A 72,089-nucleotide genomic window follows, 5' to 3' on the forward strand; every position below is an offset into this window, starting at 1 on the left:
GTTTAAAGGGATGGAGTCCATAGGTTTCTTGGCCCATTCAACCTTGACTGAGTAGATTAACTAAAGTAACTAGAGAAACACTGGGAGCTGTTTGCACATTTTTAATTGATTTATATCACAAATCCTTTTAAATTTTGTTTTATGCTAGTTTCTTTTAATCTGATTTACTTTACTTTACTTTAATCTGATTCCAAACCACTGTTTTTGCCAGGCTCTGAACTCTGACAAGCATTAGCTCTTTATATGCTTATATATCTCACAATACAAAATCTACTCAGGGATCATTTTCATTTTAATAATTACTACCCAAGAGCCTGATGTCATCCTTAATAAGTATGAAATAAATGAATGAATGTGTCTTTCAGATGTTTTGGATGGGCTTGCAGATGAAGAATCACAAAATCCTAGTATTATACATCTCCAATGATAAACTCTCAAAAAATAGTAAGAGTGAAATCAGCTTAGAATGAGTGCTATATTGGGGCATTTGAGAGTATTTCCAGGAAGAATCATGTCTTTCTATAGATTGTATGCATAGTATAGAAAGTCATAGAATAATGAAGCTTGAAAATTGGAAAGGACCTTGAAAATAGGAGACCAATATAATTTCCAAATATTACACAGTAGTGTATTTCTCAATACTACACATTGAGTATACACAAGGCAAGATAAATTCATGTTTCTAGATTTCTAACTTAAAAGAATTAGTGAAACCACTTGATATTCAAAAGCTGTGAATTTACTGGAGATAAACTCAGCCTGAAACATTCATAGTTGAGTGGATAATACACATCAGTTTAAACATGTCTCCACAATCATTATTATTATGGAATTATAGCAGGGAAGACAAAATGAACTTCAGCTGCACTAATTATTTTATAAATTAGTTTAAATCATTAGAATGATGAGAGCTGTTGAACAATGCAAGAGCAGCACTGATTTTTTATTTTAGAGGTGCTGAAATACAGTATTTGTCAGATTTCTTTACAGTGCCTTTCCATTTCAGAAATTGTTTTCCTTTATTTTTTTCTCTATGCATACTCTCTATATGCAGCTCTCAACTATATTGTTTTTTTTAAATTTGTATTCTTTTTATTAGTTTAACAGAAGTAAAAGTCTTGAATTCCTACAATTTTTTTTTTTTTTTTGCAATTCTTTTCTTTCTGAGTTTAATAGCATTTCATCAGTTTTGTGGAAAGGTGAATAAAATACTTGAAAATCATTCAGAGCAACTCTGAGGAAATACTTGAGTGAATTTTATACCCACAACAAAACTAGCAACAATAAGTCAAAATTTATACTGGACCAAATGCTTTTAATTTCCTTGCAAATGTAATTATGTGTATATACAGATGGCAGGTAAAGCAGCATGTTCTAAAAAAGAAAGCACATGAATAATTGCCATACAGTACTTTGAACAACAAAAGTAAGTTGTTTAACACATAAAATGGTAGAATAAAAGATGTAGTGAGTTCTTTATGGAGTTTAGAAAGAGGAGATCTGATTGACATTTTAGTTTCAATTACACAAAATTATCATAAACAATAGTGAATTAATGGTGGAGAACACATCTAAACAGATGTTTATAATTGCAGAATGATGCAACCTGTCTCATTGAAGGTCTTTGGGAATAGCTGAGACATTCAGATAAACAATGTTTAGCTAATGGAAAGCTGGCCAACAAGCACTCCTAAAAAAAAATACAGGTAAGCAAGCATTCAGGAAAGGCTGCCATGTTCTAACAGGAGCAGCCATTAAAACCAATATTTAAAGCTACAGAACCATTTGACATGTGTTTTCTTAGGACACAGAAGGCCATATAACATAATGAATAGTGCTTTATACTTTCCTAATAAATATATGAATTTTTCTACCACATGTTTTAATTAATACTCATCTTGGATTATCACTAGAGATTTAAAATTTTACTAAAAATTTGATTTTGTCTATACTATGAAAGATGATGCTGTGAAAGTGCTACACTCAATATGCCAGCAAATGTGGAAAACTCAGCAGTGGCCACAGGACTGGAAAAGGTCAATTTTCATTCCAATCCCAAAGAAAGGCAATCCCCAAGAATGCTCAAACTACCGCACAATTGCACTCATCTCACATGCTAGTAAAGTAATGCTCGATATTCTCCAAGCAAGGTTTCAGCAATACATGAACCATGAACTTCCAGATGTTCAAGCTGGTTTTAGAAAAGGCAGAGGAACCAGAGATCAAATTGCCAACATCTGCTGGATCATTGAAAAAGCAAGAGATTTCCAGAAAAAACATCTATTTCTGCTTTATTAACTATGCCAAAGTCTTTGACTGTGTGGATCACAATAAACTGTGGAAAATTCTGAAAGAGATGGGAATACCAGACCACCTGACCTGCCTCTTGAGAAACCTATATGCAGGTCAGGAAGCAACAGTTAGAACTGGACATGGAACAACAGACTGGTTCCAAATAGGAAAAGGAGAACGTCAAGCCTGTATATTGTCACCCTGCTTATTTAACTTATATACAGAGTACATCATGAGAAATGCTGGGCTGAAAGAAGCACAAGCTGGAATCAAGATTGCCAGGAGAAATATCAATAACTTTAGATATGCAGATGACACCACCCTTATGGCAGAAAGTGAAGAGGAACTAAAAAGCCTCTTGATGAAAGTGAAAGAGGAGAGTGAAAAAGTTGACTCAAAGCTCAACATTTAGAAAACTAAGATCATGGCATCTGGTCCCATCACTTCATGGGAAATAGATGGGGAGACAGTGGAAACAGTGTCAGACTTTATTTTTTTGGTCTCCAAAATCATTGCACATGGTGATTGCAGCCATGAAATTAAAAGACGCTATTCCTAAGAAGGAAAGTTATGACCAACCTAGATAGCATATTAAAAATCAGGGAAATACTATGCCAACGAAGGTTTGTCTAGTCAAGGATATGGTTTTTCCAGTGGTCATGTATGGATGTGAGAGCTGGACTGTGAAGAAAGCTGAGTGCTGAAAAATTGATGCTTTTGAACTGTGGTGTTGGAGAAGACTCTTGAGAGTCCCTTGGACTGCAAGGAGATCCAATCAGTCCAGCCTAAAGGAGATCAGTCCTGGGTGTTCATTGGAAGGACTGATGCTGAAGCGAAACTCCAATACTTTGGCCGCCTCATGAGAAGAGCTGACTCATTGGAAGAGACTCTGATGCTAGGAGGGATTGGGGGCAGGAGGAGAAGGGGACAACAGATGAGATGGCTGGATGACATCACTGACTCGATGGACATGAGTTTGAGTAAACTCCGGGAGTTGGTGATGGACAGGGAGGCCTGGTGTGCTGCGATTCATGGGGTCGCTAAGAGTTGGACACGACCGAGCAACTGAACTGAACAGATACTATGAAAAACAGAAAACAATTAGTGAGGAAATGAAAATGCATTTTAATTGCTCATTGTAGGCACAGATGAGGAAAGGAAAACTTAAAAAGTTAAAGATTTGTTTCCAAAATGAGACCTTTTCTCAATAATCTTTTTAAAGGCTGAGAATGCACACCCTATTTTTGATGAACTAATAAATTTTTAATCATTTAAAAATATTTCCAGATTTCCAAAAATGTGTCTGAATTTGAATTATATTGAGGGAAAACAGATTACCTTGACCAAGGAACAAGTATGCTGAATTTTTAGTTATTTTTACTTAATATTATCTGGTTTATGCATCTAATTATTTGATGAATAAAATGCTGACTATTGAGCAATTTAAACATTTAATGAAATAGTCAAATATTTCTACTTAAATCATTATGACTACATGATTAAAATGATCTTAAATCTAAATCCAGAACTTCCTGATAAATATATATATTAAAAATTTTTATTTAAAATTTAATTTAAATTTAAAATTTTATTTTAAAATTAAAAAAATATACATTTAAAATTTTATCCACAATATATAAAAGATGTTTTCATTCTCTAGAATCAGAATGGAGAATGAAAATCATGTCATATCACTATAACAATATCAAACGCCTCATAGCTTTGACAATTTTCTGAATTAAATAAGTTATGCTCATCCATTGCTATACTTGTACTCCTGAGAAAATCACTAAATAAAAAGCTTGCCAAGGTTGGAAGATAGGACTATGTTATAGGCTATTAATGAAACCACTCTTTAACATTTCAGTTGGTAATTAACAACTACACTTCCTTATAGTATATATCATAGGTACACAGGAGAATAAAATTAACAGTGTAAAATTTTAGTTGCTCAACATACACATTCTCAACAGTAGAACAAAGCCATGCTGTCTTTCTTGCTTCAGCTCTCACACTGTAAATAAGTGGCCATTAAAGGTATATTTAGTGCTATAGTTCTTGCATTTTTGTGCACTTTTTTTGGTGGGTTTGCTCTTTGAAATGGCCCCCAAACTGAGGGCTTGTCTGGGGCTCCTAGGTGAGACTGTGATGTGTCAGGGAGAAAGCACAGGTGTCAGATGATCTTTCAGGCATGAGCTGTGGTGTTGTTGGCCATGAGTTCAATGTTAATGAATCAACAGCTTATACTCAGTAAGATACTTTTAAAAAGAAACACACACAAAACAAGGCTATGTATGATTGATAAAAAAATGTGTGACCAGCGGTTCACAGGAAACTAACCCTATGTTTCTTCCGAGTGAAATGGTTCAGTGTTGGCTGATTTGGTGTTTTTTGTGACTTCACAGAATATAACGTCTGCAGATAAAGAGAACTGACTGCATTTAACTCAGCTGCTGTAATGGGAAAGCAGTGACAGATGATAAACGAATGGGTGTGACTGAATGAGTACAAGGAATTCCTAAGTGCTAATTATATAAGGCATTGTATTAGGCACAGTGAGTTTTATAACATTTAAATATATATTTATGTGTTCTCAGTTGCTCAGTCGTGTCTGACTTGTTGTGGCCACATGGACTGTAGCCCACCAGGGTCCTCTGCCCAAGGCATTTTTCAGGCAAAAATACTGCAGTTGTCATGCCCTGCTCCATTTCTTACCCAGCCAGGGATTAAACCCACCTCTCTTGTGTCTCCTGCTATTGTCAGTGGATTCTTTACCACTAGCGCCACCTGGGAAGCCCACATTTGAATATATGTGCATATAAATATATCTATAAATGCTATAAAATAACAAACTGTGTATTCAGTTTTTTCTAGAACAAGGTATTTATGTAAAACTTTTATAGAATGGAACACATAAATTACCAGAAGACTCTAGAGAAAGATGACATCACTTTTGATTGAAGGAGCCCAAGGTAGGTTCTCTTTTAGTTAATACTGAAGCTTAAAGAAAGGATACAATTTGGACATGTGGAAACAGAAGTCAGCCATCTTATGGAACATCAGCAAAAAACGAACAGACTGTAGATGGTCCTATACTTGTGGTTCTACAAAATGATTTTTCAACTTCACTATGGTATGAGAGTGATATGTATTCAGTAGAAACTATACTTTGAATTGTGAATTTTGATCTTTTCCAGGGCTAGCACTGTATGGTGTGATGTTCTCTCATGATGCTAGGCAGTGGAAACGGCAACTCACACTCATGAACATGAACAACTGATACACTGACAATCATTCTGAACTCACACAACTATTCTATTTTTCATTTTCAGTACAGTATTCAGCAAATTCCATGATTTGTTCAACACTGCATCATAAAATAGCTTTGTGTTAGAAGATTTTGTCTAACTGTGAACTAATGTAAGTGTTCTGAGCACATTTAAGATAGGCTTGGTGAAGCCGTGATGTTTGGTAGGTTGGATATATTAAATGTATTTTTGATTTATGGTATTTTAACTAACAAACAGGTTTATGAAGAAGTAACCACATCATAAGGTGAGAAAGATCTGCAGTGGCCAAAAATTATTGTGTTTAATAAATGAATGGTTTACATGTTAGCCTGGGTACTCCCAGAAGCAAATGTCAGGACGGAATTAAGTGTTTAAGGGTTTTATTCAGTTCAGTTCAGTTCAGTTGCCATCTATTTGCCATGAAATGATGAGACTGGATGCCATAATCTTAGTTTTCTGAGTGTTGAGCTTTAAGCCAAATTTTCACTCTCCTCTTTCATCAAGAGGCTCTTTAGTTCTTCACTTTCTGCCTTAAGGGTGGTGTCATCTGCATATGTGAGGTTATTGATATTTCTCCCGGCAATCTTGTTTCCAGCTTGTGCTTCATCCAGCCCAGCATTTCTCATGATGTACTCTGCATATAAGTTAAGTAAGCAGGGTGACAATATACAGCCTTGACGTACTTCTTTTCCTATTTGGAACCAGTCTATTGTTCCATTTCCAGTACTAACTGTTGCTTCCTGACTTGCATACAGGTTTCTCAAGAGGCAGGTCAGGTGGTCTGGTATTCCCATCTCTTTCAGAATATTCCACAGTTTATTGTGATCCACACAGTCAAAGGCTTTGGCATAGTCAATAAAACAGAAATAGATGTTTTTCTGGAAATCTCTTGCTTTTTCGATGATCCAGCGGATGTTGGCAATTTGATCTCTGGTTCCTCTGCCTTTTCTAAAACCAGCTTGGACATCTGGAAGTTCATGGTTCATGTATTGCTGGAGCCTGGCTTGGAGAATTTTGAACATTACTTTTCTAGTGTGTGAGATGAGTTCAATTGTATCGTAGTTTGAGCATTCTTTGACATTTGGCATTTGAGCATTCTTTGGCTGTGCTTTGCTGGAGCAGCTGTGAAGAGATACCCCACATCTAAGGTAAGAGAAACCCAAGTAAGATGGTAGGCACTGAGAGAGGGCATCAGAGGGCAGACAGACTGAAACCACAATCACGTTAAACTAGCCAATCTGATCACACGGACTACAGGCTTGTCTAACTCAGTGAAACTAAGCCATGCCCTGTGGGGCCACCCAAGACGGACGGGTCATAGTGGAGAGTTCTGACACAGTGTGGTCCACTGGAGGAGGGAATGACAAATCACTTCAGTATTCTTGCCTTGGGAACCCCATGAACAGTATGAAAAGGGTTTTATTAGCAAAACCCAAATGCGGAAATGTTGGTCCTTTAATGGACCGGAACCTGGTGGTCCAGAGTCGATGATAAGAAAGTAAGAGAGAGCGCTTGTTGGTCCTTTAATGGACCGGAACCTAGTGGTTCTGAGAGTAAGAGAGAGAAAGAGGCTGATATCCCCTGGTTTACGTGGAAAGAAAATAGAGTCCGGTTCTTAGGGCTGGCGCTGCCGCACGTGGGCACCGGGCGCCCTCTCGAGTGGGTGAAGGCACAGTGCACCTTCTCTAGAGGGTCTTAGAAGCCCGGGCAAGAAAGTGAGCTCAGCGGGCCTCCGCACTCCAAGGAATTAGCCAGAAATAGAGAGAAAGAGAGAAAGAATAGAAAGAAAGAGGAAAAGAAAGACACAGGAACCAAAGCTCTGATGGAGCAGCGGTGTTTTTAATCAACATGGCGTGGGCATATATACTGTAGTAATTCTCAGCAAAGACAAAGGTTAAAATTCCAGACCTACAAAACATAAGAGGATCCCTATCAAAGAGAGAGTTGCAAACAATCATCTTTTACCATTTGGCTCATAAAAAGGAAGTGGGTACTTATCTCTGTAATGAGAAATGCCTGGATTCCTCAGCCCTGGGAAAGGCGTGCCTCTCCTCTTCATTCCTGAATATTCAGGAATCAGTAAGGGCCAGGGGGTTCCTGACAGATCCAAAACAGCTCACAGGAAGCCTCTTGTTAAATGCTTCCTGACACGGAAAAATATGGAGAAGTCTGGAAAAGTCAGCGAGGGCAAATCTGATCCTGCGTGATGGAGAGAGGGGAAGAAGGTCACCAGTGTCAACCAATGGCCAATGTCAACCTCAGAAGCATCCTGTCTCTCCCAGGAACAAGCTGCTGTGCTCAGTCATTGGCTGGGAGCCATCCATGAGAAGTTGACTTGAACACAAAGGGTCCTGGGTTCAAAATGGCAGCACTGGGACCCCTGCTCAGTTACATTCTTGATGGGGCATTCTCATGATCAACACAAATTGTGAGCTGACTGATTTATTTTTAATCAGGTTTATAAAGTATGTGAAAATATTCATCTAAAAATGTCAGTTTATTAGTTGTCACCATTAGCTAGGCAAGATTTTGAAGAGTGAGCAGAGTTTGGATCCTAGATGCCACATACGTAGGATATATAAGCAAGATAACTAATGCCTCTGGTTCATGTTTTCTTAACTGTAAAATCATCAGTATCCAAATCTCATATTTGTCATAAGGAATAAACATAATAGTGCATGTAAATAGTCCAACACTAATGTCCAGCACCTACAGGGAGTAACAGTAGTGATACAATTATGATTTTAAATCTAAAAAAAAGTATATTCTCAAAATTTTGAAAGATTATTTTCTTCTCAATGAAGGACATATATTTAACTTTAGATGATCAAGGTTAGCTCATTTCTAGTAAAAGAGGTATAAATAAAATATTATGCCCTGTTCTCTCTCTGTCACTAAGGTATGCTGAATGATTTTTAATAGTAATTTAAAAGGCTAGCAGTTATAAAGTCACTTGTCACCGAAGTTCATTTTGACTGCATAACTCATGAAAGTCAGTATGGTTTCTTTATGGAATTGTTCCACATGTGATATGAAAGCATTTTTATATTGTCAACAAAATAACCATTGCATGAGAAATTATTACTTAGCACACCTATCCATTACCTAAAGTGTACACCTTCAAACCATTAGGAAATGAAGGAAATGTAACAAAGTCACACTGAATTGATTTTTAATCTGGTTAGATTCTTAGGTTATTATTCTTTACAATTACAGTTACTAAGTTGCACATTCCAATAATTTTTCACTGGTATACTCAAAATGTGCCATGAATAAAAATATTGACTTTATGCTTCTAATGTGTGTGTGTGTGTATACACACACAGAGTAAATATCAAGACACTTCAAAAAGAGAAAATTTCCTCAGATTTCCTTTTGGGATTACAAAATAATTTTATATAGTGAAAACAAACTAATGACCAAAAAAATCTATTAATTGAATGTGGTCTGAAAAGCTTCTTTTAATATTCTGCTTGAATGAAATATAATAAAACTGTACATCCAGAATCAAAATCTTGATTATTTTACATTTAAAATAAAAACCTTTGTTTCAGAGGTAGAGAGCACAGAGCCAATTCTAAGTCTTAACTAGCACATATTCTTACAAATACATGCAGATATCCCCTTTGCTAGCTACTACTTATGAGGTTTCCTTGTCCTAAGAAATACTTTCTTCCCAATAAATACATCCATTTAGGATGAGTACAAGACTGCTTTATCATATATCATGTGAAAAGATTTGTGATAATTAACACAGAACCTTTAGGGATGACTTCTGTATAGCAGAGAATGTAACCATAGTTCGTCAGAATTTAAGTAGGTGCCACGGCAGTTTAGACAGAGGAAGAGTGAGAGACGATGTAGAATCTTCATCAGTAAATATGTATTGAGAATCTCCTGTAAGTCAGGACTATTCTAAGAACCAGAATATAGTTGTAAGTAAAATAATAAGTCTCTATCTTTCTGAAGTTTCTGTTCCTGCAGGAGACCACAAACAAGGAACAAATAACAGAAATACCTATGCCATGAGGAGCTACCGCTCAGGTTGGACAGGCCCACAGATGCTGGAGACAAACTGCAAGGCTTTGAATCTCTGCTCCTCCACTTTGTAACTCTGAGTCTAAGACTGGCTAACTCTCAGTTGCCTCAAGTTCCCCACTTGCAAAATGAGGATAATAAAACTGTCTCCTAGTGTTGTTATGAGGATTAAATGAATCCATCTAAGTAAGGTTATTTGGACAGTGGATGGAACATAAAGTCATAGAAATACTTGCTATCATTATTATTAATATCATTTATCATATGGATAGAAAAGCTCTGGGGGAAATTCAGCACTTATAGGGGAGGGGGTGTTGGTATTTGATAGAGGATGGTCAGGGAAGGTCTCTGACTACAGGACATGAGCGAGATCTAAAGATGATGATAACGGAATGCTTGCTGACCTTTGGGCAGAGAGTGTCCAGGCAGAAGTGCAACAAGTACAAAGGCCTGTAGGCCACTTTAGGAGCTTGGCTTTTATTGACATTGATGTGGGAACAGTAGAAAAGTTTTGGCAGAATATGACATGATATGATGTATTTTAAACAGATCACACTGACCGTTCTACAGAGAATAGGAAAGAGGCAAGCATATCAGAAGCTATTGCGGTAATCTGGAAGAGAAGGTAGTGGATTGGACAAGGGTGGTACCAGTGATGATACAAAAAAGAACAAAATATTAAAGTCTATGTCTATTTCATAGATAGATCCGATAGGACTTTTTAATAGACAGGGTCTGGGTTATAAAAGACAAGCCACATTGTCTCCCAGGTTTTTAATCCTGAGAAATTACAAACATAGTTTCCATTTATCAAAAAGGAAGACCAGTGGAGGGAAAATGTTTTGACCCCACTAAAAATGTACATTGTAAGCAAGGACACACCTTACACAGATTAGAAAAACATGGCTCAAAAAATGAGCAGTAGAAGATACACCATCTATGTACAGCCAAATTCATAGAAATCTTGGAGTTAAGCCAAGGATATTGTTTTGGAGATTAGGAGTTATTCAAATCATCTTTCTTTCCTCCCTCCCTCCCTATTTTATCTTCCTCCATTTCCTTCCTTTCCCTGAATAGGAGATGATCTTTTAATTTTTCTCAGTACTTTGTACTTAGATACTGTGAACTCATTGCAAAATCGAGTATGATTTTTCATCTGAAGTAAAATTTGTTACTTGAACAAAACAGAAGCTATTATAAAAGGACAGGATGTTTAAGAACCCACTTGGATTTTCTTCTTTGCTCTCCTCTATCCAGAGTGCATGAAACACTGAAGGGCCCCATCTCTCTCTTCTTGTATCCTTCCACTCATCTAACACCTACTTCATGTGATCTTTTAGAGCATCACAGAGAGCACCTTAAAATGTGTATTGATTCCAATTCTTCATAAACAATGTGCTTAGAGGTAAGTTATTCTTGAGCTTCTGTTTTTTTTTTTTCAATGTTTCACTAAAATAATTTCAAAACATCTCAGTATGATTTCTTTTCATGTTAACATATGAAATTAATTTTCCTTGTGATTTTCTCATTAGAAACATTTCTAAAAGCTAACACTGAAAGTCACAGAAGCATAATTTAAAAATGAAAAATCATCCTTTGAAAAGTCAAAAATAGCTTATCATCAAGCTAGAAAATAAATTATATAATATGCTACAGTTTTTAGAAAAATGTGTATTTTTGCTGGTTATATCTTTTAGAGGAAAGAAGCAACCTTAGAAACAAAGGCAAAATGCTTTGTAAAAATATATTAGTTAAAAAGTAATGTAAAAAGCGAATATTGCCACTAAGCTGATAGTACCATTTTACAAGTTAATACAAATGTGGAGTAAAAAAAATCCTGAGTCATACAGTCCATTATTTTTGTGAAAGAAATTTAGATTCCTAATAGCTTTTAGAAACTTGAATTTACAATGATCATATTGCTATATATTTTAATTTATATGGGTTTTTCCCTCTATTATCCTCTCTTTATACCACTTTTTCTTTCCTCAGATAGAATGCTTTATCTTTGACTTAAATACTTGACATCAGTAAGTGAAATGATTGTATGATAAATATATCTGTGTATCAACAAATATTTTTTAAAATTAATTTTAAATTGATTAGTAAAACATAGGGCCAGAGTACATGTAAGGATGTTGCACATCAGATATAATTGCTATAAATTTAGTTACCAAAAAATTTCTTTCAGTTGAGACACAGTCTCAATATCAAATCAGACAGTTAACTAGATTCCAGTCCCTCTCCCATCACCATACTAGAACTGGAACACGAAGCTCTCCAATTAGCAGGAATCAGAGCAGATGTTTACTACTCTGGAGTCTGAAAGTAGAGCCACTCCTAAGATAATACAGAGCTGCTTTGGGGATGTTAGATAGGAGAAACACAATTTAGAAAAATCTTAAATACAATAAATAATGACTATCACAGGTTCAGCCCTGGAGAAAGGCATGGCAATGCACTCCAGTATTCTTGCCTGTAGAATTTCATGGACAGAGGCACTTGGCAAAGCTACAGTCCATGGGATCGCAGAGTTGGATGTGACTAAAGCAACTGGGAACATACATCACAGAGTCAGCTACTTGTAAGTAATGGTGAGGGATTGGAAGAGGTAAAATTCTTATTTACGTGTTGTCCAGTGACCCACATTCAAATAACTAAAATTGCAAAGTGTAATTTTATGGAATAACATCATTAAATATATTGACAGTGATACATGCAAATTAGAAATTGGAATGCTGAACAAGGATAGCACTAAGAGGTCACTCTACACACTTTGCAGAGATAAAAAGAAATAGATTTTATACTTCAGTGACTCTCTCTTTATATATATATATATATATATATATACACACACACACACACATATACAGTGTGTTAGTTGCTCAGTCATGTCTGACTCTTTGTAACCCCATGGACTGTAGCTTGCCAGGCTCCTCTGTTTATGGAATTCTCCAGGCAAGAAGGTGGAGTGGATTGCCATTCCCCTCTCCAGGGGATCTTCCCAACTCAGGGATTAAACCCAGGTCTCCCGCATTGTAGGCAGATTCTTTACTGTCTGAACCACATATATATATATATATATATGTGTGTATATATATATATATATATATATATGTCACCATATATATATATATATATATTCCTATCCCTAGGAGAAAGGATGAGAAATGGAAGAACAAATTATCAGTGAATTTCTTGTTTACCCTCTGGATCTACTTCCTTGGGGTTCTCCAGGCAGCAACACTTTGGCCATACTTTGTATTTTCAGGCCAATACTTTGGCCATCTGATTCTAAGAGCTGACTCAGTGGAAAAGATTCTGAATCTGGGAAAGATTGAAGGCAAAACGTGAAGGGAGTGGCAGAGGATGAGTGGTTAAACAGCATCACTGATTCAATGGACATGAATTTAAGCAAACTCTGGGAGACAGTGGAGGAAAGAGGAGCCTGGCATGCTGCAATCCATGGGATCGCAGAGTCAGACATAGAGGCTGAACACCAACAACAGATACATTTCCTTAAACTTATTTTCAGAGCTGAGGTACAATGGCACTTATTTCTTTACAAAAAAGAAAGAAAAATGGAAAAAAAAAATGTCAAGTCTACTAGAGACTCTCTTGGCACAGTAGAGTAGAGTGGGTGTGCTAAGTTTTAATTGGCAGATCATAGGATTGGGCCACTATGTGACCCAGGACAGAAACCCCCTTTTTATCTCCAGTGGCCCTGTAAGTAGTGTAATAAATGTGGAGATTTCCACCCGTCTTTTGTAGGCAGAGGTAAAGCATCGCAGAACTAAGAGTCAGCCTGCCTTCCAGAAATGTGCATTGGTGAGAGGCAAGTGCCGTGGAGCAGAAGCAGCCGGGTGGACATCCCCACGGGATGCATGGCTCATTTCCTAGGGGCGAGAATCTCAGCAAAATTTCACTGGGGATCCTGGTCATCAGAGGATTGCTGAACGTCCCTGGGAGCAACCGATGACCATTCTCTGTGCCGAGAAAACAGTTTGTGAATTTCTCGGGCAGAGGAAGCAGCAGGGAAAGGCATTTGATATTGCAGAAGAGGTAGGGAGATGCTGCCAGGAGTCAGCAAAGAAGTATCGGAAAGCTAAATCCTTGAGGATGAAGGAGAGTGTTTTGAGAAGAAATGCTGAAGGACAGAGTAGCTACAAAACCAAGAGGTACAGAAATAAGACTAAATAAACAAAAAGGTGGGGATGGCCAGAGGTGGAGGAGGAGAGAGAGGTGGTTTCAACAGAAAGACTTAAGTGACTGTGAAGGAACATTTGTAAGTGTGGTTTCAACAGAAAGACTTAAGTGACTGTGAAGGAACATTTGTAAGTGTCTCTTGAGCCTCCAAGCCCATCAGTGAGAATGGGGCCCCAGTGCCCGGTGCGATCAGTTTTAGCAAGCAAAAAAAAAAAGGTTTTCTTTTGTGGGGGACACATTTAAGTTGTGATGTGTAGACTTTTGACAAACCACTCCAACTGGTTTTGGAAGTTATCTTTTGGAAAATTGAAGTCAATTGAAAAATACATTCTGACGTTATCTTATCTTTCATAAGACTTAACAGTTGCCAGTAGCCCTACTTACTTAGTTCAAGGATAGTTTAGTGTTTTATTCACAAGAAGTTTCTTCAGTCTTTGCTCCTTAACTACATTCTGTGACAACAGCTGTCATTTCAGTTTTTGGCAGCAGAACTGTTACAGAAAATTGACCTTCAATGAGTCGTATTACCTCATCCAGGTAGATTATGAGGCTTTAAACAAGTGATGCTACTTCTCAGAGTGAACATTTACATCCAAAAGGAACATACATTTTCTTCCATCATACCAGGGAGCATTGGATTTTCCTATAGAGTTACTTCTCATACTGTTAGTTAAATCACTATTTTTTTTTTCTGGTAGACATTGGGTTACTTATTTTATACTATATGTTAAATGTACTTTCAGGCTCTTCCAAAGATCTGAAATCATTAAAGCTATCATACTTACAAATTTAACTTACCATGTTTTTCCTTGCTAAGAATTTATCCAAAAATTTGCCATTTTTTCCCTCTGAATTTGTCAGAGTTAAAGGAGATATCAAAATTAGGGAGGGGATGAATTTCTAAAATGAACTCAGATAGCAATATAAAATATCAATTTTTTCAAGATATGATTCATCTACTGGGGAGAGAAAGTAGACATCATGATCTTCAAGTTGCCTTAAATAGGATCCTAGGAACTTGGTTCTACTACTTGCACAGTAATAAAAAAAAGAAATCTATGAATTATGTTTATAGTCTCAGCTAAATATAAGGTAAATGAGACAGAAAAATTCTGCTTATTTCAATAAATTGTTAGAATGTTCTGTAATCATTATGCTAGAATCACCATTTATGTTAGTTGACCTCAAAACATTCAGCTGGAGGATGCACTACTGGTATATCAGCAGAAGCACCAAATAAGAGGTCAATAGCTATGGAGTAAGGCCAGCTCTTTGCATGTAGGTGAAATGAAAATGAAGGAAGAGAACAATTACCTAATCTTTCAAAACTATTAATAAAATCTGAAAGCAAGTTCATCCTCTACAATACTATGTAAACACTGTGAAAACAAACTGATGCAGTTAATTTTGTCAATGCTAGCATGCCCGAGCAAAACTACTTCAAATTATGCTATGTTTGTCCTTGCCTGTGCCTATTGGCAGAATTCTCTAAGGTTATTGCTTTTGGTTATTGTATCCTGAGGCTTCTTTATATCTGACATGTTATAAGGGAGGTTTTCTTCCACCCGCCACTATGCCAGGTCTTCAGTTAGTTGAAGCCAGGAGGTTTTTTTATTAAAAGCAAGTAAACAATAGCTCATTTGAATTTAGGGATAAATACTATATATTTGGAGTGAAAAATTGTGAACAGCTTTAAATTATATGTCATGCATCAACAGATTATTTTTGCGTGGACAGCACAGCCTTTGTAAACATCCTTACAACTTCCAGTTAGCCTAAGAGAGAGAGCGTTCCCTTGGTGGCTCTTTCTAGGGGCAGCCGTCCCAAGCCAATCCTACTGTCTTCCCTATGCTACCTACATGAGGTACACCCAGGCTGTCAAGGGCATAGGCTGTAGAAGGGTTACATGTCCCTTACTCTTCAGCCAACAGTGTGAACCATATTCTAAGTTGGTGAAAAACTGGACCATTTATCCAGTTTTTAAGCATCATTTTCTCTGCATCCTTCTGCTTGACCACTTTTCTTCTACAGCTGGTACATAATGATGTTGTTGTCGTTGTTGTTTAGTCTCTAAGTTGTGTCCAGCTCTTTTGCTGCCCTGTGGACTGTAGCTTGCCAGGCTCCTCTGTCCATGAGATTTCCCAGGCAAGAATACTGGAGTGGGCTGCCATTTCCTTCTCCAGGGGATCTTCCCAGTACGGGGAATGAACCTGCATCTCCTGAATAAGCAGGCAGATTCTTTATCACTAAACCACAAGGGAAGTCCAGATAATGATGTACCATGTATGCTACATTCTCTCTATGAAAAACTCAACCAGTTAGAAGATAAAATAAAAAATGTGTTTAGTTCCATTTTTATAATTTAAAAATTAGATTTTATTTAGACTAACTAAATGTACATGTATACCTGTGTGTGTGTATGTACAGCATGCACACTTTAGAGAATGTGGATATCAGAGATACTTAGGCTCAAAGACAACTTCAGTTATTTACTAGCTGTGGAAGAGCAGCAGTTCTTCTGGGCTTCAGTTCCTTAATCTATTAAATAGAGTTGTTCAGTGTCATTATTTTGGAAAGCTGTATTAAATAGTATAATTATGATAATTAATATGTATTGAGCCCTTAGTGGGCTAAGTATTGGGCTAAGTGAATTCAAAACTGTCTTGTTTTACCTCAAAATAAAATCTATACTTAATATAAAAAAAAATAAAGAACAATGTTTAGGAACTTGGAAACTCAACTTTGTGCAAGTAAGACCAAATTCTGATCAACTGAACACACAAAAGTAAAATCAGTGGCCATAGAGTATTTTAGAATTTTGAATAAGTGCCACTGGATATTATCTTGCACATGCTGTTCAATAACATATTTCAAGTCAGCCAATATTTTTGACAGTAATCTGTCATGAAGTCTGTGACTATACAACAAGATTTGCAAAAGTAGAGAGCAAAGAAAATTGAAAAAAGAAATTCATTTTTATGGTTCAATATATTATGAAACCTTGACCAAAAGGTCTTAAGAAAGTAAGGAGGGATTTTCAGTTTTAGAGTTTCTTATTCAATCAGGAATCCTGTGCAGAGTACTTGATTAAGGAGATTAGGTTACATCTGAAAGGCAGAGAGTCTAGTTAAATAAGAAGTAGGTTTCTAGTGTCACTATATCCATTGTAAATAATACTTTTTTATAATAGATTCTTCTATGAGTCAGAACATTAAGGCTTTCTCTTTCAAAATAACTATTCTATCTTCATCACATTTACCAACTACTTTAATCTGAATTTCTAATAATTAACTAACCTCCATTGGGAAAATTAAAAACATATATTTAGCATGATGATATATTAAAGTGATTTTTAGTACCTATAAAGTACATCAAATGTAAAGTATTTTCTCTAACAACCAATTCTAAAATTGGAAAAGTTGATGTTTTCAGTATAAACTTGGTATCTGATCAGTTATCAGAATGCATTCATTAAGTGGATTAAAAGGAGAATTTTGGGGAAAAAAAGGAGTGATTCAGAAAAGCTTAAATTTTTTTTAAATGGATGTAGTCATTCCTTCTTGCACAGAACATTAAGTAATAAGAATTCAAATGTCCTTATAATGAAAAACAGCCTAATATTTTTGCTGTTTTCAATATTTGAATATCTATAATTCCCACTTCTCCCCCCAAATCTAAAAACTGCTATTTTAAATTTGATAATTTCTTAGAGAAGAACAGCAGACTTCAGCCAGCTTTTTTTTCCTTAAGGGGCTTTATAATCTTCAGCCATTAGGTTTAAACATCAAAATGAGTTCAATGTGCCAAACAGGGCAAGCCAGCATGATGGCATTTCTACACCCCAGAGAAACAGTGTGATTGTCTAATGAGTTTGTATTTTACATAAATCAATTATTTTCAGTTAAAGACTCCAGGGTTCCATTGGGAGTTCTCTGCAAGCTGGATCCTACACTCCCGTTATCTTGGAAGATGATCTTATTGAAACACTTAATTCAGTTGACATTGTTGACATTAACTTCAAATATAAGCGGCTTCCACAGGCTAATAAGAAAACTTTAAATTCTATGTATTTTTTACTGCAACCATGAAATTAAAAGACACTTGCTCCTTGGAAAAAAACGTATGACAAATCTAGTCAACATATTAAAAACCAGAGATATCACTTTGCTGACAAAGATCCATATAGTCAAAGCTGTGGTTTTTCCAGTAGTCATGTACAGATGTGAGAACTGGCTCATAAAGAAGGCTGAGTGTTGAAGATAGACACTTTTAAATTGTGCTGGAGAAGACTCAAGAGTTCCTTACACTGAAAGGAGATCAATGAATCCTAAAAGAAATCAACCCTGAATATTCATGGTTTGCATTGATGCTGAAGCTCCAACAGTTTGGCCAACTGATGCTGGGAAACTTCAAGGGTAAGAGAAGGTGGTGACAGAGGATGAGATGGTTGGATGGCATCACTGACTCAATAGACATGCATTTGAGCAAACTCTGGGAAGTAGTGAAAGACAGGAAAGTCTGGAATCCTGTAGTCCATGAGGTCACAAAGAGTTGGACAGGACTTAGACTGCACAACAGCAACATTCTTTTCTGAGTATAGGTAATCACATCATTATCTATGGATAGAAGCTTGGGAGGACACATATTCATGTAAGACCCTAACAAAATGAATATCTTTTAGAGTTGTGATTTAATATATTTTAATTACCTATATGCAGTAACCCTAACACTACATTTTAGAGAAAATACAATCTTGACCCAATTATTTTAAGTGAATGCAACACTATGCTTTTAAGCATATTTATATTCATTTATTTTCTAATTCCTCATACCTTTTGATGAGTTTTATTTCAAGGAGAAGAGAAAAATAAAAGATATTTATTAAAAGATTCATTGAGCAAATAGATGTTCCTAAGACTTTTGTTGAAATAATTAATGTTCACTTTAGTTTCAACACAATAGAGAACAAACAGCATATGTATGTAACAACATATTGCATAAAAATACACATGAATTTCCTTGCTTGGTCAGCTGAGATGGCCTGGAAATTGTGAGATTCCAGTAATAAAGAGCACCTAGTGCCCAGATCTTAGATTGTTAATACCATTCTCCAATAAAAGGAACCTCAGAGAAATGGCTGATTTTAGGGTTGGGGAATGTACCAAATGAGTCGGGGCATCCCATAAGCCGTGCCAGAAAGTAGGAATGTATTTTAAAGCAAGCAGACATAAACTTCAAAGTTGGGATATATCCTTGTGACACAGAAGCCAGCCATTAAGCTCCCAATTTCCAAAGCTGGGAAAATTAGCAAAGGAACCTAAAATTAGTAGTACTGGGTTATAAGCTAAAGTACAAAATAAATAGCCATGGGTTCACATTGATATAACAAACGCTTAAATAAACAAATAAAAAACAAGTATTTCATGCAGGAAAATTTCAAATAATATGTGTACATATTCCTTTCTCTTTATGGGCTGTGCATAGTGACTTCCTTCCAAAGGGTACAGATGAAAAGAAACAAGCAGAGATAGTTTTATAGTGGAGATATTTGACAGATACTACCTCAGCTAAGGTGATTACTGTCAACATAAACAATCAACATGATAGTATGTACCCTTGATTCTGTATGATGAGAATGGCACTTTACCTCTATGATTTTCTTTTCCAGTCTGGTCATGAGAAAAACATCAGACTAATTTCCATTCAGGAATATTCTAGAGACTGTTTGACCACTACTTCAAAAACTGTCACAGTTGTCAAAAATTAGAAAATTCTGACAAAGTGTCACAACAAGAAGAAGCTAAACAGATGGGATAACTAAATGTCAAGTGGTATCCTGCATGGAAACAGAAAAAAAAGTCATTAGCTTAAAAATAAGAAAATTTAAATAGAACTTAGATGATTAAAAAAAAAAAAAAAACCAATATTTGTCCCTTAATTGTAATACGTGTATCACCCTAAAGTAAGGTAACAGTAATGGCAGAAATTGGGTGTGGAATATATAAGAACTCTATATCACTTTTGCAATTTTTATGCCAGTCTTAAATAGTATTAAAGCAAAAGTTTAAAGAAGAGCACATGGTACATATCTTTTATAAATGATAATGAGTTTAAGTCAAGTAAAATCCTTGGCCCTTTTCTGTAGCAGTATTTCTAAGTGCTGATCCAACTAGGGTCCTGGCTTAAGTTGAGATTATTTTCTTTGCTGTTCAGACACATTCGTGCTTCCTCCCTGCTAAATCCATAATTCTTTGCATATATGTCTATTAAAAACCTGTAACCTAATGATATTAGTTAGATTTTCTATCTCTTCTTGTTCACTTTACTACTTTAGGGACTTAATGAAATCTATACATCTTATGTCTGCAAGTTTTAGCATAGTGCCTAAGGTATGAGAAAACTGAAACATGTTCCATGCCTACAAACATATATAAATAAATGAACAAATACATACACAATGTCTTAAATTCAAATATACTTATGGAAATCGAAGATATTTTGTAATTCAGCAAAATGTATTAAATTGCTATTTGTTCAAACTCTCAGTCATGTCTGACTCTTTGTGACCCCATGGACAGCAGCACTCCAGGCCTCCCTGTCCTTCACCATCTCCCAGAGCCTGATCAACCTCATCTACATTGGACTGGTGATGCCATTCAACTTTCCATCCTCAGTCATCCCCTTCTCCTCCTGCCTTCAATCTTTTCCAGCATCAGGGTATTTTCTAATGAGTCAACCCTTTGCATCAGGTGGCCAAAGTATTGGAGCTTCAGCATCAGTCCTTCCAATAAATATTCAGGATTGATTTCCTTTAGGACTGACCAGTTTGACATCCCTGTAGTCCAAGGGACTCTTAAGAGTCTTCTCCGACACCACAGTTCAAAAGCATCAGTTCTTCAGTGCTCAGCCTTCTTTATGGTCCTACTCTCATATCCATACATGACTACTGGAAAAATCATAGCTTTGACCAGACGGACCTTTGTTGGCAAAGTAATGTCTCTGCATTTTAATATGCTGTCTAGGTTTGCCATTGCTTTTCTTCCAAGGAGCAAGCATCTTTCATGGCTGCAGTCACCATCTGCAGTGATTTTGGAGCCTAAGAAAATGAAGTCTGTCATTGTTTCCATTGTTTCCCCATGTATTTGCCTTGAAGTGATGGGACCGGATGCCATGATCCTAGTTTTCTAAACTTTGAGTTTTAAGCCAACTTTTCACTCTCCTCTTTCACTTTTGCCAAGAGACTCTTTAGTTGCTTTTTACTTTCTGCCATAAGGGTGATGTCATCTGCATATATGAGGTTATTGATATTTCTCCCAGAAACCTTGATTCCAACTTGAACTTCATCCTGCCCAGCATTTTGCATGATGTACTCTGCATGTAAGTTAAATAAGCAGGGTGATAATATAGTCTTGACGTAATCATTTCTTAATTTTGAACCAGTCTGCTTTTCCATATTCAGTTCTAACTATTGCTTCTTGACCTGCATACAGGTTCCACAGGAGCCAAGTGAGGTGGTCTGGTATTATCATTTTTTAAGAATTCTTCCAGTTTTTTGTGATCCACGGAGTCAAAGGCTTTAGCATGGTCAATGAAACAGAAGTAGGTATTTTTCTGGAATTCTCTTGCTTTTTCTATGATCCAACAGATGTCGACAATTTGATTGGTGGTTCTTCTGCCTTTTCTAAATCCAGCTTGGCCATCTGGAAATTCTTGATTCACATACCGTTGAAACCTAGCTTGAAGAATTTTGAGCATTACTTTGCTAGCATGTAGAAAAAGTGCAATTGTGCAGTAGATTGAATAATCTTTGACACTGCCTCCCTTTGGGATTGGAATGAAAACTGACCTTCTCCATTCCTCTGGTCACTGCTGAGTTTTCCAAGTTTGCTGGCACATTGAGTCCAAATTCCAAATTTCTATAGTGAGGCAGATTACATGGCTTCAAAGTACTAATAATCTTTAGCAGTAGAAGTATCTCTGTGATCTCTAATTTATGAATGTTTTTTATTGTCCCTTAGTGGCTTGGATGATAAAGAATCAGCCTTCAAATGCAGGAGACCCAGGTTCAGTCCCTGGGTTTGGAAGATCCCCTGGAGAAGGAAATTGCAACCCACCCCAGTATTCTTGCCTGGGAAATCCCATGGACAGAGAAGCCCAATGGGCTACAGTTCATGGGGTCTCAGAGTTGGACATGACCGAGAGACTAACACACTTTTCATCATTCATGGGTCAAACTCAATGCTAACCTTCGTTGCTATGCATAATTACATAGTTACTAAGAATGACATTGATGTATGTAAGATATTTTATTTTGGCAGAGTATCCTTTTATAATATGGCCACAAATGCCCTTTTAACTTCATCTGCAATTACTCCAATAAGCCCTGTAAAACTGATTTTTTCCTTGAAACTGCATTGTACCTCATAGAATACACATATACTATTGCCTGTTCCCGAAATAGTCTTTCCATTTTCCCAGTCTGGACGCTTCCTATTCACATTACAAGACTAATGTTGCATTGGTGTATGTGAAAAACAATACAAGCTTTGACATAAACATATGGTAGTTCTCAAGCATTTATACATTTGCTTCTGAGTGCAACTATACAAAGCCTAGTCTATCTTTTACGAGTCCAGACTTTGAGATGAAAGGGTTCAGAAAGCTCTAAGTTCTCTAAAAAGTATGTTGTAAAATAGTCACTATGACCAAGAAACCCTTAGGACTAAATTGCAAATTTCTCTTTCCTATTTACAGAAGAAACTCTTATCTGCATTCTTTGGGTTACAAATGGGCTGTTAAAAATATTGTGACCATTAATATAAATTTAAATCTTTAACTTTCTTATACTGATTTAAGAAAAATTCTTATTGAAACTAAATTTCCAAATGTCCAAGATTTCAGCTATCTTTATTTCATACAGTCCATTGACAATTTGTGTGTGTGTGGGGGGGGTGTGGGGACTAAGTTTGCATTGCACTTATCTCTGCTCTGGTTCATGTGGCAACATTTTTTTCTCCAGATCAGAATCCACTCTATTTTCTCCAATCTAGAAGTACATTCAAATAGAACATTTTTGCTTGAACTGAATGTGATCTTCAACATTTTTAATCTACAGTTTATCTATATATAAATTTGAAGAATGGGAACAAGACATAGAGTATGAGGAATCAGAAGTGAAATTAAAATCCCTTCAGTACACTGATACTTTTGGAAAGGTTTTTTGTCTGATGGTGATTTACATATTCTTTCCTGGGACAAATAGTTGCTATTCACTTGTTTTGATATTACATTTGACAGAAATGCTAAAATTGGTCTTGAGATTAACCATACCTTTAAAAATCCAGAGAGCTTCAGTCTGTCTCGTGTTAAAAAGCATGATAAAGCCATAATATTTTAAAGTTTCTCAGCATTATAAATAGTAAAAATAATAAAAGCATTCCCAAATATTACTTGTTATAATAATTAACAACCACATACACTCAAACGTTACCATTTGTAGCACTTATTTTGCATTTATTTGGATGCTATTCCTCACTTTAATAGGAGATTGTCAATTCTTTATAGTGAGGATCATACCTTGTTCATCATTACATACTTAACAACTAAATACTAATAAGAGAATAGTAACTGAGGTTAGGTTTTAAGTTTACTAAGCAGCTACTATGTTCAGTTATCCTTTAAAAGCCTATAAAGTAATTATGTTAACTCATCTTTTAAAGAGATTAAGCAATTTGTCCAACATCACACTACCAGAAAATAGAGAATCTCCTTTAAACCCAGAAATTTTTTATTGTATAGCTCATAATCTTAAACTTTATGCTATAACACAATTTCTTCATTCATTCAACAACTAGGAGGAAATTTTACTATATCTGTCAGATATTATAAGATACTGGGATGTATCAGTGAATGAGAAAATCTAGTCTATCACTGATCTTATATTACAGGAAACAGGATGAAAGAATTCAAACAATGAGTATATAAAAATATACATGGTCATATCATAATAGCATGAAAAGTTCATGACAGTATCTTTGAAAATATCAGTGGGACAATTTCCCTTAAATATAGACTAACATAACAAATAGGAAAAATGAAAATTCTTAAAAGATTGAAAACACTTAAGATGAATTTAAACTTTAAAATATAGCTACAAGAAAAGGACCAGGACAGTCTTATGTGGATGTAGACTTTTATCAGCTTTTAAATATTTTAAAGTGATATACATTTTTACTATCTTTAAAGGAACTGATATTCTCTACATTGTACAAGTAGTTTTAGAGATTAGAAAAGGAAAGAAAGCTTGCTGAGTATCTTATAGAGCTAAGAAAATATTTATTACAAAGCCCAGAAAGAAACTGTGAAATCAAAATTATCAGTTTCAGTTATGAAAAAGATGCCATGATTCTAAAGAAAATATTATTAATGAAGCCAGGAAAACACACATACACTGTGTGATGTTTATACACACTGCATGATCAATATAAAAACTATATATCTGGGGAACACATTATGACTAAGGAACTTTTGCTTTATATTACTCTATTAGCAGATTAAAGGAGAAAACAAATGTGGTTACTTCAACTATGGCAGAAAACTATTTTTTAAAATCTAGCAGATATATTTCTTTTAAAAATTCAACAGGGTGAAAATTCATGTTTAGAAAATTAGTAGAAAAATCTTCCATATGCTAATGAAAATATTAAAATACATAGACATTGTTATACTTTCTCATGAAACAGTAGAATTACTCCATTTGAAGTGGAAAAAAAAAAGAGAAGAAATTCATTATTTTACTAAGGAGCTGAGTCAGCGAAGCAGGAAATGAGTGAAAAAATAAAAGCATAATGACTGGAAATAGGCATAAATAAGCCTGGATACATTTTAGAGGACATGGCTGTCTACAGGGAAAGTAAAAGAAAATCACCAAACTATTCAAATAAGAAATGAAACATATTCTCAAACTACAAAGAGGAATAAAATCCAATTTTCAACAATACCATTTATAAAGTGAAAGAAATATTACATGGTATTACTTATATGTGGAATCTTAAAAATACAGTAAACTAGTGAATATAACAAAAGAGAAATAGACTCAAAGATACAGTGGACAAATTAGTGATTATAGGAGGAGAAGGGCAATATAGGGCTGGGGGGTGGGAGTTACAAACTTTTGGGTTTAAGACTAAAGGGTGTACTGTATGACATGGGGAATAAAACCAATATTTTGTAACAACTGTAAATGGAGAGTAACCTTTACATTGTACATTTTTTTAAAAAATCCACATCTTTAACATATAACTCCTTATCCTTTCAGCATATACTGAGCAAAGTGACTTCCTTCCAAACAGTATATAGTAGAAAGAGTTAAAAAGCCAGGGGTGGGGGGTGAGGGGGACAGCTTTGCAGTGGGGAAATTTGACAAACACTACCTCTAGCCAAGTGATCAAGGTCAACAGCAATAATGATAGTCATGTTGATAGTACATCCTTCAAACATGATGGATGAAAACAGCATTCAGATCTCTGTCTCCCTCTCTGAAATCCACAACTCTAGTTTCATTTTTAGAAAAACACAAATTCCAACTTAGAGATAACCTAAAAATATCTGACTAGTACTCTTCAAAACTTTTGAGATGATCAAAACAAGGAAAAGTCTGGGAAACTAATCAGAGAAGGACAAGAAGTTTTAAGGACTAAATGCAATGTGATATTAGTGATGGATGTTAGTGAAGACAAAATTCAAAAATGTGTGCAGCTTAGTTAATGACAATATATTAAGTATTGGTTAGTTAATCATGATAAATATACCATGCGTGCATGCTAAGTTGCTTCAGTCGTGTCCAACTCTTTGTGACACTGTGGACTTGGAGCCTGCCAGGCTTCTCTGTCCATGGGACAGGCAAGAATATTGGAGTGAGTAGCCATTCCCTTCTCCAGGGGATCTTCCCAAACTAGGAATTGAACCCACATCTTCTACAGTTCTTGCTTTGTAGGCAGATTATTTACCACTGAGCCACTGGGGGAAGCCCCACACATACCATAAATGCTGTAAGATAGTAATTATAGGGGAAACTGGGTTTGGGATATATGACAATTTTATTATCTTTCCCACCCTTCTTTACATCTGAAACTATTATAAAATGAGAAGCTTCTTTTAATACAAAAGAATACAATTTACTAAGGAACAAAACTAATAAATATGTTGATATTTTACTAAGATGACTAAAGAAAAAGAAGGTAAAGTAAGAATTAATAAGTATATGCATAGGAACACTAAAACTTGTAAACATAGATATTTTCCAAGTTAATCTGTTACATGCAAAATTACAATTACATTTTATTGAAAGAACTGGTAAATTTATCCTAAAGTTCCTATGGAAAAAATGAAACCAAGAACAGAGGTTGACCAAACAGAATAAACTGCTTCCAACATCCCCACAGCTATTTGGGGTTTGATATAAACAGTTTGTCAGAATGGCATTATGAAACGGGAAAGAAATTGTTTATTATTCAGTGCCTTGTTGGAGCTAATTGCCCATCCACACTGGAGGGCTAGCAAGGCAATCCAACCAGTCCATCCTAAAGGAAATCAGTCCTGGGAGTTCATTGGAAAGACTGATGTTGAAGCTGAAAACTCCAATATTTTGACCACCTGATGCGAAGAGCTGACTCGTTTGAAAAGACCTTGATGTTGGGAAGATGGAAGGCAGGAGGAGAAGGGGAAGACAGAGGATGAGATGGTTGGATGGCATCACTGACCCAATGGACGTGAGTTTGGGTAAACTCCAGGAGTTGGTGATGGACAGGGAGGCCTGGCGTTCTGCAGTCCATGGGGTCGCAAAGAGTCGGACATGACTGAGCGACAGAACTGAACACTGGAGGGTGCAGGGGATAGTACAAAAATAAAAGTATGCCTTCACATCACATCAAACTGAAATTAAGTTTCAGGTAAATTAATGCTCAAATGTAGCACCATGGATATAAAAATTGTAAAATAAATTTAAAGAAAATAAGAGAATTGCTTTGATCACTTTAGAAAATTCCAACACACAAAACAAGAAAATACTTTCGCCTGTAGTAAAAGGAAACATTGGAATGAAAACTAAAACTATCCACTCAGCTAGAATTTCGCAGATGTGCTCATATCGAGTTAGAAAAGAAAATATAGCAACCTTTCACAGAAATGACATTAGAGAGTGATGCTTTAAAGTTTTGGCTTGACTTTACGAATATTGAATTTTCTTACAAAATTGTTAAATATTGTCCCCATTTCAAATCCACTTTTCTGTATGATTGGCTTGGTGATAAGGAGGATATGAGTCTGCAAACTACGTTTTTTCTTTGCCAGTTGACTCCCTTTTCTACTAACAATACTAGGGTAGTGTGAGGCTAGAAGCCTGGAGAAGGAAGAAGAAACACATCACTTTCCTCTTTGCCTCCTTTTCTGCTTTCTCTTTCTGTTCTTGTCAGCATACATTGTGGAACATGAATTTTTTTTTTAATTTCCATTTTTTTCTCTCCACCCTTCTAGCAATAGTTTGTTCCAATTTTCAATTTGCCAACAATTGCAGAACCAGACTTGTAGGTGGTCCCGAGATGACAGCATCATCCAGCTGGAGCCCCTTCTGTGAAGTCTGGTTCCCTGGTCCCAGGGGGTCCCTTTCTCAACCTTTACACATCAGAAATTCTCACACTTCTCTTTGGTCATTGCTTCCCATTTTTTCAATGTGTGTGATATTTCTATGTTTCATTTTTGCCTTTTAAATTATTCTACATCTAGTCAATGGTTCTTATTTTTATTTATTTTTAATTTGGTCTTGCCACACTTGTGGAATCTTAGTTCCTCCACCAGGGATCAAACCCATGGCCCCAGCATAAGTGCAGAGCCTTAACCACTGGATTTCTAGGAAAGTCCCAGGTCAATAATTCTTTGTTAACTTATATATTAAATCATTATTGAATTATTAAAATAAAGAGTTGTTTTTCCTTTCTGCAGCTTTACTGACTGAAGAAAAATGTTGACATTTGCCTTGGTATTTTAAGAAAATTTTTCTTACACTAAAATTTTTTTTGTTGTTGTTATGTATTTCTAGAAAATTAAAACATAGGATGCCTGTTTCCATTTTTAACCCAGCAACCTAAAAACTGAACCAAATAACCAGGAGGACTTTCATATATTATATAAATAAACATCTATAATTATACTGAATATATTTGTCAACTGAAGGTATTGTCAAGAAGGAAGTTTATGGACCCAAAAATAGAGAAAATAGTTTAATTTGGTGCCAATGTGAGTTTGCCAATGTCTTGATTATCATGAGTAAGTTTGACTAATTATCACATAGCTGAATGTCTCTAATGTATTACCAACATATTATCTAGTGTATTTAAATTGGATGTTAGTTATTCTGAACTTTTGCAACTTGGATTTTTAAAAATCAATTTGTGAAAAGATAAGTGAAAGTGTTAGTCATTTAGTCTTGTCCGATTCTTTGTGACACCATGGACTGTAGCCTGCCAAGTTTGTCTGTTCATGCAATTCTCTTTTCCAGGCAAGAATACTGGTGTGGGTTGCCATTCTCTTCTCCAGGAGATTCTCTTTTCCAGGCAAGAATACTGGTGTGGGTTGCCATTCTCTTTTCCAGGGGATATCCCCAAACCAAGGATCGAACCTAGATCTGCTGCATTAAGGCAGATTGTTTACCATCTGAGCCACCAAGATATGATTTTTTTTTTAATTTTTTTATTAGTTGGAGGCTAATTACTTTACAATATTGTAGTGGTTTTTGTCATACATTGACATGAATCAGCCATGGATATACAAGATATGATTTTTTAAAATCATATAATTCAAAACAGTTTAAAGACCTCTTGTGAAATTATTGTATTGACTCCTGATTTTTCTGCATGGGTTGTGCTAATTAAATTTCCATCCTTCAAGCATATGTTATAATTTAGTGCAATGGCATATAAAATTTTATGTAAGAGTGTATGTTTGTAATACTCTCATAGGATCCACTGTACCACTGGAATTAAACTGATAATGCTGAAAAAGATGTTTACCTTCAAGATCCCTGTGGCCCTTTAAAAGATCAATCAACTTGGCACTTTTGAAAATTTAAATTAAATTGATGATGTCTCATTACACTCTCTTTGATGATTATGATTGCATGGAAGCAGAATATAAATCTTAAGGAAACTAGCTCTGAAAGGCTAACTGATAGAAAACATGATAGATGCAGAATGTAGATGCTGTGACTTTTGTTCACTACTGATAGAGTAGTTAATCATTTCAATTTTTTCTTTATTGAGATCTAAAGTATACCTTATGAACTAAAAAATATTAAAAATAAGATAAAAAGAAATTCAGTTGAATTTGAAATATAAAAATTGTACATTTACTTATGCTAACTTACTATTCAAATAGTAATTTCAGAATAAGTTCAAAAGTATTAACTTTTAGATAGTAAACTATAGGTGTATATCCACATTACTTATATACCAAAGTATAAATGATGATTTTAAAACAGTATTTTTTTTTTTACCATATTCACCATTTTTAACTGTGCAGTTCAAAGTTATTAAATGTATTAGTATTGTTGTATAACCATCACCGACATCCATCTCCAAAATTCTTTTTATCCTATAAAACTGAAACTCTATATCCGTAAACCAGTAAATCCCCATTTCTTTTTCCCCAGGGCCTGGCAAGTGCCATTATATTTGCTGTCTGCTTTAAATACTTCATGTAAGTAAACTCAGATAGGATTTGTCTTTTCATGACTGGCTTATTTTACTTAGTACAATGTCCTCAAGGTTCATTCATACTGGGTATAAATGTTAGAATTTCACTCATTGTTCAGGCTGAATAGTATCCCATTGTATGCATATACTGCATTTTGTAAAACTGTATTTTTTAAAACAAAAACAATTATCAACCAAAATTACAGCTTAAATAATTAATAATATATATATATATATATCACTGAATGATCATTTATTTCCCTTTAAAACTGTATGTACAGTTTGAAGGAGAAAAATTAAGCATTTTAATTATTGCAAAAGAATGTTTCTAAAGGTCGATATTCATTATTGATTTTAAAATGTTAGCTAATTCAAATTAGAATGATTTTTGTTTAAAGGTGTCAAATTCTTTCTGTGTATTAATCAGTATTAAAGGGATGGCAATGCTAGAATTTGAAGTCCTAGCAATGAAAAAAAATACCATAAGATTATGAAGTAAGATTGAATGCAGAATACAATCATTTGTATCTAGCATTTATTGTGCATATTCTGGCAATAACTAGATAAAACTGCATTTAAAATGGAATCATATTTAGAGCTGTAACAATAAACAATAATGCACTAATTTACTTTTAGATGAATTTATTTAAACTGGAGGATAATTATTTTACAACGCTGTGATGGTTTTTGCCATACATCAACATGAATTGGCCATGTGTCCCCCCACCCTGAAGCACCCTCCCACCTTCTCGTCACCCTATCCTTCTGCATTGTCCCACAGCCCCAGCTTTGGGTGCCCTGTTTCATGCAGGGAACTTGCTCTGGTCATCTGTTTTACATATGGTAATGCACATGTTTCAATGCTATTCTCTCAAATCATCCCACCCTCACCCTCTCCCACTGAGTCCAAAAGTCTGTTCTTTACGTCTGTGTCTCCTTTGCTGCCCTGCATGTAGGATCATCGTTACTGATTTTCTAAATTCCATATACATGTGTTAATATACAGTATTTGTGTTTCTCTTTCTGACTTACTTCGCCAGTATAATAGGCTCCAGTTTCATCCCCCTCATTAGAACTGACTCAAATGTGTTCCTTTTTATAGTTGAGTAATATTCCATTGTGCATATGTAACACAACCTCGTTACCATTCATCTGCTGATGGACAGTTGCTTCCATGTGCTAGCTATTGTAAACATTGGGGTACATGTGCCTCTTTCAATTCTGGTTTCCTTGGTGTGTATGCCAGCAATGGGATTGCTAGGTCATATGGCAATTCTATTCCCAGTTTTTTAAGGAGTCTTCACACTTTTCTCCACAATGGTTGTACCAGTTTGCATTCCCACCAACAGTGTAAGAGAGTTAATTTCCTTTTCTACATATCCTCTCTAGCATTTACTGTTTGTAGACTTTTTGATGATGGCCACTCAGATCAGCATGAGATTATACTTCATTGTGGTTTTGATTTGCATTTCTCTAATAATGAGTGATGTTGAGCATCTTTTCATGTGTTTATTAATGGCATTAATGTTAAACAGTTCATTAGGAAATAACCAGGAACAAATGAAGAAATATTTAATAATTTATTGATAAACATGAAAGACAAATGTGTTAGAGAAATGAAAATACTATACATACATTTAAAAATTTCATTAGAATCCTAATGGGCTCTTTATATTTTTGACAAAAAGCACTGGACAAGTGAGTGATTCCTATAGCATGCACAGACTCAGCACCCAGTTCCCTTAGCAAGATGCGCTTCTCTGGCACCAGGCTCCAAAAAGCACTCAGCAGCCAGCAGCTATCCCCAACACTTCCCTCTCCCCTACAGGCGATCTTGTATCCTATAGGCTATGTCTTGAGTGAGACATTTCCTTTGAACAGGATTCCCAGACACTCCAGAGCAGGCATTGGCCTACATGCCAAATAGAGCCATAAGGTGTTTTTGTAAATAAAGTTTTACTAGAACCTTGCTATTACCATTCCTCCAGTCAATTTTGGGAACTCTTGCATTCCTACTGAGGAACTTAATAATTGTGACAGAGACTGTTATGTTCCACAGAACCTAAAATATTTACTATATGGCCTTTACAGAAAAGTTTCCCAACCGTTGTCCCAGAAGATGGATTCTAGCAAGATCATAGGTCAGGTTTCCAAAAAATGTTCTGTTGGCCAACCTCCGTGAGGGAGGGCTTCATCCTCATGAGTCTAGATCAGACTCTAGGGTTGGTAACTGCTCTTTCTATATTCTCCAGAGTTCCATGTACCTTTTACTAGCCAATCCCTCATGACTCCAATTCCATGTTACAATTTATCATTCCTTATATTGAATCTTTCCTGTTCAGATAATCTATGTCTTTTTCTTCACTGGACTTTGGTATGCAATGAATGTTATTTTTCCTCTTTTATCTTTAATCTATGTGTCTTATCTAACATGCTTTTCCTATAGACAACATAGAGTTTATTTCTTTTCAAATTTTTTTTACAGTCTGTTCATCTGTTCCTTTTGAAAAAATTAATTTATTTTAATTGGAGGCTAATTACTTTATGATATTGTAGTGGTTTTTTGCCATACATTGACAAGAATCAGCCATGGGTGTACATGTGCTATCTGTGCCATTTAAGTGAGGTGTTTAGTCGTTTATTTTTAGTGAAAACTATAAGTTGGTTTGGATTTAGGTCTTTCTTGCTCTTTGCTTTCTCTTTTCTCCAAGTTCTTGTTTCTTTCTTGTTTTTCCTGTTTTTCTGTCTTCTTTTGGATTACTTGAAATTTTTTATGATTCCTTTTGCCTTATTAATGTTTAATGCAATAATTACTTAATATATATTGACCAATTTTCTAATTGTTTATGATAGGAAGAAATGTCTAGTTCCTATTACCACATCATGGTTAGAAGTTCAACCCAAAAATATTCTTTTACATTATATTATTTTCTGTATTTGCATAGAATTAGTTCAGCTTCATACAAAAGAATAAATGCTCAAAACAAGAAACAATGATAAATGAATGAATGACAGATTTATAAAAAAAAGTTGGAGACAAGGTTGCCTTAAAATTGATAAGAATATGTGAGGACCTAAGACCACAGATAAGGTTTGCATTAATGAAGGATCAGACTAATGTATCATTGTATTAATTGGAAATGGAATCCAAAATGAGATGACAGTATTTATGAGAACTTGATAGATGATAAAAACATCAGTCTATTAATGGTAAAAAAAAAAAAAGACTAGATTTTTGAGTAGACTAGACTAATCTACTAGAGAGTAGATTACTTATTGCTGGTATCAATGTTTATAGAAATTAAGTAAAATGAAATTAGACTTCTATCTCTAACTTAAGGATAAATTTAAAATGCCACAAAGGCTTACTTTCTTTAAAATTATAGAAAATCTTCAAAAAAATATAAGACCTAACATAAACTAGAAGCTGGATGAATTTTGCTAACTCTATTCGTTCAGATAGTCTGTGTTTTCTACTAGAACAATCCCTAAATCTTAGTGGCTTATAAAAAGCAAGACCTATATCTCATCATAGCTTGTCAGGCTCTCTGCCATATTTCACTACTCTGACACTGGAGCCAATGTAAAAATCACCAGCTAGCTCAAAAAACTCTCCTTGAAGTGGGACTTGCCTTTTCTGCTCACATTTCACTGGCCAAAGCAAGTACTGATACCTAACTCTAAAAAAAAAAAAAAAAAAGCAAAGTCCAAATATATATCAAGAAAGGAATTGGAAATATTTGTTCAATGCTTCTAATGAATATCTCAGACACAAACTTGGAATCCCCAAAATTATGAAAGAAAATAAATATATTTTTGATTAGAAATCACACACACACATATTTGTGTTATGACTCATAATCTTAACAAACTCAGTACACAAATAAAGGATATGAAAAAAGTATGAAAGGATAACTTATTATTATTACCTCTAATGTTTAAAAATAATAGGTACCCAAAGCAATCTACAGATTAAATGAAATCCTTATCAAATTACGTGATATTTTTCACAGAACTAGAACAAAGAATTTTATCATTTGTATAGGAACACAATAGACCTCGAATATCCAAAGCAATCTTCAAGAAAAACAGAGCTGGAGGAATCACATTCCCTGACTTCAAACTATACTACAAAGCTATAGTCATCAAGACAGCATGGCACTGGCACAAAAAGAGAAATATAGATCAATGGAGCAGGATATAAAACCCAGAGGTAAATCCATGCACCTATGGTGACCTATTCTATGGCAAAGGAGGCCATGGAGAAAAGATAGTTTCTTCAGTAAGTGTGCTGGGAAAACTGGGCAACTACATGTAAGAGAATGAAATTAGAGCTCTCCTTAACATCATACACAAAAAACAGATTCAAAATGGATTAAAGACCTAAGTGATAAGGCTGGACACTATAAAACTCTTGGAGGAAAACACAGGCAGAACACTATGACATAAATTGCAGCAAGGCCTTTTTCTGACCCACCTCTTAGGGTAATGAGAATAAAAACAAGCATGCAAAAAAACAAAATGGGAGCTACTTAAATGTAAAAGATTTTGCACAGCAAAGGAAACCATAAACAATATGAAAGACAGTTCTCAGAATGGGAGAGAATACTTGGAATAGGAACAATGGACAAGGGTTAATATCCAAAATATATAAACTATTCATGAAGCTCAACATAAAAAAAAAAAACAATTAAGAAATGGTTGGAAGACCTAAATAGACATTTCTCCAAAAATGATACACAGATGACTAAGAGGCACATGAAAAGATGCTCAGCTTCACTAATTATTAGAGAAATGCCCGTCAAAAGTACAATGAGGTGTCACCTCACACTGGTCATTAAAAAATCTACAAAAATGAATGCTGGAGAGGATGTGGAAAAAGGGAACTCCCTTAGGCTGTTAGTGGGAATGTGAATTGGTCCAGCCACTGTGGAGAACAGTGTGGAGATTTCCTCAAACTAAAGCTAGAACTATCACATGACCCAGCAATTCCACTCCTGGACATATCTAGAGAAAACCATAATTCCAAAAAAATACATGCACCTTAACATTTATTGCAGAACTATTTACAACAGCCAGGACATGGAAGCAACCTAAACATTCATTGACAGAGGAATGGATAAAGAATATGTGTCACAAATACACAATGGAATATTACTCACTCATAAGAAAGAATGAAATTGTGCAATTTGCAGAGATGTGGATGGACCCAGAGACTGTCATATGGAGTATGGTCTGAAAGAGAAAAACATGTATCACATATTAATGCATAATGTAGAATCTAGAAAAATTGGTACAGATAAACCTATTTGCAAAGCAGAAATAGAGCCACAGACGTAGAGAATGAATGTATGACACCAGGTGGGGAAAGGAAGAGGATGGGATGAATCGGAACATTGGGACTGATATATATACCCTATGATGTGTAAAATAGATAATGAATGAGAACCTACTCTATAGCACAGAGAACCCCACTCAATGCTCTGTGATGATCTAAATGGGAAGGAAAACCAAAAAAGAGGTGATACATGTATATGTATAGCTGATTCACTTTGCTATACGGCAGAAATTGACACAACATTGTAAAGCAGCTACACTGCAATAACAATTTTAAAAACTATGACAAAAAATACAAATGTTCACAGTCTCATTAAAATTAGACTAAAGGTGATAAACAGAATCTGCAGTGACCTAACACAAACATCCCATAAGTAAATGTAAATAAACCCAAATTTACCCTAATTAAGACAATGGATACTAAATCAATAAGGTGCATTATCCCATCTGGATAAGATAAATAAATGAAAAGAACTGCATCTGGTGGCAACATGAAGAAAAAATTTCTGACAGAGAGTGAAATATTACCTTATTAGGAAGTAACATCTATTAAAATTAAGTATAACATACTACATGTAAAGGAATGTTATTCCCAGAAACCTACTCCACAGAACTTAAAGCACTGATTAAGAAAGGCCTGTCACTATGAACTGAATTGTGTCTCTTCAAAATTTATGTTGAAGTTCTATTCTCAGTACCTTAGAATGTGGTTATATTTGGAGATACCTAGGACATTAATTGGATGGCATCACCAACCCAATGGACATGAGTTTGGGTAAACTCCGGGAGTTGGTGATGGACAGGGAGGCCTGGCGTGCTGTGATTCATGGGGTCGCAAAGAATTGGACATGACTGAGCAACTGAACTGAACTGAACTGAACTGGATATTAATGAACTTTATAGGGTAGTTAAGGTTAAGAGAGGTCTTAAAGGTGAACCACTATTCCAATATAGCTAGTATTTTTATAAGAAAGCACTTCCCTGGTAACTCAGATGGTAAAGAAACTGCCTGCAATGCAGGAGACCTGGGTTCGATCCCTGGGTTGGGAAGATCCCCTGGAGAAGCAAATGGCAACCTAGTCCAGTGTTCTTGCCTGGTGAACCTCATGGGCAGAGGACTGGGGGGCTATAGCCCATGGGGTCTCAAAAAGTCAGACAAAACTCAGTGACTAACACTCAATTTTTCACTATAGAAAAAGAAGACACACGGGAATTCCCACACAGAGGAAGCACCATGGAAGGACAGCAAGAAGGCAGCCATCTGTAAACCAGGGAGAGAGACCTCAGAAGAAACCAAGCACTCAAACACCTTGATCTTGGACTTTAACCTACAGAACTACAAATAATAAGTGTTTACTGTTTAAATCACTCAGTGTGTGTATTTTGTTATGGTAGCCTTAGCAGATAATCACAACCATGTACATTTATAAAGATTTTATTGTAGGAGTGTCCATATTTGTACAAAAAATGAAAAGAGAAAAAGAACCCACATGTACAAAGAAATAATTGAAAATATTGTGGTGTATTCATATCCAAAATATGATACAGACCTTACAAAGAATAATTATATATATAGACCAAATGACATGGTTAGAGTTAAATCAAGCATTTTTGAATGAGAAAATATAGATATAAAAAAGTTACTATAACCTGATCTGGTTGGGTTTTTGTAAGATTTTGTGAGAACAAACTATACATTAAAATAATATTCTATATAAATAATCCTGTTTTTTGTGTATATGTAATATAGTTTGTTTTTTACAATATAGTTTGATTCTTGTAAGCTTTTATAAAAATAAATTAAATTATATATATAGTATTAAAGTATAGTTTGTTTTTGAAAAAGCTTACAAAACTCAGACCATCATAGTAACTATTTTACATCTCTATATGTATTTAGTTGCTGGTTCTTCTGCGAAGTCTTTCTGTATTCCACAACTATGGTTCAGAATCTGTAATTATGTACACATCTCCATGGAATGACTCATACTAAATGAGTTGTGCAGTTTTCAAATGCACACTACAATAATGAGGGAAATTAAGAGCCTTAAATTTTTTTTCTGTGAATATTCTTCAAATTTGCTTTAAAAATACTGGTATGTTGTTGTTGTTCAGTCAGTCAGTCTTGTCGGACTCTTTGTGACCCCGTGGACCCCAGGGAGCCCACCAGGATTCCCTGTCCTTCACCATCTCCTGGACCTTGCTCAACTCATGTCCAATGAGTCAGTGATGCCATCCAACCATCTCATCCTCTGTCATCCCCTTCTCTTTCTGCATTCTGTCTTTCTCAGGATCAGGGTCTTTCCCACTGAGTCAGCCCTTTGCATCAGGTGGCCCAAGTGTTGGAGCTCCAGCTTCAGCATCAGTCCCTCCAGAGAATATTCAGGATTGTTTTCCTTTAAGATTGACTGGTTTGATCTCCTTGCAGTCCAAGGGACTCTGAAGAATCTTCTCCAACACCAGAGTTCAAAAGCATCGATTCTTCTGTGCTCAGCCTTCTTTATGGTCCAACTCTTACATCTATACATGTCTACTGGAAAAACCATAGCTTTGACTATATGGACATTTGTTGGCAAAATAATGTCTCTGCTTTTTAATATGCTGCCTAGGTTTGTCATAGCTTTTCTTCCAAGGTGCAAGTGTCTTTAATTTCATGGTTGCAGTAACCATCTGCAGTGATTTTTGAGCTCAAGAAAATTAAGTCTATCACCATTTCCTTTTTCTCTCCAACTATTTGCCATGAAGTGATGGGACCATATGCCATGATCTTTGCTTTTTTAGTGTTGAGTTTTAAGTCAGCTTTTTCACTCTCCTCTCACTTTCATCAAGAGTCTCTTTAGTTCCTCTTCACTTTCTGCCATAAGGCTTGTGTCATCTGCATCTCTGAGGTTATTGCTATTTCTCCCGGCAAACTTGATGGCAGCTTGTGCTTCCTCCAACCCAGCATTTCTTATGATGTGCTCTGCATAGAAGTTAAATAAGCAGGGTGACAACATTCAGCCTTGATGTACTCCTTTCCCAATTTGGAACCAGTTTGTTGTTCCATGTCCGGTTCTAACTGTTGCTTCTTGACCTGCATACAGATTTTGCAGGAGGCAAGTGAGGTGGTCTGGTAACCCCATCTCTTTAAGAATTTCCCACAGTTTGTTGTGATCCACACAGTTAAAGGCTTTAGTGTATTCAATGAAGCAGAAATAAATGTCTTTGTATAGCAACAGTTTATTATTCTTTGAACAGCAATAAAACCAGCAACTTTTAATTATTTGTTTTTGAGAGATTCAGAAGTCAGAGATCAAAACAGTTCAAACAACAGATCAAACAACAGATCAAAACAACAGTTGTCACAAATTTTTAAAGATACACTTTGATTAAACAAATTAAATAATACTTGAGAAGATAACTTTCCACTGTAGCTAGAAATCTATATCCTATTCTTATAGCAAAACAATTTATGATTTAGATAATGTAATATGAAATGTATTTTCTTATTGAACCATATAAATTTATGATGTTGGTAACAAACAAATAAGCACACTATCAGGAAAATAGTTAGCCTTTGCCTTAGAATATTCGAGTAAAGAAGGTGAAACCACTTTCAAATGAGGTAATTTAAACAAGAAAGAGAGACAGAGAAAGGCAGGAAGAGAGATGACAAATATTCTCTTCCCAAATTTTAATCTTCATGTAATAAAAAAAAAAAATCACAAAACTAAAGACAGATGACAGTACTAAGTGCGGTGATTTTTGACAATGTTTTTAACATCCATCATTTTTTCCCACTTTTGTTTTACAATTTCCATTGGCTACTTCTTTATCTCTTTATCTTTGCCTTTTTTCCATTTATTATCATTTGTTTCAAGAGTTTCATAACTGTTACATTTTACGGTGAGTGCTTTAAAATTTTCACATTATTCTAATATTTGTATCATCTCCATGTTTGCATCTATTGATTGTCTTTCATGTTGTTTGAGAGCCCCCTGATGCCTGGTATAAGTGATTTTCCACTGGAACATGGGCGTTTTGAGTTGTGTGGTGTAAAGACTCAGGATCATGTGCAAACCTCGTGTTTCAAGAGGCATTTGTGTCATTCTTGTGGGTGACGGGGATGTCCTCTGTTTACTGCCAGGGGGGGTGGGGATGTCCAGGCTCCCCTGTGACACTGGCTAGAGGAAGGGTGTGACTTGTTCCCAGAAGACAGTCTGGGCTCCACACCCTGCCTTCAGAGGTGTGGTGAAGCGTCTCAACAGACGGGCAGCGGGGGAAGTCTAAGCTCTGCACTCAGCTATGCTGGCAGAATCAGAACCAGCCACAGAATTTGTTTTGTGTATTCGTTTGGAGTGGCTATTGTCTAAAAGTTATTGTCCTAATAGATTATTTCTTTCCTGGATTTTTGATCAGAGACCAGACTTTGTTGGGGTCTTTTTTGTCCGACCTGTTACCATTTCCAGGTGTCCTCCTTCTCCCGTTCCCAGTCTGGATACACAAGAGAGATACAGCGCCTAAAAAACTCAGCACCAGCCCATTCTTCAGGTGTTGAGATCTCTTGCTAACTTGGCTTTGTCTCTCCACCTCTTAGATCCTTTTTACATCTGTTTACTATAAGAAATCTACAGGCTTTAGTTGTAATTAGTGAGAGAAGTAGGAAAATATATCTAGAAATTGGAATTATCCTGTTTTCAAAAGAAACGTCATTCTTTTTGAGAGGACATGTGAGAAAAACATTTTCAATCACACTCAGAAATTAGTGTTTATTTTTTCCCCCTGAGGATCTGCAATAGAAATATCCTTGGAAATTACACAGGAAGCTGTCCCCTCTCTGGAGTTGTCTTACTGCTGCTGATCTAGGACTGCTCACTGGTCTCTCCACTTTCATATTCCACCATCCAATCAGGGGTAGAAATGAGTAAGTTCCATCCAGGCTGCGACAGTCTAAGAGTGAAATCAGACAGCTGGCCAGTTTTGTTTATTTTTCTTTCCTGTGTGCCAAATCTAGCCCATTTGCTGCTAGCTTTCCTCTGTTTTAGGTTTCCCTTCAGTAGCCATCCTAAATCCTTCTATGGCCTGGCTTTCTCTGCAGTCTTATTGCATGTTCTCATGGCTGTGATAGAGGAAAATCTTGCCTACTCCATCCTTTCTTCTGCTCAATTAAATATACTTAACCTCTGTTTCTCTCTCAAGGGGCTCTTTTTGACAGCTAATTATCTAATTCAAACTGATAAGACACTGGGTTGTTAAATCTCTCAAGTCATATACTTTGATTTAACAAAGATTTTTCTGAAGGCTGTCATAACTCAAAGCAGTTTCTGAAACTGGAACATTGGGCACAGTGTTGGACCCATGGGGGTAATGAGGTTGTTGAAGAGATTGATTTTGTGCTTAAAGAGTCTGGTATCTCATAACTCACAACTTATATGTGGTGCTCGGCTGTGCTACAAGGAGTCTTGTCCACTGTCACATACTCGGTAAACAGAATGTTTCAGGGAAGGGGGTGGCAGTGTCAGTATCTTTGTCCCTCTATCTTGTATCTTGTCCATCTGTATATATTGGAAGTGCCTTGAGGCAAATAGAACTTTACCTCCAGCAAGCATTGTACACTCTTGCCTTTCATATTTTGATTGGCACAGAAGCTTATTTATGTTTCCATGAGGAACACTTCTAAAATTTTGATAGGGCAAAAGAGAATTTTTCTTTCTAATGACTATAGAGCCTATTGATGAAAGTGAAACAAGAGAGTGAATAGTTGGCTTAAAACTCAATATTCAAAAAACTAAGATCATGGCATCCAGTCCTATCACTTCATGGCAAATAGATGGGGAAACAATGGAAACTGAGAGACTTTTATTTTTGGGGGGCTCTGAAATCACTGCAGATGGTGACTGCAGCCATGAAATTAAAAGATGCTTGCTCCTTGGAAGAAAAGAAATGACTCACCTAGACAGCATATTGAAAAAGCAGAGACAAAAAAAAAAAAAAAAAAAGAAAAAGCAGAGACATTACTTTGCTGATAAAGGTCCATAGAGTCAAAGCTATGGTTTTTCCAATAGTCATGTATAGATGTGAGAGTTAGATTATAAAGAAAGCTGAGTGTCAAAGAACTGATGCTTTTGATCTGTGGTGTTGGAGAAGACTCTTGAGAGTCCCTTGGACTTCAAGGAGATCAAACCAGCCAATCCTAAAGGAAATCAGTCCTGAATATTCATTGAAAGGACTGATGTTGAAGTTGAAACTCCAATACTTTGGCCACCTGATGCAAAGAACTGACTCATTAGAACAGACCCAGATGCTGGGAAAGATTGAAGGCAGGAGGAGAAAGGTATGACAGAGGATGAGATGGTTGGATGGCATCACCAGCTAGATGGACATGAGTTTGAGCAAGTTCTGGGAGTTGGTGATGGACAGGGAGGCCTGGCATGCTGCAGTCCATGGGGTCACAAAGAGTCGGACACGACTGAATGACTGAACTGACTGATAGTTTATTCAAATCAGTACTACCGTCCACTCTCTTGGAGTTGATTTTGCTGGAAGAAACTATAAAGTCAAGTCTAGTAAAAACAACCAACTAACCAAAACACTCTTTTTAACAGAGACTTAAGATATGAAATGAATTCATCAAATCATGTTTTCCCCTATCCTCACTTGCTCATTAAATCAATAATTCCCTTTGATTTTTCTTATTTTTTTCATTTCTTCCTCTTTGTCCTTTTTTTTTTTCTGTCAAGTCTCCCTTACTCTCTCTTGCCTCTTTCTCCTCACTTTTACATTTGCTTTCTCCAAAAGAAGACTATCCTGGTTGTTGACCATTCTCCCGTATGCCTTATATTTACCTATGAGGGGAGTGTGAGCTATATGAGTCATGGACTTCAGATGATTCATGATTTAGCATCAGCATCCGTGCTCCATTTACTGCCCCATCCCTTCCAGAATCATGATTTTGGTTCTGCAAGCATCACTTAACTAAAAATAAATGGTGATTGACTCTTGCACTTAGAATACAATCTTAACCTGAATTCTCTTCCATCCAAGAGATGTATGTTGTAAACTCTACATCTAGTGAGGCAGGCAGATGCATTTCAAACTATTTCTGATGAGAAAACATAGACAATAAAAATCCTCACAAGAATTTTAACAGGTTTTTGGAAAGAAGTCATTATTGCCCATATTCTAGGACTGGACATTATTTTCTCCAATCCTTTATAATTGAACCTATAGCCAATAATTGTTAAAGGAAGACTGAATGAATCTTAGTCATTCTAATACTAACTGATACTTTGTATTGGGCTGCTAGTATGTCTAAGGAACTGTGTTAGGAAAAGTTACAGAGGTTCTAATCCAAACAACAAAATTCAGTTTAAGTACTGAGGAACTCGAGGTTCACATGAGTTAAAATTCTTGTCCATAAGCCACAACTGTTAGGGCAACACTTTGGGGGCCATGAAAGATCTTATTTTCTCACAATACAATTTTATTGATTGACAGACCAGCTGAAAGAAGAAAAACTGTATAGATGTAAATTTTTCAAGAAAAATACTTTCTAGGTACACATTCATCTATGTGACAAGTCCCATATTATCATTATCATATTTCTAACATAAAGTACAATATTTGAAAAGAAGACTATATACTGAAAGACCTTTAAAGTAATCACATTTGATTAAATTACAAAAAATTGCACTGTCATTTTGATGACTATTTTACATAATACTCATATTCAAGAAAAGAATACACAAATTTTCCTACTTTGAGTCTCAAATTTGCTCACATAAATACTCATTAGAATAAAGCATTAGCATTTTGTTTACACGTCAAATTAAATTCCAAACAGATTGCTTCCCTTGAATATTTCCTATAAAAAAAAAGTGCATCTACTGTGACCCTTCTTTTTAAGAGCACTCTGTGACCATGAGAAAATCATTTAAACTCGCTGAACTTCTGTTTCCCCTTCTTTAAAAAATGATAATAATCACCAGTCTGTTCTATCTCAATGGTCGTTTCAGGACCAAAGATGCTGATATAGATAAAAATGCCTTGAAGAACTATATAACTCTATGCAAGCGGGAGTTATTACAATAAATATGCAAACAGAATTGTTAGTCATGGTATAACTTTTTGATGGTCATTGGGACAAAATACCAAATAACTCATTGTACTTTTTTTTTGGCCACTCTTCAGCTATTGGAATTACATCGCATATTCTCATGTGCATTTCTATACACAGTAATGGATACACTGGCATTTTTTTATATGATGATAAGTCACAGTGCAGAATACACCATTCTATTCATACAATTTGTGAGCATAGTAACCAGTAGTTATCACAAAAAAAAAAACCCAAGAATGATTTCTGGAGGAGAGGGAGTTATCAATGTGGACAGAGTAGTTATAAACATGTCCTCATTATATTTAGAAACAGAAATAAACATGCCAATCCTCTTCTTAATCATATATGAAGGTGTAATGTAGGTAGACAGGTAGCTAAATTATAAATAAGTACACACTTTATTTGTAATAATATTCTATTAATCTCTAATTCAGGCATGTGAGAAAGGTTTATGTCTCAGAAAATAAAGCTATCAAAGAGATCCACTAAGGCATGGTAATTTTATTTGTTGTTTTGTAAAAATACAGAAAATACCTATAATAGGTTATTTTAAAAATCAGTAGCTATTTTATACAGGTATCTTTAGCTTTGATGGTCTGCACTAGCTCTTTTATGATATATTTCTAATGTGCTTGGGAAGAATTGCTCTCTCTCCCCTGTGTTTTCATTACACATGCATCAATCAGAGGGATATAATTGTATGTGTATATAACCTTCACTTATAGATTGGATTCTTTAAAAGTAGTGAAGCAATTTTTTTTTTTTTTTGATCACCAGAAGCTGCCTCTATTGTTAGGTGCTTAGGTACTTTAAATATATTTGTATGCTGTGAAATTACATATGGAAGTAGTAAACAGAATTAATATGGAATTAAACAGATTTGGCATTAGAAATGAGTAAATTCCAATAAGGAAAAACAGCAAAACTGATAAACAGATAAAAAAAATCATAAAAGAACAGCAATTTAGTTCTCTTTGTGCCTCTTGGATGTCTGTCTTTTGCTCCCCCAAATGTTTCTAATTTATAAGACAATATAATAAGTCATGTTAGATTTTAATGTCTTTGCAAAATCAGAAAGCTGCAAATTGTCTCAAAAATTATCTTATAGAAACAGGAAAGGGTGAATTGAAATACAAATTCTTAAAAGTATATTATTAAAACATATGTTCATCATTAAAGTACTGAAAACACATATTATTTTTTCCTTTTAATATTTTCTAGAGTGACTTTTATTGATATGGCTTATATTTTAATTTTTTTCCATTTATTTTATTAGTTGGAGGCTAATTACTTTACAATATTGTACTGGTTTTTGCCATACATTGACATGAATCAGCCATGGATTTACATGTATTCCCCATCCCAATCCCCCCTCCCGCTTCCCTCTCCACCCGATCCCTCTGGGTCTTCCCAGTGCACCAGGCCCGAGCACTTGTCTCATGCATCCAACCTGGGCTGGTGATCTGTTTCACCCTTGATAATATATATGTTTCTATGCTGTTCTCTCTAAACATCCCACCTTCACCTTCCCCCCACAGAGTCCAAAAGTCTGTTCTGTACATCTGTGTCTCTTTTGCTGTTTTTCATATAGGGTTATCATTACCATCTTTCTAAATTCCATATATATGCATTCGTATACTGTAATGGTGTTTATCTTTCTGGCTTACTTCACTCTGTATAATGGGCTCTAGTTTCATCCATCTCATTAGAACTGATTCAAATGAATTCATTTTAATGGCTGAGTAATATTCCATGGTGTATATGTACCACAGCATCCTTATTCATTTGTCTGCTGATGGGCATCTAGGTATGTCCTGGCTATTATAAACAGTGCTGCGATGAACATTGGGGTGCATGTGTCTCTTTCAGATCTGGTTTCCTTAGTGTGTATGCTCAGGAGTGGGATTGCTGGGTCATATGGCAGTTCTATTTCCAGTTTTTTTAAGAAATCTCCACACTGTTCTCCATAGTGGCCATACTAGTTTGCATTCCCACCAACAGTGTTAGAAGGTTCCCTTTTCTCCATACCCTCTACAGCATTTATTGCTTGTAGACTTTTGGATAGCAGCCATCCTGACCGGTGTGAGATGGTACCTCATTGTGCATTTCTCTGATAATGAGTGATTTTGAGCATCTTTTCATGTGTTTATTAGCCATCCGTATGTCTTCTTTGGAGAAATGTCTGTTTAGTTGTTTGGCCTATTTTTTGATTGGGTCATTTATTTTTCTGGAATTGAGCTGCAGGAATTGCTTGTATATTTTTGAGATTAATCTGTTGCTTTGCTTGCTATTATTTTCTCCCAATCTGAGGGCTGTCTTTTCACCTTGCTTATAGTTTCCTTTGTTGTGCAAAGCTTTTAAGTTTAATTAGGTCCCACTTTGTTTATTTTTGCTTTTATTTCCAGTATTCTGGGAGGTGGGTCATAGAGGATCCTGCTGTGATTTATGTCAGAGTGTTTTGCCTATGTTCTCCTCTAGGAGTTTTATAGTTTCTGGTCTTACATTTAGATCTTTAATCCATTTTGAGTTTATTTTTGTGTATGGTGTTAGAAGGTGTCCTAGTTTCATTCTTTTACAAGTGGTTGACCAGTTTTCCCCGCACCACTTGTTAAAGAGGTTGTCGTTTTTCCATTGTATATCCTTGCCTCCTTTGTCGAAGATAAGGTGTCCATAGGTCCATGGATTTATCTCTGGCTTTCAATTCTGTTCCATTGATCTATATTTCTGTCTTTGTGCCAGTACCATACTGTCTTGATGACTGTGGCTTTGTAGTATAGTCTGAAGTCAGGCAGGTTGATTCCTCCAGTTCCATTCTTCTTTATCAAGATTGCTTTGTCTAGAGGTTTTTTGTATTTCCATAGAAATCGTGAGATTATTTGTTCCAGTTCTGTGAAAAATACCATTGGTAGTTTGATAGAGATTGCATTGAATCTATAGATTGCTTTGGGTAGTATAGCCATTTTGACAATATTGATTCTTCCAATCCATGAACACGGTATATTTCTCCATCAGTTTGTGTCCTCTTTGATTTCTTTCATCAGTGTTTTATAGTTTTCTATGTATAGGTCTTTTGTTTCTTTAGGTAGATATACTCCTAAGTATTTTATTTTTTTTGTTGCAATGGTGAATGGTATTGTTTCCTTAATTTCTCTGTTTTCTCATTGTTAGCATATAGGAATGCAAGGGATTTCTGTGTGTTAATTTTATATCCTGTAACTTTACTGTATTTGTCAATTAGCTTTAGTAATTTTCTGGTAGAGTCTTTATGGTACTATTCATTTTCAGTCTGTAGTTTTTGTATATGCATGTGCACTCAGTCACTTTAGTCATGTCCAACTCTTTGCAACTCTATGGACTGTACTTGTCAGCTTCCTATGTTCACGGAATTTTCCAAACCAGAATATTGGAGTGGGTTGCTATTTCCTTCTCCAGGGGATCTTCCCGACCCAAGGATCAAATCCACATTTTCAGCATCTCCTGCATTACAGGCAGATTCTTTACCCACCTAGCCACCTAGGAAGCCCCTATATTATTTATTTTCAGTTTTTAGTTTAGGAGCTTATAAAGTAAGGATTCAATTACCTTGTAAAAGTACTTTTATGGTCTTAAGAAATGGAGACGTATGCATGATTGTGAATTTGTGTGAGTATGTGTGTGTGTGTGTGTGTGTGTGTGTGTATACACATGTGTGGAAACACTCAATAGTCTTTTCTGAATATATAGATAAAAAAGAATAGTCACTAGTAAACATTTATAAATTGAATGAAAACTCAGAATAGGTTTCATTATATTAATCTTTTTAATAAAAATGCTTATTTTATGGGAGACTAAAATATAAAAATGAGAACCCTAAGATATTTTACCAGATATACAAACATTTAGAAAAATACTGCTGACTGATATATTAAACTGAATGATTTCCATTCTTATTCAGTCATCTTGCAATTAATAGGAAAATGTGAACACTTTGGAGTTCAATTTAGTGGATTTAAGGAAAATAAAAGTTACCTTTTTAATATTATAGTTAATCATGAGGCAGAAGGAATGTTCTAATTACCTAAGGGGTTGAAATTATTCATGTACAGCAAGATTTAATTGATCCAGAGGTATCCTATAAATACAGGACAAAACAAGCTCTAAAGAAGTCTTTCCTCCAAAGAGCTAATGGAATTCTATGGTGACAAAAGGGAAAATAAAGAATTTTCACCTTTCTTATAGTTTCCTAATTTACTTAGTAGAGCTTAATAAATTATATCTGTCTGGAAGGGTTGATTCTACAGCCTCAATTTATTGATATGGACCTAGATACTGAACCTTCACATATTTAGACATGCCCTGTAGAAGGAATTAGGACATTACTTCTGTAAAATGTTCACATAGTAAAAATGTAGGCTCCAGAGTGTATGGTTTCTGTTACAACTGTTCAACTTTGCAGCTGTATGGATAGCAGTCATAGAAAATATCTAAAGAAATGGACTAGCCATGTTCCAATAAAACTTTATTTAAAAGAAACTTTTTTTACAAGCCATTAAGTGAAAATTGGCCAGATTAAAGCATGTCTCTGCTTACATAACTGAAATATCTAATGCTTTGGAATAATTATATCTTCTACTCATCCACCCCACTCTTTTCAACATAAAAGATATAAGGTTCTAATAAAATTATATTTATAGAATTTCAATGTATTCTGCATTTCATATGTCAAATCTATTCTCAGATGGCTTTTCATAATAGGAAGTATTAGTTAAAAAAAAAGAGTAGATACTTTATTAAGACTGTTCTGCAACCCATATAATTTCTAAGTAAACCAGATTTTCTCAGTGCACTATATATTTCCAAGCAATAATTTAGAGGATTTAAGCACATGTAATCAGTCATTCTTGAGCAAATAATGAATACCTTAAATAATTCATTTAGCTCCCCCAAATGATTGATTATATTAAGGGGCTGATAAAGGTTATTTACTGATAGAATATACACAGGGGCAATGAACAGATGTTAAAAGGTAATAGAACTATGGCCCACAATCCCTGTAGCAACCAAACCTGGGAAGCCTGACTATGGACTTTCTGTAAATAGCTCAGAAAGGTCAGAATGTGGCCAATGATGACCAGCTTCCTTATTTTTTGCCCTCTCCTTCCAATATAGGACTAACCAGAGAAAGTCAAATATGCGCCACAAATCAACCAAATAACATATCCCAACTCTAAGAAACCTGTCTCCAGCTTCCCCATGCCAACAATCTCCAATGATAACAACACTGAAGCCTTCTTTTTTGTTTCCACTATAAAGTTTCTTACTCCACTGCTTGCCTTTGAGTATCTGACTGATATAAGTTATGGGGGCTGATCCCCATGCTATAGAAAACTCTGAATAAAGAGTCTCTGACTTACTTGTCTTATTGGGGGAATCTTTGTATATTACCTCACTATAGTCTTCACAAAAGAAGCACAGACTTAAAGTTGGATAGAGCTCAAAGTAGAAATTCTACCACTTACAACTTGGTGACATGGATCATTCTTAAAGACACCTATACTTCCTACAAATTCTTCAAATAGATTGGTACCTTTATGCCTTTAAAATAAAGGTACAAAGTCAGAGAAAGTATAACAATACTGTTAGGAGACATGAATAACCTGACAAATGACAAACAGAAAGAATTGTATGAAGGACACGTGGCCTGATGTATGGTTCCAAGTCCAATGTCAAATGACTTTATCTTTATCTGGGATGGTTCAAAAATTTATTTTTCCTGTTCTTAAGATCTGTCCTCAACTTCCACCCAATTTCTGAGGACACCTCAGAACACATATGCTTCTTGCATATTACTCATTTTAGCCTCTCGTTGGAATTTTCTTAGGAACTTTAGAGGAAGTATCAATGCCTCAAATCCACTCTGTGCTAAAACAGTTGCTTTACAAGCTAAATGTTGGACTTGACATAAATCAGCATTTTATAAAAAATTTTCTTGAAGAATAATATACATACAGGGATGATCACATGTAATTAATATATTAAATGCACCCCAAGTTGATCATACGATACGGCCAGAGTTGAGAACGTCTAAGTCAGACAATATGTTTATATCCATGTACACAAGGACACACCACCATGACATTAAAGGTAATCCACTTACAAATTTGCACTGTTTTGTAATATTTTATGTTGATTTATTTTTGAGTAAAGGTCTTGATGATATGTTGATTTTTTTTCCATTTATTTTTATTAGTTGGAGGCTAATTACTTTACATCATTACAGTAGTTTTTGTCATACATTGAAGTGAATTAGCCATGGATTTACATGTATTCCCCATCCCGGTCTCCCCTCCCACCTCCCTCTCCACCCGATCCCTCTGGGTCTTCCCAGTGCACCAGGCCCAAGCACTTGTCTCATGCACCCAACCTGGGCTGGTGATCTGTTTCACCCTAGATAATATACATGTTTCAATGCTGTTCTCTTGAAACATCCCACCCTCGCCTTCTCCCAGAGTCCACAAGTCTGTTCTATACATCTGAGTCTCCTTTTCTGTTTTGCATATAGGGTTATCGTTACCATCTTTCTAAAGTCTATACATATGTGATAGTATACTGTAATGGTCTTTATCTTTCTGGCTTACTTCGCTCTGTATAATGGGCTCCAGTTTCATCCATCTCATTAGAACTGATAACAATAACTCTCTCTGTTTGCAGATGAGATGATATGTTGATTAAGGAAGATGCTCCTTAAAAAAGTTTAGTCAATACCAATATGTTTTAGTTGTACTAATGCTTATATGAAACAGTTGCCCCATCAAAATTTTTAAAAATTCTCTAAAATATGACTTTTATGTGTTTTCCTTCTAGAACATGTACCGGGAAATTATTTAATGAATCACAAAAGTGTGCTATGTTATAAAAGTGTACTGTTAGGGCAGACTGTATCAAAATCATGAGGGTCGTGGGACTCCTGATAAAAAGCTCCTAATTTGGAATTTACTCAAAACTTACTGACTTAGAACTTATGTATTTGAAGCCTTGAACTCTGCCTTTAACTAACTCCATGTAATTCTACTATGTAATGAATTTTGATAATGCCTTTATTCACTTTAAATCAGTTCTGTATTTATTAAATTACTAAAATGTGCAAGGCAATGTGAAAGATAAGACAATAAATGGAAGTAATATCTAGCACCTCTCTAATTTTATAGTTCTTTTAATATATTTTGATTTCTTTCTTGGCTTAATACCACTAACCCTTGAACCTTTTAAGCAGAAGTATTTTGCATATGAACATTAATTACGCTTTAATAATCTTATTTTAACATCTCTTCAAGACCCATTTCCTAGTAAAGGATAAATATTACTTGTAAAATAATGCATGCAAATCAAAGATAGTGAATATTAGGCACTTCTCAGCATTTTTATACATTATTTAATTTAGTCTCAAAATTTTTCTAAATACTATGATTTCCATTTTATAGACAAAGAAGCTGTGGTGCTAGAGTTTTTAAAAATGTGATCAATGTTTCACAAAGGGGCAAGAACTGAGATGATATATTATACAAGTCAATAGACTATAATGGGCAGTATCCTTACCAAAGTGCTTAACCATTCATCCTGAAAGTCAGCAATTCAGTTGATACTTTATTTTTGAAAATAGACATAATGAAGATAATAGAAATTATCTTTCTTATTTTAGTGTTAAACTCTGAAGAAGTTTCTAAAGCAGTATGTACTGAAAGTCACATCACAACACCCAATCTGTTAGTATTTTGAGTCCCCTTTTTAGGTACAGTAAATTCCTATTATGTCATGAATATATTCATCTTTCTATGTGTAATGAATATTGTAGAACGTTAAGGAACTGAGACCAATTATACCAAGTGTTATAAATTCACTTGAAATTTTCAGCAGAAAAGAAAGAATTTGAGTTTTTACTGATAGCATTTTTTATCATGAGTATTTTACTATATCTTCAGTGTGTAATAGAGAAATTGACAGTATTAGTAATAACAATAGATACTAATTCTATGTATCATTTTGTATCTATATTGTGACGATGAACTAAGAAGTCACTGGTTTTAATTTTATTTCAGTCTGTCCTTTAGTTATATGATGTGATTAATTCATCCACTTATTTATGCTAAAAGCATAATTTCTCATATAATTAGACCCATTAAAGAGTATGTTCAGATAGTAACAAAATATATATTACTTAAGCAAAAATAAAACGAGACCATGCGACTATTAAAATAACAAAAGGATTTTTTTTCTATGGAAAATTCACTGCTTTATTTGAATAATGTTTAAGAGTTTAATGTCCAATATTTTGAGTAACTAAATTATGTGACGATTTATGCAGTTAATAAAAATCATAAAATTTTAGTACTAGAGGATATTAAAGTCATTTAGTCTGATGCCATATTGCCAGTAATTAAAATGAAAGCCTGAGAAATGAGTGACTTGATAAAGGTCAGAAATCCAGTTATCAGTAGGCTTTAGATTGAAGAACATAATCTATACAATTTTTCTATAGTCCATTGCCCCTGATATAGGTCTAATAAAGGGAAATAGATGATGAATAAATTTCTATTTTAAAAAAAGAAATGGAAGCTAACCTTTATTAAGGACTTTCCATGAGTAAGACATAATGCACTTCAGCATGGACACTCTAATTCTCCCATTGCCTTTAATCAGGAAAGCATTATTATTAATACCACTTTACAGATGACAAAACTGAGACCAAGAAACATTAATTTTTCCTAAGTCACACAGCTAGTATCATACACAGAAATAGAGGCCACACAGTTGGAAAAGAGAGGAAATAGCCTTAGGCCCAATCTAATTTGTTATCCACTATCCAAACTCCACTTAGTCTCCTTGGCAAATGGCAGATGGTTCACCCCCTTTTCCAAAATACTGACCAATGCTTAGATATATCAAATGCTCACAACACTAAGGCTACTTATATTTAAATACTAAGGCTACTTATATGACACATAGTACATATAACTAAAATTCTACTTCTCCACTTTCACAAACTCTTCAGGCGATTGGGCTATAGTTGACTAGGGAAGTGGTATATAGGCTATTAACCTGTATATTGAATGACTCAGAATGACTTAGCTTTTCTCTCCACATATGAACCTGAATATGCATGAAAAGTATTTTTTATTATTTTCCATTTTGGAAATTCTTCTTTAGGATGAAGTGAAAGCATAATTTTTTCAGGTAGATTAGCAAGAAAAATAAATGTGCTTCTATTCTGTTCTGCGAGAAAACAAAAGACTGTCAAATGACCTATCTGTAGTGGTGAGGTCCATATTTCAAAACCAAATTGTAGAAAAAGAACCAAAGATATGATTACCCATATTCTCAAAATTGATGATTTTTCTAGTTTTCATGCCAAGAAAATTTAGTTTGTTAAAGTTTCTAGGAATTAAGAGGAACCTATGGAGTTGGATCTTAATCATTTTTACATTGTGACCAGAGCATTGTGCATTCAAATTTCAAACTTTCATGATCCTGTATGAGATACTTGGCCTTAGGTCCTTAGTCAAAAAAAGGACAAAAAAATGGTGGCTACTTCATAGATTTGTTCTCACAATTACTTGAATTTATAAATGTGCTTCAGTCAGTTCAGTTCAGTCACTCAGTCATGTCCAACTCTTTGTGACCCCATGGACTGCAGCATACCAGGCTTCCCTGTCCATCACCAACTCCCAGAGCTTACTCAAATTCATGTTCATCAAGTTGGTGATGCCATCCAACCATCTCATCCTCTGTTGTCTCCTTCTCCTTCTGCCTTCAATCCTTTCCAGCATCAGGGTCTTTTCAAATGGGTCAGTTCTTCTCATCAGGTGGCCAAAATATTGGAGCTTCAGCATCAGTCCTTCCAATGAATATTCAGGACTGATGTCCTTTAGGATGGACTGGTTGGATCTCCTTGCAGTCCAAGGGACTCTCAAGAGTCTTCTCCAACACCACAGTTCAAAAGCATTGATTCTTTGGTGCTCAGTTTTCTTTATAGTCCAACTTTCACATCCATATATGACTACTGGAAAAACCATAGCTTTGATTAGATGGGCCTTTGTTGCCAAAGTAATGTCTCTGCTTTTTAATGTGCTATCTAGGTTGGTCATAACTTTTCTTCCAAGGAGCAAGGGTCTTTTAATTCATGGCTGCAGTCACCATTTGCAATGATTTTGGAGCCCCCCAAAATAAAGTCAGCCACTGTTTCCATTGCTTCCCCATCTATTTGCCATGAAGTGATAGAACCAGATGCCATGATCTTAGTTTTCTGAATGTTGAACTTTAAGCCAACTTTTTCACTCTCCTCTTTCATTTTCATCAAGAGGCTCTTTAGTTCTTTTTCGCTTTCTGCCATAAGAGTGGTGTCATCTGCATCTCTGAGGTTATTGATATTTCTCCTGTCAATCTTGATTCTAGCTTGTGCTTCATCCAGCCCAGCATTTCTCATGATGTACTCTGCATGTAAGTTTAATAAGCAGGGTGACAATATGCAGCCTTGATGTACTCCTTTCCCGATTTGGAACCAGTCTGCTATTCCATGTCCAGTTCTAACTGTTGCTTCTTGACCTGCATACAGATTTCTCAGGAGGCAGGTCAGGTGGTCTGGTATTTCCACCTCTCCAAGAATTTTCCAGTTTGTGGTGATCCACACAGTCAAAGGCTTTGGCATAGTCAATAAAGCAGATGTAGATGTTTTTTTCTGGAACTCTCTCACTTTTTCGATGATGCAGCAGATGTTGGCAATTTGATCTCTGGTTCCTCTGCCTTTTCTAAAGTCAGCTTGAACATCGCTAGATGCAGTTTAAGTGCTACATAAATGTGACTTTCTTATTTATGTTTTAAGGATGATGAACAAAAGTTATTACCTGTGTATTAGTAAAACCCCAATCCACCACTTCAAAAGCTTTTTCAATGTCATTGAGAATTTTGACGATATAGTTTACCTTTCTGATACACACTAGTTATTTTATTTCTGTAGAGGAGCAGGACCTGCTGTCAATAGCCTTGATACTGTCTTCAGTCTAATGTTTAGTGCCTGAATAAGAGCAACATTTTATAAGTCAAGTGATATCTATCCTTTGGGAGTCAGAGCTGTCACTTTAGTAATGATACTGTATTTCTAGAATGAGTATCTGAACCACAGTATTAACCCTTGGACATTCAGTACCATGTCAGTGTGACTTTCCTGCTAAAACAATTGGAAACTGCACTTTTCAAGCAAACAATTTGAACTTATTTCTTAAAGATGTTCAGTATCAAATTGATATTTGACCTTTTTAGAGTCTGAATTTGTTATTTGAATTTCACTTTCGCTTAGAAGACATTTTCAAGTTTGTTTATAGGAGAAGGGAGAGTGGTTGACAGGGTATATTTAACTCAGAAATAATGGCAAAAATCCCATGCCCTAGTCAGAGTTTGTGCTGCTCAAATTATACTTTGGCCTCTTATATCATGCCAGGGCATATACTGTAAGTCTATAGAGCAAAGAAGTGATCACACTCGAAGAAACTGTCTAACCAAGATAGTTAAGAAGTTGAGAACATCAGACTGTGAGACTTGTGACCTGATCACTAAAAAGTAAGGAAAGTATGAAGTAAAAACTATTTTCCTCTTTCAAGTGAGGAGACGATGTGAATCATCTCAGAGGCTGTTAGAGATTCAAAGAGAAGCATCAAAAGCATAACAGGAAAGGGAAATCTTTTGGACCAGGAAATTGGATTAGTCTGCCTTTACAGTGTGAAACAAAATTGAGCTGGTATTACAGTAGGAGACTGGGTAGCCGAGGAGTGGTTTATATGCATGAGCAGATGCTGCCAGGGGAAATGGAAGGCTCCAGATGATGGCCAAGAGATCACATTCTCAATCACATTTAATTTCTACTTCCTCAATATGATGAACAGAATGAAAATGATCCTGCTGAGAACTGGTGTGATGGAGTGGTTAAGGACTTAACTGGGGGCAGTCGTCCCCAAGCTTTTTGGCACCAGGGGTTGGTTTCATGAAAGACTATTTTTCCCACAGTCTGCTGGTGAGGGGATGGCTTCAGGATGATTTAAGCACATTACCTTTATTGTGCACTTTGTTTCTAATCTAATGCCACGGATGATCTGACAGGAGCTATCAGTCTATGGCCTGGAGGTTTGGGGCCCCTGAACTGGATGGGCGCAGATCCTGACTTGGCTATTATAAATGACTATTAAGATGATACTGACATCAAAGGAGTTGGGAGATGGCTAACTGTGCAACTGTGGGACTGAAAATGGGGCAATTCATTTTGAAATCAGTCAATTTCTCATAAGGGTAAATATCTACCCATTATATGAATATTCTAAGTATTTACTTAAGAAAACTAAAATACATGTAGACAGAAAGAAACTTTATGTCAGAATGTCCTTCTAAAATTAGATATTAAAATACTGAATATTACACTGGCTTTTCACTTTTTCCCCTTAATAATTTTAGGAAATTAATTTTAGGAACTTTTTAATGTATGTAACAATGAGATTGGAAAGTAGAGATATCAAGTCTGCCAATGCTTGGACATGAATAAAAGACTTTCCAGTGTTCTGCTACACACCTCCCACTGTGCTGAGTGAGATTAATAAATACCGAGGAACTACTAGGTTCTGAGAATCTTTAAGCAGAGGTTATTTAACCTTCTCAAAAAACTCTGAGATCAGTGCCATTACTTCGTTGAGGAAATAGAGAAAATTTCAAATCAAAAATGCTCTGTACCTTGTCCAGGTATAGAGTAGACATCAGGATCACCATTTTAAAAAAATAAGCTAACAAAAAATGTAGCTGAATGATCCCCCAAATCCAGGTTTTCTTTATTGTACTATACTTTTCTACTAGCTTATGCTGCTTTATAAAAACTAGAAATCATATTTTACTATAACTTATAAACCCTATTGAGATATAGGGATGGGGAGAGGGAACTGATTCTGGTCAATTCAACTTTAGAACCTTTGGCACAGCATTATTGAAACAATTTTTCATTGTTACAGACTGAATGTTTGTGTTCCCCCAAAATTCACATGCAGAAGCCCTAAGCCCCACTGTGATGTTATTTGGGAGTAATTACATTTAGATGTGGTCATGTGGGTGTGGTCTTCATAATTGGCTTTACCAGGTTTAAGGTCCTTATAAGGAGTGGGAGAGATGGACAGGGGGAGAGGGAATGAATCTCCATGAAGGCACACATAACAGTGCATGTGAACACACGGTTAGGTGATAATGGCTGCTTGCAAGGCAAAGGGGATCTTCATCCTAACCAAGAACCAAATCTACTAGTGTCTCAGTTCTTGGCCTTTAAAACTGTGAAAGATAGCTGTCTGCTGTTTAAGCAATTCAATCTATGGTATTTTGTTATCACAGCCTGAGCTGACTCAGACATTTATTTAATATAGTTTCTAGCCTTAATTGCATTTAAAGAAATATTAACTCATGAAATAAATATATATATTATATAAGATAAAATATATAAATTATATATATAAAATATATAATATAAATATTTTAATATAATATAAAAATATAAAATATATAAATTATATATATATATAAATATATATAGATTGGGCATCCACTGAGGTCCAAAGGCTCTTCACTCAATTCAGACAGACAAAAACAAATATTATGTGATATCACTTCTATGTGGAATCTAAAACATAATACAAATGAACTTATTTACAAAACAGAGACTTGCTGACATAGAAAACAAACTTACAGTTACCGAAGTGGAAACAGCAGGGTGGGGGGTGCCAAGAGAGATAAATTAGGAGGTTGGCGTTAACAGATACACACTACTATGTGTGTGTGCTAAGTTGCTCCAGTTGTGTCTGACTCTTTGCAATCCCATGACTGTAGCCTGCCAGGCTCCTCTGTCCATAGGATTCTCCAGGCAAGAATCCTGGAGTGGGTTGTCATGCCCTCCTCCAGGGAATCTTCCTGACCTAGGGATCGAACTCTCGTCATTTATGTCTCCTGCATTGGGACAGGTTTTTTTACCACTAGCACCACCTGCGAAGCCCACACACTACTATACGTAAAATATGTAAACAACAAGGACCTACTGTAGGGTACAGGGAACTATATTCAGTATCTTATAATAATCTATAATGGAAAAGAATCTGAAAAAGGATCACTTTTTTGTACACTTGAAAATAATACAATATTGTGAATCAACTATCAGTCAATTAAAAATATTTTTTAAAAAATCAATAAAAAACAGAAGTTCCTTCTGGTTTCTAAATCCATCTTGTCTCTGACCTATTAGACTGGTGACACCTATGTGTATGGTGCTATATGTGAGTGCCCATTGTTGGAGCCGCAGATCCAGAATTGACATCAGTCTGGTGTGATAACCCTGTGATCTAACAGAGCTCCTGTGCCTCCATGCCTCTCAGCACACACTGGGAATTGTCCTGATCTTCTTTGCACATGTGCAGGACATGGGGATCCAGAAACTGCTACAGAGACATGAACTTACCTATAGGTACGGGCTATACACCACTATCACACTATTTATAAGCAATGTCAACATCTGAATCTCTGCCAAAAAGATACATTTCTATCCCATCACATTTATCTCAACTATTATGTGCCTCTTCCTCATCAGATGGACTCAGTAGGCACTTTTAAGCCTTTTTTTCCCTTCTCTATCATCTTTTCTGTTTCCCTAATTTACCAAAACAATCCCTCAATCTAGAAAGGGCAGACCTCTCTTTTATTTATTTCCCCAAATGATATTTTAAACAATGTTTAAAGAAAATCGACATATATTTTCTCATTTCATAGTTTCTATTTCTAGAATTAATTTTTTGTACAGCATCCTATTTTTATTCTCAGGATCTGAATTTTAACTACAGTTAATTTTTACATTTTTCTAGGTTTATTTTTAAATATCTGTTCCTACTACTACCACAAAGGCAGATGAAACCCTTGGTTAAGAAAAGAGAGTTAAGTGAAGGCAAGAAACAAATGAAACTACTTGGATATTTCACTAAAAAATAGACACCAGTTGCAAAATGTGCTTCTTGACTACCAAAGAAGTGACTGGGACATTTTCCTTACTTGCTGTGTGTTCTATATTTCAGTGACTTTCCATTAATCTCATTCCAAGAAATGCCATAATGTCTTGCTTTTTTCAGTTATATATAAGCAATATATCCTTCTGAATGTTCAGTGTGTTTCAAGTTCTATAGGAAATTGTCTTCACTATTTTTAGAACTGAATGTACTATTTATTTAATAAGGAACTGGCAAGCACTCCTGTGTGGAAGGTCTGGTCTGGTCACTGACTTTAAAGAATTTATAGACAAGCTTACAGTAGATAAACTTCACATATGCATGCATTCTAAGTCATTTCAGTCGTGTTGGACTCTGCAACGCCATGGGCTGTGGCTCACCAGGCTCCTCTGGCCATGGGGATCCTTCAGGCAAGAATATCGGAGTGGGCTGCCATGCCCTCCTCCAGGGGCTCTTCCTGACCCAGGGATTGAGTCCGCGTCTCTTACGTCTCCTGCGTTGATAGGAGGGTTCTTTACCACTAGTGCCACCTGAGAAGTTTGTGAGCCTCATAAGGGATCTGTCACATTTCTACTTCCAGTCCTTCTCCTCTTCTTCCTCCTCCACCTCCTCCTTTTCTTCTTCAATCCTTTACAGCCATTTAAAAAAGTTTAAACATGTAAAAGCCAAACTCAGCTCAAAGCCTCTGCTACAGTTTGCCCAAATGTACTATAGTTTGCTGATCCCTGTCCAAGATCAAGAGTGTGGTTAATAAATACACATACATTTGCCTGTGGTGTGTGTATGTATGTATACATATGTGTATGTATGTAGGAAATGAATGCCATGATAGAGGATTGGGTGGGTGTCTATTTTAGATGGATAGATCGGAAAAATGACTGCCCTTGGAGCAATATGTTGAGTATAATGAATGACATAATGGAGCCATGGAGAGACCTGAGACATCATTCTAGGCAGAAGGAATAGCTGGTGGAAATTTCCTCAGTTGAGGGGGAAAAAATCAGTATGACTTGGATAGAGTGAAAAAGTGTAAGTGGTACTATCATAGACCACAGGGACAACACCTAACGGGGTGGTCCAGACCACACTGGCCACTGGCCACTTAATTACTCTAAGTGTAATGGGAGCCACGGGAGGGTGGCCCACTGGCCCCAGGAGTGAGATAAACTGAAAGATGGTGGTGGTGGAAGCTGGAGGGATAGCCGCAGAGCTCCTGCTTCATTCCACCAAGAAGTGTCAACACCACCACTGACTCAACAATGACCTCCTGTTAATAAATGTAAGTAAACTTGACTCTGCTTCCATCCTGACCATCATCTAGTGAGATGGATGGATAGATCGTTGGACTGGTTTTCTTTCCATATGAAGAGAAAGGTGATGCAACCTATAAAGAAAAGAGGTTTCATGAACAAGAAACTGATCAATTTGGTTGAATGCTGTTCTGTTGTCAGTAAAAGCAGGGCTTAGGACTAGTCTTAGATTTTGTAAATATTGGGGATTAGTTACCCTGGACAAAGATGAATTCATGGATGATAGTAGGTTAATAGAGACAGATGTATCACAGTAGAATCAATGGATATGTATAACTATATCAAGAAGTTTTGCAGCAAGGAAAAGCAATAAATAAAAGGCACCTGAAAGGGAGTATTTCTTTTTAAGAAGGACAATATCAAAACAACTTTGTGTTCTCATAATCTATTAGAGAGTTAGAAACTAATGACTCATTCAAGAGAAAGGCTATGGGTGGGGATCCAAGTTCTGATCTGCTGACAGTGAGGGGATCTCTTCATCCTCATATTAATTCTCAATTTTCCCCCTTCTGCTTCAGTCTTGATTTGTACCAATAACTTAAAAATCTGGAAATTTGCATTGTTTCTACTGGGCTTCCCTGGTTGCTCAGACAGTAAAGAATCTATCTGCAAAGCAGGAGACTTGTTAAGACCCCCTGCAGGAGGGCATGAGAACCACTTCAGTATTCTTGCCTGGAGAATCCCTATAGCTTTGTATTATTCTGTCATATGAAAGAGTAATTTCTCAACAAGATTAAAATCTTTTTCTTTTTCTTTTTGAAACATTTTATTTGAAAATAACAGAAAAGGGAGTTGCAAAAGTAGGACTTGCTAAAAGGAAACATGGTTATATTTTCTATAGATTTATTTATGGTTAATATTTAACTTCATTAGCTTTATCATTTATATAAAATTTATCTTTTTATATTTTTTTCTTAAGCATTTGGGAGTGAGTGGCATATATCCCAGACCTTACCTTTTAATATTTCAATGTGTATTTCCTGAGAATAAGGGTATTCTCTTACTTGACCCAACCATAATTGAATAGATATCAAGTTTAGCAAATTTAACTTCACTAGAGTATTTTTATCTAATCTACCATCCTCATTCCCATTTTGTCAGTCAACCTGCTAATGTTCTTTACAACACATTCCTTTGTCTTCTTTTTCTGCCAGTGTAAGATCCATATGAGACTGGGCATCATGTTCAGTTGTCATGTTTCCTTTCATCTGGATAAAAAAAAAACTCTATCATTTATGTTATCACTGATCAATGATATACCTCTACAGGGCTGGCTAAAACATTTATAGAAATAATTCAAGGAAGAGGGCAATACAGTAACCAACCACTCTTTATCCCAACATTTCAACAGTGTCTAATTGACCACAGCAACAATATCAACCTCATCTACTCAGCTTTCCAGTCCTCTATAACATATTCTCACTCTAGTTGTCTCTTTTATACAGTTCATGAGGTTCTCACAGAACGTATTACTGTGGTGGTTTGCATTCTTTCCTCCAGTGTATCACTTTTTGTCAGAACTCTCTGCTATGATCCGTCTGTCATGGGTGGCCCGGCATGGCGTGGCTCATAGCTTCATTGAGTTATGCAAGCCCCTTCGCCAATGCAATGAACATGAATTTGGGCAAGCTCCAGGAGATGGTGAGGGACAGGGAGGCCTGGTGTGCTGCAGTTCATGGGATCACAAAGAACTGGACATGACTGGTGACTGAACAACTGGTCGTCTGTACTCTGCTTCTCCTGGGGAGGCAGCCACTTGTAGCTAGAAGATCATGAGCTCGGTAGAGGTATTTCTGGCTATGAATTCTGGACTATAGCACGTTCTGTTTTCTGTTTTCTAAATGAGGCTGTCAACTTTTGATTGATTATGCTTCTCATTTGGGCTGCTAAAATGATATTTTACTTTTTTACATGACTTAATTCTCTTGCTCAATTAGGAAATTATGAGGGATAATCATGGCCCATTGTGTTAAACAAACTAGCTGTGTTTTCCATTTGTCATTCTTCTGAATAATACAACTTATCTCTTTAGAGCTGGTCATAATTACTAATAAGTGTTTCTCAAATATATTAGGGTGAATACATTTCATAATCAGAATTTTTGTCTAAGGGTTTAAATAAATTTCATGCAGGTGTTCTGTGATTAACCTGGGAATGTCTTGATATCAGACCCAAATTAGGAAGCCATTTCTCAGTGTTCAAATAAGTGCAGCAAGTTGGTTATTTTCTTGAGGAGGAGTTCAAACACTTAGAGCAAATGTTTAATTATGAGTCAATAGAAATTTAATGATGCCTAAACACAGAGCTTAAAAATGGCGCACCAATTTGCATTTAAATATTGGCAAGTTCACTGTATTATAAGAAAGTCTATTCAGTTATAAAATAAGCTTTTTGAAGAAACATGTCTGGTTGATTAATAATAACTAGAAATGGTCCAAATGTTACATAGATAAGCTATGGACACCATACATGAAATTACACAGAAGTTATTTTGTCAATGTAATTTTTAACATTTTAAAATACATAATTCAGAATAATTCATGAATAAAGTATTTATGTTATACATATTTTACATTTATCAAAATATATTTACTTTTTTATATTCATATTTTATATATAAAGTTTCCTTTGTATTTATAGTTTATACATGTAAATATTTTTAACAAGATACAATTTCACACATAAAAAGATTTATAAATCTTAAAAATTATATCATAGCGAATTAAGTAGTAAATGCATGCCAATCAAGTAAATACTTTTTTTTAATATCTGTTAGTAGGAATCTGTTATCTCTGATATAGATAACAGCTTTTACCCTTCAATCTTTGCTAGAAATATAATGAGCAAAAGTTCTTTGTTTAAAACTAGTTAAGTGTATAAACTAATTTACTGCACTGATGCTTATAATTGATGATTTTTACTCATTTCAGATCTTCTATAAGCACAATACACCTGTAATTTTCTCAAGGCCACTTATCACTCATACCAATGAGAAATCATACTTATTTCAACAAAAGCAAAATTGTGATTTTTGCAGTCCAGTGATTTCTATTCTATGAATGCAGACTCATAAAAACAATATATCTGGAGTCTTGAGTAGTAATGATGATAGCTGTTGAAAAATATCAACACACAGTTAAAAATATGTCATTGATATTTGGATAAAAATCTGGATCTACAGCTAAGAGTAACTATTTTCTATTATTGATTGATTTTAATTGGAGGTGAATTACTTTAAATATTGTGGTGGTTTTCGTCATATATTAGCATGAATCAACCAAGGAGGTACCTATCCCCTGTTCTGAGCACCCCCAACCTCCCTCACAACCCCATCCCTCTGGGTTGTCCTAGAACCCTGGCTTTGAGTTCCCTGCTTTGTGCAGTGAACTTGGACTGACCATCGATTTCACATATGGTAATATACATGTTTCAATGCTATTCTCTCAAATCAGCCCGCTCTCACCTTCTCCGAAAGAGCCCCAAAGTCTGTTCTTTACATCTGTGCCTCTTTTGCTGTCTTGCATATAGGGTCATCATTATTGTCTTCCTAAATTCTGTATATACGCATTAATACACTGTATTGGTGTTTCTCTTTCTGACTTACTTCACTCTGTATTACAGGCTTCAGTTTCATCCACCTCATTAGAAGTGACTCAAATGTGTTCTTTCTTATAGCTGAGCAATAATCCACTGTGTACACGTACCACAACCTCCTTATCCATTCATATGCTGATGGGCATCTAGGTTGCTTCCAGGTCCTAGCTATTGTAAACAGTACTGCAATGAACACTGGAGTACATGCGTCTCTTTCAGTTTTGGTCTGCTCAGTGTTTGAGAGAATTCCCTTTTCTCCACACCCTTTCCAGCATTTATTATTTTTAGATTTTTTGATGGCTGCCATTCTGACCAGAGTGGGGTGGTACATCATTGTGGTTTTGATTTGCATTTCTCTGATAATGAGAGAAGTTGAACATCTTTTCATGTGTTTGTTAGTCATCTACATATCTTCTGTGGAAAAATGTCTGTTTAGTTCTTTGGCCCACTTTTTGATTGAGTCATTTATTTTTCTGGTATTGAGCTGCATGAGCTGCCTCTATATTTTGACAATTAATTCTTTGTCAGTTGTTTCATTTGCTATTATTTTTTCCCATTCTGAAGTCTGCCTTTTCACCTTGCTTATAGTATCCTTAATTGTGCAAAAGCTTTTAAGTTTAATTAGGTCCCATTGTTTTACTTTTGCTTTTATTTCCATTGAGGAGTAACTTAAAAAAAAAAAAGACATATACTTACTTAGTTTCCATCTAAAACCCCACCATCAGTTTTAGCTTTGCTTGCAAGTCCTGTGACTGAATCTTAAAGCATTTTTATTCTATTCTACTGATAGAAATTAAGGAGATATTAACTAGAGTTGTGATTGAAGGGAAAGAATTATTTCTAAATATATTGTTTCTTCATTTTAAAGATAAATGTTCCTTTTCTATATTTTTCAAGTAAGTGTTATCCATCTTTGGTTCATCCATTAAAATGCATCTACTCAATGCATCCACCCTGTGTAATTGTCTATAATCTGTACTTGCTGTGGTGAGTGGCAATATCTCCGCATAATGCCATCTCCGTATTCGGATGTGAATGAGTTGACAAAGTAACCATCTCTCAGCTCAGTACTGATTATACATCTGTTACTTATACTGGGAATACATTAAAACCCCATTTTACAATACCTCTATCATTGTCATTCTGTACAAGAAATACAGTATTTTGCTTCTGAATATATCATCTTGTCTTCAAACTGTGTGCCAGAATAGTCTGCTAGCTGATCCAAGGTAAGTTCCAAAACACGTTTGTCTTGATTTTTTTAATTTAATTTTTTTTTTTTTACATTTGGTTTCACTTGAGCATTGAGCTCTTATCTAGATCATGTGAAAGATTATACAGACATGAAGACAAGACATAAAGGCAGGTTCCTTTTCCTCCACATCCATCCCTTAGATGTGCAAATCATACTTTTGGTTCTTTAACTCATGAAATAGTGCACATTACTCTCTTCTTGGAGTATCTGACATTTTTTGAGAGAAAAGTTCCTCACCAGACCTAGTCTTCTTATGTAAACCCTGTCAGATAGCAAGTCAATCTATCTAGTTGTATGAAATTATCAACAAATGATTAAAGTTTACTTAGTTTATTTTTCTAGATCAATATCATGTTGGTGGTACATTTAGACAGGTAGTAACAGGCTCTCTTATCAAAGCCTCCTAGAAATCTACAAAGGTTGAACTCATAAAAACAGAAAGTATGCTGATGATTGCCAAGGTATAGGGGATGAGCAAATGGGGAGATGTTAGTCTCAGGGCACAAAATGTGGGTCATAAGATGAATAAATGCCGGGGATGTAATGCACAGTATGGTGACTATACTATCCCCAGGCAGTGCAGTTGGTAAAGAATCTACCCACTAATGCAGGAGACACAAGAGACACCAAGTTTGACCCCTCGGTTGGAAGATCCCTTGGAGGAGGAAACGGCAAATCACTCATGGTCTTGCCTGAAAAGTTCCATTGACAGAGGAACCTGGTGGGTTACAGTCCATGGGGTCACAAAGAGTAGGAAAAGACTGAACAACTAAACATGCAATATACTTAACAAAACTGTTTTGTATACTTGAAATTTAGTAAAAATATAGATAACACACACGTACATGGTAACTATATGAGGTGGCAGATGTGCTAACCAAACATCAGGCTAATCATCTCAGAATATATAGGTATATCAAATAATTACTTTGGACACCTTAAATTTACAAAATGTTACTTAACAATTCTGTCTCAATAAAGCTGAATAAAAGCCTTCTAATTAGAGCTTCAAGATACTCTTTGGTGTCACCAAAAACAAAAAAAACAAAAAACCCACACAAACAATAACAAACAAACAAAATATGTCTCACACACAAAAAAGCCAAGTCAACCATTCTAAAAATTTTCAAGTCATGATGAAATAGCAAGGGAGAGAGAAAATCTGATAACTTTGCATTCCTCATTTTGCTTTAAGGTCTTGCAATATGAATACATGATGAAATAGAAGCTCATGTTTAATACACAATAACCAATATCTAAGAAGTAGATGCTTTGACCATGGAGGAGGGCATGGAAACCCATTCCACTATCCTTGACTAGAGAATCCCACAGACATAGGAGCCTGGGGGGCTACAACCCATAGGCTCGTAAAGAGTTGGACACAACTCTGTGTGTGTCTTGGAAGACACAGAAAGAAGCGACTTAGGATGCACGCACCCACACAGATGCTCTGGCAATCCTGTTCCACATGAATCAGAGAAAACTACTAATAGCATATTTAAAAGGAACATATCTATTTCAAATAATCGGTAATGTACATAAATTGTCATCAGAAAGAGTTATGATATTTCAGGCTAAGTGAGACAAGTATTCATCCACTCTCTCATTTAATAAACATTAACTACATTAAATTTAGAATAGATCAAGTTTAAGCTAAAGTCACAACTACAGAATTCTCTTGTGTCTAATTGTCCCCAAACAACAAAGAAATCAGCAACTCTTCATGGGCTTTTATGAGGTGAGCTATGTTATAAGTGCAAGCTGAAGATCAACTTTAAACATTTTCAAGTATATTATTGAAGAATTTCTATTAAAAGATTTGCAGATGTTTTATAAAGTGATATACTTTATTTCTATCTTAAAATTAATTTAAACTTGTACATACTTAGGCAATGTGTAAAATTTAAAATGTAAAGCTTTAATGATAGATTTTGATATTCCAGGGCATTCAAATTTCTTTTAATTTACTAGCAACCTTTCCTTTCTTTTTCTAAATGACCTCAAGCCAAATGCTTTATTTAGACCTAATTTGGGGGATTGTTTCAAAAAAAGACTGTTTTTAAAGTAAATAATGCATTTGATTGTATGTAATGAATTATTTTAAAACTTTAAATGATTCAAAAATGAAACACTAAACAGCTAACTAAATCACCTCTTAAAGATCATTCTAATTTCTCAGTACTATATTTAATAATAAAAAGAATAAATTTTATATTATTGTTGGATAATAGGTATGTTACTCTGAAATATTTTTGTAGGTTAGTTACAGTCACACTTTAAAGGACCAAAGCCCTTGTCCTTGGGCATCTATAGTAATTTTAAAGTTATATAATCTGAAATAAACTTAGAAAGGACTCTTGTATATCATAAGGAAATCTTCAAAGAAGAATTCAGCAATACCAGAAAGATTTCAGTGGATATGAAGAAATAATTGAGTGCTTAACATCTAACTATATAGGTCAAACCTGAAAAGGCAACGTCTGAAAATGAACTGATACAAAATTATAGAATTTTAGTTGTGAGTTAGGTTGGTGGTTTCATAAAACAAATTGAGTATGTGACCTGGATTTCAGAAGGTGTAAAGAATGGAGGAAGACTTAGTTAAGAACTAGAAGTCAGTTTGGCCCACTGGTTCTTGAAACAGTGGACAAAGATGATAAAGGTCACCTGTGGACACAATCTAAATGGTCAGGGAGGAGGTGAAAACATGAACCAAATTAAATTCGACTTTTCTAGTTATGAGAAATGGATATTGGGGGCATTCAGGTCCTTCAGAGCAAAAGCTAAATAACAAAGTTACTCCCATAAAGAGACTGACTACAACATGGTATATAAAATCACTTTGCAGTAAGAAGTGATCTGTAGTCTTTTTACTTTTAATCACATTTTAAAAACTTACCAACTGATAAGCAAGTTGGCTAAACATAAAAGACAAAGTTCAGAAGATTTTTGCCATCTCAAATGGATTATCTACCACAAATTACTTTTGAAAGATTAATCTTTTAAATTTGTATTTTTATCATGTGTATACAAAGAACAATGTGCATGAAAAGAAATTCATTTGTAATTTTAAGGTACTGTCAGTGAAAGAAATCTTTATTTACTACTTGTGATTAGCAATTATCTTTTCCATCTGTAATATAGGCATAAACATTAAAAATGAGTTGGTTCACAAAAAGGTTATTGCAGATATATGTGCCTGTATGTATGTGTGTATATTTGGTCTGTTTGTGGGAGTATACTGGCATCCATGATGATGAGTTCACACAGGAATGCCATATATATATGTGCCATATATATATATACATATATTTATTTATGATTTTATTTTCAATTCAGTATTCTTTCATATTTCCCAGAATGAGACAGCATATATAATGTTTATTTCTTTATTTTTGAATTGAAGGATAATTGCTTTACAGAATTTTGTTGTTTTCTCTCAAACCTCGACATGAATCAGCCATAGATATACATAAACCCCGTCCCTCCCATCTTCTACCCCATCCCACCCCTCTAGGTTGAGACAGAGCCCTTGTTTACTGAGCCATACAGCAAATTCCTGTTGGCTATTTATTTTACTCAAGGTAATATAAGTTTCCATGTTACTCTCTCCTAGCATCTCGCCCTCTCCTCCCCTCTCCCCATGTCCATAAGTCTATTCTGTATGTTTGTTTCTCCATTGCTGCCCCTAAATAAATTCTTCAGTACCATTTTTCTAGATTCCATATATATGTGTTATACGATATTTATATTTCTCTTTCTGACTTACTTCATTTTGTATAATAGGCTCTAGGTTCATCCACCTTATTAGAACTGACTCAGATGTGTTCCTTTTCATGGCTGAGTAATATTCTTTTGAGTTTATGTACCACAACTTCTTTAACCATTCATCTGTCAATGGACATTTAGGTTGCTTCCATGTTCTAGCTATTGTAAATAATGCTGCGAGAAACAACGGGATTCATGTGTCTTTTTCAATTTTGATTTCCTCAGGGAATATGCCTAGGAGTGGGATTGCTGGGTCATATGGTGGTTTTATTCCTAGTTTTTTTATGGACTATCCATACCCTTATTCCATAGTGGTTGTTTCAATTTACATTCCCACCAACAGTGCAAGAGCATTCCCTCTTCTCCACACCCTCTCCAGCATTTATTGTTTGTAGACATTTAGACAATTGCCATATACAATATTATATACAATATTATATGTAAATTATAGTTGTATTTTAGTTATAAGCTGGACAAAAATTGTAGCAGAATAAAGGAAACTTTCATCACAGAAATATTTTTATTATGTAAGTTTAACTTTAGACTTATTTGCAAATTCTATGTTTGAAATAGTGCATTTGGTTCCTATCACTAATATATTTCAAAAACTTTGATTTATTTTAAAAGGCTGTTAAGATAAAGGATTTCTGCTAATCAATTTAAGGTGGCCTTTAAATTGATGTACATAAACTGGGCCTTCTATTGATCTGTCCATTTCTGTAAATATATGTTTGCTAAATTTCTATTTCTTTTTGTCTTTAACTCTCTAAGAAATAGTATGAATAAGATAATATAATAGCATAGAAACTGTGTTACTTAGGCAACTACTAAAGTAAATATTCATTTTCAAATCTGTGTGTCATTAGAAAAAAATCTTATTTTTTCATTTTGCATCTTCTTTCATTGCAGTGGTAGAAATTAAATATTTGCAATTTATGAATTCTCCTTGCCTATAGATTGCATTTAGAGTATCCAAGATTACAAAGTATATTGGCTATAAAGGAGTTGGTTGTGATCCATTGACTTCAATGCAAGCAGGATACAGGCTGTTGCTGAGGCAGCCGTTATTCATATGAGTCTTGTGTTTCTAGTGCATTTCGGACTCAGATCCTTGGATATCAATCCATAAATACAGAAAGGCCTAGGTGTTTAAATTGTGTGTGTGTTTATAACAATAAGAGAGAGAGAGAAAAGTGGAGAGCACAGGAGAGAAAGGAAGGAAGGACAGATGTAAGGATAGGAGGGTAGGAGGGAGGAAGGAAAGAATAAAGGAAGGAAAGAAAGAATGTTTTATTATGTATTTTATTATTATTAGGAATAAAAAGTCACTATTTCCAAAATATGATTCCACTACACAACTATAAACATTATTAGTATTAAACTACTGTTAAAAAATAGACCCCAAATGTACAACTCAAACATAAGAGGTTGATTTTTGCATTTCTTTAAGTTTTCATAGACTAGCCCAAAGCAATTATTTCATGGTTGGGTCTTCTCTGCACAATAATCCAAGGATTCCACCATTGATAAGGTATCATCAGAATTAATTTGATAAAATAGGGTACTGAGGAGGAATCTTGTTCTTTAGAAGTGTCTTAATGGAAATGTCATACATTGGTTTTCACTTTTTATATGCTAGAGTTCAATCACAAAAGCTACTTAATTTACCTAAGGAAAGACTGGAATGTGATCTAGTTATATGCTATGAGGACAAGCATATTTTTAGAGACAACTAATATTCTCTGCAATGATCTTCACTTTTGTTACAAAATATGCTTAAGCCCCATTTTATCCATGGGACATACTTACCCACATCCCCCTACAGACAATATTCTCCTCCAGTTAGGGCATTTGGTTCATTGCCCAGATAGCTTGGTCAACATTCAGGTCTTACAGCCCAGAATCCTATAACCTACAAGAAAAAGTTGTACATCTACCCCACCCTCATATCTAGTATATCTTGGTGAAAGAAGAAGGGAATCACCAGCAAAAATAAAACAAACAATAGCCCCTCCCACTTGGAAAAGGCAAGGATGGTGATCCTAGTAGTGATGGAATCTGGCTGTACAAGCAACAAAATCCATTGTTCAGATGGTTAAGGATATTCTCCAATTAGCCCCTTGATTATCTGGTAGGGAAAACTCCCTTATCTGCTTCTGTAGTATCTTTCCCAGTGTATTAACATTCACTGTGACAGCTAACACTGTTTTGGATAAATATGCTCCACGTGACCTCCTTTTTACAGTGTATTTTCTGCCTGTGCATGTTGGATGGCCCTAGAATTATTTTATGGTTGTGTGTGTATTAATTGCTCAGTCATGTCTGACTCTTTGCAACCCCATGGACAGTAGCCCGCCAGGCTCCTCTGTCCATGGAATTCTCCAGGGAAGAATACTGGAGTGGGTTGCCATGCCTTTCTCCAGGGGCTCTTCCTGACCCAGGGATGGAACCCAGATCTCCTGCATTTCCGGTGGATTCTTTAGCATTTGAGCTACCCAGGAAGCCCATTCTGTGGTTACAAGTCTTCTGTTTTCCTTGGTGACATATCACCTAAAAACTTGGTAGAATTCTAATCTATTAACATATGTTTGTAATTATAGCCAAAGCTCTTTCTTAGACACAGGTAAGATTTTCTTACAGCCTTACTTTTATATCTCTCTTTTTCTGTGTCTCTGCACATCTCACTCTTTCATTTTCTTGGTATGTTCATCTTCTTTGGGAAAAAAAGCTTAGGTGAGAGGAAACAAATCCTTTCTCTGATCTTTAGAGTTGATTTGAAGAAGTCTTAAAAAATTATTATAATTCATTACATTTAAATCCATATCTTTTGCCTTTTGGAATTCAATGGCAGACTTGTTTTGTAAGACTGTGGAACTCAAATAAAGATAGTATATTCCATGTTACTTAGGCTTTTTAAGTGATCAATTCTCATTTAAGTTCCTTTTGCATTCTTGTATTTATATATGTTAAGAACAAAATGCTTTGGCTCTATCAGTTTCCCTTAGAGGAATGGTCCTTAACTGGGAACAGTTTTGTCCTTCAGGGAACATTTAGCAATGTGGGAAGACAGTCTTGATTGGCAACACTATGAGAGGACACTGGCATCTAGCAGGGAAAAGTCAGGGATGTTGCTAAACATCCTACAATTCACAAGATAGATCTCATGAAGAAACAATTATCCTGTCCCAAATGGCGATGGTGTCTTTGTTGAGAAAACTTGTCCTAGATCTACTTTCAGCAAGTACTTCATATGCTCTGTAACTGATTCTATGAGGTGGTATTTCTGGGGTTTTGCCAGTATATAAAAAAAAGAAAGTCCATCTCTCTTGCTGTACACCCAACCACTGAGGCCGGTAGCACATTTCATTGTTGTTTTCAGGGTGTCACCCTATTTCAAGCTAATACTTTTTTTTTTTTCTTTTACCTAGGTTGTGATTACCTCTAGTAAAAGAAATGAACTTCACAATATTAAAGTCATAGACCAAACAATAGTATTTGATTTCTAATTTAGATAACAGCCCAAAGTCTCCGTGACTCTGTCATATCCTGAGACCTCTTAGTGCCCCTGTATACAGATGGGAAGAACAAAGAAACATTGTGGTGGATATAAATAGATGCATCAGGTCTGCTCACATTCCAATCACCAGAACTCAGTCATATGACCGCACCTGTATACAAAGGAGGCTGGGAAATGTTGTCCAGGTTTGTTCTTAGAAAGAAACAATGTATATTGAGAGAATAGCTAATAGCTTCTGCAACTGATGATTTTATCCTTTTCCAGGAGTAAAAATTGTAAGATAATTCTAGAGTAGAATCTATATGTTTGTTTCTAACTGCTATTCAAATTGTCACAGATTTAGTGAATTAAAACAACAAAAATTTATGCTTTTACAGTTTTGGAGATTAGGAGTTCAAGGTTGATCTCAGTGAGATAAAGTCAAGGTTTCTGCAGGGCACTGTTCCTTCTGGAGATTCTAGGAAAGAGTTCTTTCCCTGTCTTCAGAGTTCCTAGGGGCTGCCTATTATTTCTTGGCTCATGGCATGCCTTTTCCACTCTCACCACTCATTTCTTTGTCACATCACCTCTTTTCACGCTGCCTGTATTATTACCTCT

General features: G+C 35.5%; 1 long non-coding RNA gene across 1 annotated transcript; it reads left to right on the forward strand.

The window, feature by feature from the left end:
• The first annotated feature begins 18,387 nt into the window (after positions 1-18,387).
• LOC110143772 (uncharacterized) lies at positions 18,388-36,278 on the forward strand. The gene is made up of 3 exons (XR_002315683.2): positions 18,388-18,476; positions 29,530-29,576; positions 36,103-36,278. It is a non-coding gene; the product is annotated as an uncharacterized lncRNA (long non-coding RNA).
• Positions 36,279-72,089: the final 35,811 nt, after the last annotated feature.

This window comes from Odocoileus virginianus, chromosome 11 (assembly GCF_023699985.2).
Source record: "Odocoileus virginianus isolate 20LAN1187 ecotype Illinois chromosome 11, Ovbor_1.2, whole genome shotgun sequence".
NCBI classification, from domain to species: domain Eukaryota; kingdom Metazoa; phylum Chordata; class Mammalia; order Artiodactyla; family Cervidae; genus Odocoileus; species Odocoileus virginianus.